Source organism: Xenopus laevis, chromosome 4S, assembly GCF_017654675.1.
Source record: "Xenopus laevis strain J_2021 chromosome 4S, Xenopus_laevis_v10.1, whole genome shotgun sequence".
Taxonomy (NCBI): domain Eukaryota; kingdom Metazoa; phylum Chordata; class Amphibia; order Anura; family Pipidae; genus Xenopus; species Xenopus laevis.
This window is the reverse complement of record NC_054378.1, coordinates 27,205,985-27,278,073: the sequence shown is the minus strand read 5'-3', so window position 1 is coordinate 27,278,073 and position 72,089 is coordinate 27,205,985. Positions and strand designations below refer to the sequence as shown.

The following is a 72,089-nucleotide window of genomic DNA, read 5'->3' as shown; positions in this document are numbered from 1 at the left end:
AAAAGACTGGTACTGAACTGAACATTGCTCCTTGTCCAATGCATCATTTACTGATGCCCCTTCCGGATATGACAAGTGCTGAATCATCCTATATTTCCCTGGTTCTTTTTTGGGTACTATACCTAATGGTGACACTACCAAATCATTTATAGGCACTTCCTCAAATGGTCCCGCAATCCTCCCTTTGTAAAGTTTAGTAGGAGGTGGAACCTCTAAGACTGGTATCCTGAAACCTTCCGAAAAATCTTTTGCTAAAAATCCCGCTATATCCCTATCCGGATGAACCTGCAATGCCTCAATGAGCTTGCCCACTTGTATTGGCGTTTCCGCTCTTCTGCTGAGCTGCTCGAAAGGGCTGCCTATTCCCTTCCTTCTTTTTGTTACATTCACGTGGGACAATCCGCAGGCTGAACATGCATGTTTGAATTTACAAGAGTACCCCCTGCTACATCTCTTTTCGTTGTAAGCAAAGCAAACATTACTTGGTTTATACCCCACCGACCCTTTACTCATATTGTTAAAACCCCCTTGCTCCTTTGAAACCCATCTCGTCCATAAATCTATGTCCTTTTGCCCAAATTACAACACTTTGCTATTAACAATCTTCTTTCTAAATGCCCTGTCATAATCAGAGCAAGAAGTAACTTTTTAAAAAAAGATAGGTGTCCACTATTGTATCTATGTATTTTGCCACATTCAAACATTGCTCTGGTTTTCTTTCTAAATAAACACTTGCTGTACTGCTTCCCTTGTCAACTCATAAACATCTACAAATTTGCCCGTTTCAATTGCTTTTCTCAGTTTTCTAGGCAAATGAGCCGCTGTTTCTGTCAAAACACATGCATAAGTATCTGCGGCTCCCACAGGTACCACCAACTGTCCCCCCTCTTTTACAGTTACTACTGCTTTATCCTTTTTCTCCTTACCCTCCTTAAAATATTTCTTAATTAAAGCCAAAATCTTACCCCCTTCTGTTTCACTATTCGATGTATCAGATTCTGACAATGAAGAGATCCTGTGGAAACAAAAAACATGTAAGTAATGAGCTCCTGAACAAATTGCAACCCCTTAAAACCCTGCCTTCCACCAAAAATCCTCCTCCCCCAGCAGGCCCCTCTTTCTCCCGCCACTGCTAGCCCCCTTCCATTGTTCTCACCTGGGGGGGCTAACTGGGCAGGGTGGGGGAGGCTAAAAAATGCCACACCTTAGGGGAAAGGTGTGGGAATAAGGCCCTATGCGGGCCTTATTCCCCCAAGTGTTTGGGGAGCGGGCTGCTTCCAGGAGAAAAGCACAAGTTAATTTTGTTTGCTGGACTTATATTACCCAAGTGGGAAACTGTGGGACCTTTGGGAAAAGGACATTTTCATTTATCAGTACAGCTGGACTATTTTTGTTTACTGCCTTCCCAAAGGGTATGAACTGTTATGTTGGTGTTTAAGCTGCTGTGTTAAATAAATGCACACGTAAGATCACCTGGAAACCTGTGTACTGTCTACTGTCTGTGTGAAAGGAGTTGCTGGTGCTCAGGGCCGGGCCAAGGTAGTTTGGCAGCCTAGGCAGTTTGGCAGCCTAGGCAAGGGCTTCAATTAGCGCCCCCCATCCTGTATTACCATTTCCCACCTTACCATTACAGTTTTTTAATAAACAAACCTTACACCACATTAATGAAACTTTTAATTCGTATAAATATTGCCCCAAAATCTGTACCTGTGCCAGCCATAAATATTGCCACCAAATCTGTACCCAGAAGAAGAAAGCAAACAATTCAAAAATAGAAAAAAATAGAAAAAATGAAGGCCAATTGAACAGTTGCTTAGAATTAGCCATTCTGTAACATATGAAAAGTTAACTTAATGCTGAAGCTTCAGTTTTTCAAGTATAGTTTTTTAATTATTTGCCTTCCTTTTCATCAACTTTACAACTTGCAGAATAAATTGGTGTTTGTTGTCGGTCACAAACCCCAGCACCCAAAATCCATTAGTTTCTAAGGCAACAATTTTACTGTTCTTGTTATTTTTTATTATTCATCTTTCTATTCAGGCCTATTCTATTTATCCATCTGTCTGTCCTTTGCCTAGTTGCTAGCCAGTCAATAATATCTTTATTCTGCCTGTTCTAAATTGATTAAAGCAAACAACTGCTGAATGGCTACTATGGGTTAAACCCATTTAAAAAATTAGCTACACAAAAGTGATCCAATAATATAGGAAGTGCTGCATAAAGATTAAAGGAGTTGTTCACCTTTAAATTAACTTTTAGTATGTAGTAGAGAGTGATATTCGGAGACAATTTTCAACCAGTTTTAATTGTTTATTACTTGCGGTTTTTGAGTCATTTAGCTTTTTAGTCAACAGCTCTCCAGTTTACAATTTCAGCAATCTGGTTGCTAAGGTCCAAATTACCCTAGCAACCATGCATTGCTTTGAATAAGAGACTGGAATATGAATAGGAAAAGCCTGAATAGAAAGATGAGTAATAAAAAGTAGCAATAACAATACATGTGTAGCCTTAGAGAGCATTTGTTTTTAGATTAGTTAATTTACCCCATTTGAAAACTGGAAAGAGTCAGAAGAAGACAAATAATTAAAAACTGGGAACCTTCAGCATCAGTGTTTAAAGGAGCAGCAATTGCCACTGCCAGACTTCTAGCAGGTCTTGCCTTTGCAAATTGGCTCACACTCTTTTGCATGTTTAGGGCTAGTTCACACAAGGAGATTCAGGAGATTTTGTCACCTGGCGACTAATCGCCTCGTCTTCTGAGCGACAATCTCCCTGAACTGCCTCAGCGTGTTTTCCCATAGGCTATAATGAAAAGTCACCTGGGCTAATGCACACGTGGCGATGTGTTTTCCATAGTCGCGGAAGTTGCCTGTGTAAGGCAACTTGGGGCGACAATGGAAAACGCATTGCCGCATGTGCATTAGTGCAGGTGACTTTTCATTATAGCATATGGGAAAACGCTGAGGAATAGTGTAGTAATACCAGCTTGCACACCCTGGCTCTCTGTGTCGTGAAAGCTCAGTGAAGAAGGCTTCTGTATCCTCCAATACAGGTAAGTATAATAGATACAACCGGCACACGGGTCCAAAATCAAGCAGGGACAAGCCCTTGCTGCGTTTATTTGCAAAGTGCAAAGTTTCGGGGTAAACCCCTTTGTCAAGCATACAGACAAGTGTAGGACAAGGCTATTTAACAATTTAACACCACCCCTTGTGTAGCTAATTAACATAATTAATTTTAACCAATCACAGTCCAATTGACCAAATTCATTGCGAATGGTCGATTTAGTGTTACATGGTAATTTAAAACCAACCGATAAATGCAACCAAACCCCCATAACCCAAAAAAAAATAATAAAAAAAAATATCAAAAAGAGTCATTATAGTGTCCAAATTCAGTGCAGACATCACGCTGAGGCAGTTCGGGGAGATTGTCACTCAGAAGACGAGGTCGATTAGTCACCAGGCGACAAAATATCCCCGAATCTCCTCGTATGAACTAACCCTTAAACTAAATGTAAACTTAAAAATACGTTTTCCTAAAGAAGGAATATGTAATTATATGCATGGGTCAGATATACATCCAGTTGTTTTAAAGTTATCTGTAAATGTCATTTAAGCCGAAAATTCTGCATCAGTGTTTCTGACCATTGTACCAATTTAGCAGAAGCTAAAGCCTTAGGCAAAATTTTATTTTTTGGGAGCAGAAGCCCTTTAAAACAAAAGGTGTATGCAGTGTCGGACTGGCCCGGCGGGACACCGGGAAAAAACCCGGTGGGCCCCGACCCTCGTGGGCCCCCGCCGGGCCAGACCCCTTTACCAATATAAAAATTTTGAAAAAAAAAAGTTTTCGGCGATGCGTATCGGCCCTCGCGCATGCGCACCGAGAAGCGCCGCTCGCACATGCGCATGGCGGCGTTCGAGCGGCGCATACGCATAGTTGTGCCGAGTTCTGCGCGTCGCTGTAGGGGGGCGGGGGGCCCTGGACCAGCAGTCCCGGTGGGCCCCGGGCCCCCCAGTCCGACCCTGGGTGTATGTATATTCTCTAGGAAGCTAAGGATAGGGCAGGGTCACGATTTGCAGTGGTTACAAGTGCTTCTTACCTTTGGCAACCAAAAAAGCTGTTTTATACCACATGCGATATGCCTTTACTCAGTCTCCAACAACAACTGCAGTCTACACAAAATCATCTGCAATCCTGCTCCGTGGCTCCAGCACAGCCTGCCAATAAGCAACATTTTCCTGTCTCACGCCCACATGGAAATGTTTGGAGATGATTGGTGGACAGTGCCAGGGACTGATTTTCTAAACACCTATTGGACAATGGGAGGTGCTAACTGGTTTGAAACCAAGGTATTAGAAGCATTGGAAGGCACCAAGTCTGCTCCAGGGTGGGTGAGCGCTGCCTTCAGACATTTATCAGGCTAAAACAAACCCCAAAGGGGGTTGGGGCATGCAAATTTTATAAATTATGATGTATTTTAATAAAGGTCAACAAGCCAAGTGAACTAAAAAGTAAAAAATAAAAAACAATTTTTTTTTTTAACCTTGAGAAGTGCGCCACCCCAGTAACTGCGCCCTAGGCAGTTGCCTACCCCTTGGCCCGGCCCTGCTGCTGCTACTACCTAAAGAGTGATCCCCCACAAAAGGAAATAAACCAGATACCCCTTTAGCTCGAACATTGCATTTGGTAATGATCCCAAATACTTCCTTACATAAAACCCGAACTAAAACTGGATTAACTACGGGCAACCCGGAAAAAATTCTACAGGAATTTGCTGAATATTGGGGTTGGTATATATTATACCAAAACCCTTCTAAATTTAATGAAACTGAGGCAAACAATCTATTTGCAAAGGTACTGTGGTTTATACAAATGGCCTTTAGGTGTCACTGTACACAATAGTTATACTGTGAATACACAGTACTTTCTATACAGCTTAAAGGATTAGAGTTGGTTACTGTTGATGTATAATGGCTGCATGAACCTGCTATTACCTGATGAGACACATGAAACTGCACTTACTGATTTAAAGAACTTTTTCGTGCCAAAAGTAAATATGGTTGCTGAAAGATATAAATTCCACCAACGTGGACAGCGTAATGGCAAATCCACAGAACAATTTGTAACAGCTTTGAGAGACCTGGTTGTTACCTGTGACTTTGGTAACCTAACAGTAAATTAGTAAACCCTACCCCACTAAAAAAAGGGGTACAGCCATTTTGGTTTCAGACACTCTGGTATTCTCCCCATCAGATGTGCAAGCAGACTCTCTGGGCAGATAAGTGTTATTAAAAGGCCATATCAACAATATTAAATACACTATAGCCTGAGTATATCTCCCTGCTACGGAACAAATATCAGCATTAAAAGATTTTATCTCAGTACTGAATGAGTTTGGGGAAGGTATATTGGTAAAAGGCGGAGACTTTAATATCACACTCGAACCTAAGCTTGATTCATCAGCAGGTCTATCGAGCCTCTCTCGTAAAACTCTGACTATTGCCAAGAATTTACTTAGAGATACAGCCCTGATTGATTCTTGGAGATTAATGAATCCATCCAAGAAAGATTATACATACTTCTCCCATCCCCATTATGTTTATAGTAGGTTAGACTACATATTCCTCACGCACAATGACATTGCTCTGATAGAAAAAGCCGTAATTGACATCATCTCATGGTCAGATCATGCACCAGTCATCTGTACTCTTGGGGACAGATTTATCAAAGGTCGAAGTGAATTTTAGAATAAAAAAACTTTGAATTTCAAAGTAATTTTTGGGTACTTTCGACCATCGAATAGGCTAAAAGTCTAATTGGATTTGAATTGAAAATACTTCACAAATTCGACCATTCGAAAATCGAAATATGTCTCTTTAAAAAACTTTGACTTCGACACTTCGCCACCTTAAACCTGCCGAATTGCTATGTTAGCCTATGGGGACCTCCTAGAAACTATAACCAGTATTTGGCTAAGTTTTGAGAAGTCGAAGGATTTTTTTGTAAAATCGTACGATTCGAAGTACGATCATACAATCTTAAAAATCCTTCGACTTCGAATGTCCGACTAACCTATTTGATGGTTGAATTTCGAAGTTTTTTGCACTTCGAAATTCGCCCCTTGATCTCCCCCCAAACTCATAAACGTGCTTCAACGTGGAGATAAAATGACTCCCTTATTAAAGATCCAAATTCAAAGCAAGAAGTGGTTAACATAATAAGTGACTATTTCAAAAATAATAAAACTGACAATATGGATTCTTGGATAATCTGGCAAGTGCATAAATGCGTAATTAGGGGCGAACTCATTAAATTAGGTTCTTAAAATAAAGTGGAAAAAACTCAAGCATTAAAACAACTGATTACCAAGATACACAAGCTAGAGGCCCAACACAAAAAGTCTAGAGCTCATACGATATTTGTTGAGCTTACAAATGCCAGAATACAGTTACGAAATACATACACAGCGTTTACCGAAAAAGCGATCGACATGAACAAAAAAATGTTCTTTGAACATGGAAATAGATTCGGGAAATTTCTATCTTACACTTTGAAATAAAACAGCAGATTCAATCGGTAAAAGATAAAACAGGTAGAGTAGCTCATTTGACATCCGATATAGCAGAAATTTTTAGGGATTACGATCACTATATCAATTACCTAACACTAAACTCTCTGGCCCACAAACTGCTCAATTCCAGAATAAAATTCATCATATTTAACAGAGGCTAGGATAGGCAAAATAACACAGGAACATTCACAACAACTAGACATCCCTCTATCCAAGGCAGAATTCTTGCTAGCGATTAAGGAGGCCAAAACGGGAAAAGCTTCGGGCCCTGATGGTTTCACCAATACCTACTATAACGAATTTAGTGATCTTTTGACCCCTCACCTCACAGATGCAGCCAATTCTACAAATTCAGAGAAACCTATCCCAAAAGAAGCCCTAGAAGCACATATTTCACGTATACATAAAAAAGGTAAAGACCCACAAGACCCGGGGGGATATAGACCTATTTCTATTTCACTAAATGCGGCGCTGTGGGAGAAGGGGCCCCTCGCTAAAGATTTGTCAAAGCACCAGATTATAGACATTGAATTCATCCAGTCACTTTAAAGCCGGTTCAGAGGCGATACACCTGGAATATGGTCTGTATGTTTATTTTTGATATTTCAGCACAGCAAGGGACATTGTTATTACAGGATCCCATAAACGGTGTTATCTATACTACAGACATAAATTGTGGTGGAGTATTGCGATTGCTATATCGCTAAGGATGTCGTTAGACTTTCCACATATGGATCCTTAAATTAACCGATTGCCTTTTAATACACAGACCCCACCGTTGACCGTTACTATATAAGCTTCATATTGTGTCCCCGACCAATATCTTGGGACTCTGGCTTTAAAAGTGACCCAATATCTGGACTATTGGGATAATTCCTAACACATATTACAGTTCGAACAGTGATTATAACCTTTGCTTTGCTGCCGACTACATCACAGATTGTTCTAACATACTATCCAACCAGCTGTGCAACAATTAAGGATGGACACAATAACTGCTGAGCTATAGATGTATATGAATGTCGACATGTGATATAGTTTATAGACAGATCTGTCTTGTACTTTACAGCTGTATAAGTATTACTTAACAATTTGTACATTTTACGTATTATAAACGTTCCTTTGACCTGATTTATTTAAATCAGGTGGTGTGGTTCGGCAGTTTAATTGGAGGGATCCCTCCCCATCATGCGCTGCACTTTTGTTTTAAATTTGCTTTTAAATGACAATTGGGGCATGGTTGTAAATAAATATCGCCTTTTTGAAAATTTTGTTGGTATTATTTATAATATTCTGTCTTCCAGAGATGTGAGCCCTGGAGATTAAGTCCCTTTTCAGTATTGACACGTTGTAATCATCTACTTGTGGACACTCCTTGGGCTCATACCCCTGAGCACAATTATCATCGGTGTTCCTGCCTGTTCTAACCATAAGGCCAAAATATAACCAAAATTAATATTTTACTAAGATTTTGGTATTTGTTCCAAACCATCCCATACCCCCCACCCAAACAGATTCTTCCAAATCTCAGACGACTGATAGTACAATGTATTTGGACCCTTAAAAATCCCAGAATAGCAACCTGGAAACTGACAGCAATGAAATCATTTGCAGGCATAGGACTCCCAGACTGGGATTCCTATCTTAAAGCAACACAAATTAATCGGTGCATAGACTGGGCATTTTATGGCTCCTATAAATTGTGGATCTGCATTGAACAGGAATCAGCACAGACACCTTTATGGGCGCTTCAATGTTTACCACCCAAAGACCGACTTCTCCTAGATAAAACAGACACAAAGCTGATGTATACCCTACATACATGGGATAATTTAGCTAAATCTGGAAAATGGGTGAGCACTCCATCCCAATTTTTGGCAAACCTTTATTTCCGCCTGGATTAGATCCGCGACCTTTCCGCAATTGGCCACTAAAGTGGTATCAGAGAGTTTACTCCTTTCTCTCAGGCTCTACTGTCTCCACATGGGACCTTTTATTTCCAGATTTACAACCCACACCTCTGGATAGTTTTCGATATAATCAAATTAAACACATTATCCTTACCCAACGCTTGCAATTCACCACTAAATCACCCCCACTGCAATTGAACTATTATGGGCTTCAAAAGACTCGCCACGTAGAACCATTTCTTACGTATATAAAAGTATATTGAACACTAAAACCTCCCTGAATCATACTTTCTAACTCAAATGGGAAGAAGAACTAAGTCACACAGTTACACTAACGCACTCAACTTCAATATGTTGTAAAATACAAGAACTAAATTACAAGATATTAAAGGGATCCTGTCATCGAAAACATGTTTTTTTTCAAAACGCATCAGTTAATAGTGCTACTCCAGCAGAATTCTGCACTGAAATCCATTTCTCAAAAGAGCAAACAGATTTTTTTATATTCAATTTTGAAATCTGACATGGGGCTAGACATTTTGTCAATTTCCCAGCTGCCCCATGTCATGAGACTTGTGCTCTGATAAACTTCAGTCACTCTTTACTGCTGTACTGCAAGTTAGAGTGATATCACCCCCTCCCTTTTTCCCCCCAGCAGCCAAAGAAAAGAACAATGGGAAGGTAACCAGATAGCAGCTCCCTAACACAAGATAACAGCGCTCTGGTAGATCTAAGAACAACACTCAATAGTAAAAACCCATGTCTCACTGAGACACATTCAGTTACATTGAGAAGGAAAAACAGCAGCCTGCCAGAAAGCATTTCTCTCCTGAAGTGCAGGCACAAGTCACATGACATGGGGCAGCTGGGAAATTGACAAAATGTCTAGCCCCATGTCAGATTTCAAAATTGAATATAAAAAAATCTGTTTGCTCTTTTGAGAAATGGATTTCAGTGCAGAATTCTGCTGGAGCAGCACTATTAACTGATTCATTTTGAAAAAAATGTTTTTTCCCATGACAGTATCCCTTTAATGTAACTGAATCAATCTCAGTGGGACTTGGCTTTTACTATTGAGTGCTGTTCTTATATCTACCAGGGAACTGTTATCTTGTGTTAGGGAGCTGTTATCTGGTTACCTTCCAATTGTTCTTTTGTTTGGCTGCTGGGGGGGAAAAGGGAGGGGGGTGATATCACTCCAACTTGCAGTACAGCAGTAAAGAGTGATTGAAGTTTATCAGAGCACAAGTTAACACTTAACGCAGCACTATTAACTGATTTATTTTGAAAAAAAAATTTTTTCCCCATGACAGTATCCCTTTAAGTAAATTATATAGGACACCGGTAAAACTAGCCAAAATTTATAACACTCTACCCTCCACCTGCTGGAGATGTAACACGGCACAGGGTTCTCTATGGCACATCTTTTGGGGATGCCCGATATTGTTTGACTTCTGGACTAAAGTCAGAGAAATTATTCAAGTGGTCACATATGTGGAGATCCCTAATACGCCACTACATTTACTCCTACACCATACTCTTAAGCCAATACAAATATATCGGAAGTCATTAGTGCCAATCATGTTAGACTCTGCAAAATTGTTAATACCTCAAAAATGGAAGCAAACCATACTGCCCCAATCACTGATTGGCTACATAAGATTTCTGAAACTGAACCGTTTGAAAGATATAAAACCACACAAGACACACAACGATACTCTCAAAAATGGATTTATTAGCTTAGTTTTAAAGAAACAGACCAATATAAAGATCTCATACAAATGTAACTTTGACAGCATTAGAGACCTAATTCCCCCTCATTCATACCATATATCACACCCTGAGTAACGTTTAAAAATAAGGGACCTTTCCATCTGAGGTGACACTTTATAAAATAAGATCTGACACTTAGTTGGCATCAATCGATGAGCTTAACGCAGTGGACATATGTGGCTGCTCTGTCTCTCGCTCCCTCCCTGGACTTAATCTGGCCATAGACACAACTATCCAATTTTCAGACCGTGTGTGGAGAGTCCCGACATTTTTCGTCCGGCGGAGATCAGTCGTTTGGTCGATCGGACAGGTTAGAAAATTTCTGTCTGTATTTTCAGAACTCCGAGGAGCAAAATTCTTTTCTACTCTGGATCTTCAGAATGCTTATCATCAAGTATTACTGCATGAGGAAAGCAGAGACCTCACTGCATTAATCACCCATGATGGTTTGTTTTGGTTCAATCATGTTCCTTATGGACTGGCTTAAGCACCAAGATGTTTTTGAAGACTGATGTCTTCTATACTCCATGACATACCTGGTGTACAATGCTACTTGGATGATATAATTGTCTACGTTCCAACTATGGATCTTCATGACAAGTACCTAAAAAATGTTCTGAAATGCATTGATTCTGCAGGACTGAAACTGAACCTTTCTAAATGCCACTTCAGACAAACTCAGTTGTCACTTCTGGGTCATATAATTTCACAAGATGGACTACTGCCTGACCCTGACCATGTCAACGCTGTTACACAAGCACCTACTTCATCTGATTTCAGACCTTACGGGCTTTCTTAGGTCTTACTTCATGGTATTTGAAGTTTATTCCCAACTACACTTCAGTTGTGGAGCCACTTAGAGCACTACTATGTGGAACTTTAAGCCTGGTTTGGTCAGAGACTGCTCAACATAGCTTTGAAATAGTGAAACAGTTAATTGTCCAGCGCTAGCTTTATTTGATCCTGCACTACCCACTATGTTACTACAGATGCTTCAGACTATGCATTGGTGCAATTCTCACACAGATCCATGCTGATCATGCAGAGAAAACTGTTGCATTTGCATCCAGAACACTTACAGAGACAGAACGTAAGTTTTCAACTGTTTTCAACTGTTGAAAAAAGAAGCTCTAGCATGTTTTTGGGCAACAGAAAAATGGAGAACCTGGGGTAGAGAATTTACCTTATGCACTCATCATAGCCCTTTAACTACACTGCTTACAACAAAGGGACTAGGAAGAGCTGGAATGCGTATAGCTAGATGGTCAGCAAGGCTACTGAATTTTAATTACAAAATGCAATACAAACCAGGTTTGAAAAATGTTACTGCTGATTGTTTGTCATGTTTACCTTTACCTGCACTGGATGAGGACATAGAAGTTGTAGCATTAACTGATACTCTATCATCTACAGTTGCAGCTGCTGGTTTTAATCAAGCTTGCCTCACATGTCCAATTCAAGTAAAACTACATCCTGGTGAGAAAAGCTCATACAACTTGCATATGAGAGTCATCAAGGAATTGTACGTACAAAACACTGGCGGCCAGCAATGGATGCCAATGTGGTAACTTCCATTCATTCTTGTGTTACTTATCAGAATCATGATACAATAGCTATCAAACATACACCACCACTTCAGCCAGTACCATTTCCTGATTCAGCATGGGAAAAACTTGCAATTGATATTGTGGGTCCTTTTGCAGATGCTCATATAGACTGCAGATTTGCTATAACCTTGATAGACTATTACAGTAAATGGCCAGAAATTTCATTTGTTTCTCATATAACATCAGTTACAGTAATAACATTTTTGTCTACAGTTTTCAGCAGAGAAGGTAATCCAAAGGAGTTAATGTCAGACAACGGACCACAGTTTGTCTCATCTGAGTGGGAATTGTGCATAGGAAATCTTCAGTGTATTACCAACAAGCAAATGGAGAAATTGAAAGGTTCAACAGAAGTCTGAAAGAAGCACTACAGGCAGAAAATCTTACTGGGAAATCTTGGAAAGTATTTACAACAGAGTTTCTACATAACTACATAGCAACGTGCCATGCAACAACCCAATCATCTCCAGCTGAATTATTACATGGCAGACAGATGCGCACTAAGTTACATGTTGCAGACATCAAACTTCCACAAAATACTGTGCCTACAAAATCATCTACTGCGGACATTGTCAAACGTCAACAAGCCAAATGCAAGGCTTATACTGACAGAAAGCGTTGTGAAGGGAAGTGCATTTTCAGCCTGGATCTTTAGTCAGAATTAAGAAACCAGGAATACTGAAACAAGGACTAAATTTACTACACAACTTAAAGTCAGACGCCAGCGAGGACCACACATTTATGAACTGTCTGATGGACCATATGGAATGCAGTTTGTCTTGCTCCGGCTAGATACGACTTTGATGGACATTTTCCAATTCCTGATGCCAACTGCAATAGGCCTGAAGAAAGTGAACCTATACGATGTACTGAGAGAATCAGAAAACTACCTGCATGGACCAAGGACTATGTCTTGTGAAGAATGTATAATATTGCTTTAAGATGCATACTGTTTAATTGTTGCTGTTTATTACATTTGTCCAAATGCTTTCCTACTATAGGGGGAATATGTGATGTTTATACAAATGGTCTGTAGGTGTCACTGTACACAATAGTTATACTGTGAATACACAGTACTTTCTATACAGCTTAAGCCTTAAAGGATTAGAGTTGGTTACTGTTGATGTATAATGGCTGCAGGAACCTGCTAATAAAGCACTGTTATACTCTACTCCACATCTTACAACAATGTTTAACAAATTATTTCAAGGAGATAAAATGCATCCAGAATCTATATTAGTGGATTCTGGATTTGGTGCATCCCTTATCCAAACTCAGCATTTTCTTAACAAAGTGATATAAGGATGTAATAAGGTTAAGGTTTAACCTTATCTGCTTGGGAGCAAATGTGTATTAAATTTCCAAATAGTAGAGGAATAATAACCATACTTGTGACAAGCTCTGATAATACTGGAAGCTGCAGGCCTGAAGGGGTGGGGCTGGGAGGTAACATGGGCAGGAAGCTGTTTGCTCAGAGAGGTCAGGAGGAAGTGGGAGTGCATGCTGGGAAGGGAGTTGCAGGGAAGACTTGCTGCATTGTGGGCTGGTGGCTGCACAACAGAGTGGGATAAGCAATGTATTGTGAAATGTGGGAATCACTCACAACAGCAGGTTACCTGCAATTAAGCTGTTTATTGTGTCACCACACGACATGTTTCGGGCCTATTGGCCCTTGAAAAAGGGCCAATAGGCCCGAAACATGTTGTGTGGTGACACAATAAACAGCTTAATTGCAGGTAACTTGCTGGTGTGAGTGATTCCCACATTTCACAGTACATTGGATATATACAAGGTGCCAGAGACGGAGCATCCAGGGAACCACAAGTGCAGCTGGAATACTCACACTGACTTTCCCTCTTGCTGGATTGTCTGAAAGAGACTGGAGGTGAATCTTACTTTCTATGAGAATCTTATGTGAGACTGTTGCCTGGGGCCAGGTGCTGCCTGAAGGGACTAGGCCACAAATATACACTGACTTGTGCTCCTGTTGAGCAGTTGTTCCCTACCAGATGCATAAAGGGATTGTCTGTTATTAAAGTTTCCTTGTACTGTTACCTGCCTGTGTGCTTCTTATGTGCCCATAAACCAGTCCTGTGCCCTGGGACGTCACAATACTCTATAAAGAAATTTTAAACTCATCAAATCCTTCCCTTCCGACCTACACTAAACAGTGGTAAAAAGAATTGAACAAAACAATAAGACGAAGCGTCATGGCAGCAAACTTGGGAAAATACAGCTAAGAGTTCAATAAATATTTTGGCGCAAGAAACACTATATAAGTTACTATCTGGTTGTTATATGGTTCCTACTAAACTACGCAAATATTCACTTTGTTTTAGAAATTGTGATATGGTAGGATCAATGTTACATATTTGGTGGCAATGTAGAGAGGTGTTCAGATTTTAGTCCAGAATATTTACATTAATTGATTCGATCATGGGAATCAAACTTCTAAAAGATCCCTTACAAGTATTACTTAATATAACTATTCCAACAAAAAAAAAATATAATCGTAAATTGATACAATTTATTTTAATAGCAGCAAAACAGACTATAGCTGCTTCCTGGAAAACGCGTTCAATTCCTATAGTTATGTTTTGTCTTAAAATTAACTGGATTTTGGTAAATGAGAGAATGTTGAGTATAACTGCAAGCAAATATAATGTCTACACCAAAATCTGGACACCTTTGATAACATAATAGGGAATTTATACTATATTTGTATAACTAAAAATGAAAAATAAAAAGAAATATTTGATAGGATTGAAACCTACATAATGGAATCTTCAAAAAAATCATTGATTTAGGAGATTATATTGAATAAAAACAATAGTAAATACAAAAATAGACGGTTACGTTTTAGTTAAATTTTTATTGTTATAACATTAACAGCATTTAAATGTTTTAAGATATAATGTGAACAAAGGGAAGGATAATGATGGAAACTTCTTTTTTCTTGCAATGTATCTGAATATGGTGACAGCACCCTCTATAATCTGAAAGTAAAATGTACAAAAATCAGTTATGATGAAAGTAAATACAGTACTGCTAACTAATAAAAAAGTTTTGAAAAGAAGGTGTAGTAGAGTGATAGAAACAAAAACCCAAACCCAACAGTCATGCTGCTGTTTCTGTGTAACTGAATCATTAATTGAGGCTTGTTCAAAATAATAGTGTGGAGTTCAATTAGTGAGATTATTCATTCTGTAAAAACACAGGTGTCAATTACCATCCTTATTTAAGGAAGGAAGGCAGCAAATTTTGTGCATGCTGGTTATAGGGCATTTGTGGTTATGGGTTGTTCCAGTCATTGTTCAGAAGTAAAGTATACATACATACATACTGATTAAAAGTTGATTGGATAGGTGAAAACATGTGCAGAAAATTATAGGCTGCTCAGCTAAAATGATCTCAAATGCCTTAAAATGGCAACAAAAACCTGAAAGACGTTGAAGAAAATGGAAAACTACCTTATGGATAGAAGAATAGTCAAAATGGCTCAGCCAAGAAGGTCTAAAGTTACCAGTGAGTAATGTTAGAAGACGACTATGTGAAGCCAAGCTATCACAAAGTGCCAAAAAATGTGCTGAAGAGGCTACAATTTGCCAAAGAACATATTGACGCTAAACATTTTGTCGACTGAGATTGTTCTTTTTTGGGTCTAGGGGCCTTAGGCAGTTTGTCAGACGACCTCAAACACTGAATTCAAGCCACAGTTCACTGTGAAGACAGTGAAGCACTGTGAAGCAAGCATCGTGGTATGGGGATGTTTCTTATACTATGGTGTTGGGCCTATTTATCACATACCAGGGATCATGGATCATTTTCAATCAGGGCTGCCATTAGAAATCACGGGGGCCACATCCAACAAAATCTTCGGGGGCCCCATTGGCCCCACCCAGCCCACAACACAGTTAAAAGACCACACAGACATCACTAAAAATGGTAAATCTCCCACACACACAAGTTATAAAAAGGGCCCCCCTATAAGTTAAAAATAATATTGGCGCCAGCCCCTTACAAGTTAAAAAAAACATTGGGTGCATCGGCCTATAGAGTATTAAAATAATACATTGGTGGCTAGGGGTTTGAAAAAATTGGTGTTCAGTAGAACTGAACGCATGGCTTCAGGACTTTAACTTCGGCTCCTTTAGTTACTCCGGGTATTTTCGCGGCTTCAGGACTTCGGAAGAGGCGGCATGGCTTCCGCCGCTGTCATGGGGCCCTCCTGAGGCCTGGGCCAGGAGTACCCCCTGTGCCCCCCTGCCCCTACCAGAACTGTTTCTCCTGAGGAACCTTTATAAGCAGAGGTGTTTCTTTTGGACACAAGTAGCTTAGAACCATTAAAGGGGTTGTTAACCTTTGAATTCAATTTTAGTATGATGCGGAGAGTGATATTCTGATATTCTGATACAATTTGCATGTTGTTTTCATTTTTTATTATTTGTGTTTTTTGAGTTATTTAACTTTTTTTTCAGCAGCTCTCCAGCTCTCAGAAATTTCAGCAAGCTGGTTGATTTGAACTAAGAGACTGGAATATGAATAGGAGAGGGCCTAAATATAGTAATAAAAAGTAGCAATAACAATACATTTGTAGCTTTACAGAGCATTTGCTTTTGAGATGGGGTCAGTGACCTCCATTTGAAAGATCAAAAGAGCCAGATGAAGGCAAATAATTAAAAAACAATAAAAATAAATAATGAAGGCAAATTGAAAAGTTGCTTAGATTGGGCCATTCTATAAAGTACTAAACGGGAACTTAAAGGTGGACCACTCCTTTAAGCTGTTATCTCAAGTTAATGCTATATATTAATGATGAATATCTTGTCTGAAACTTGTGTCTGTTGACCCCCCCCCCTTATTATTAATATATGCCCCGGGCCACCATTAGAAAAGTACTTGCATTAGTGTGTTTCAAGGTGGCTGTACTCACGCTGTGGCAGGGCCCCTGCTGATGTCAGAGAGCTGCAGAATCGGGTGGGGAGGAGGGACCTGTAGTGCCTGCACGTTTCTTTCCCCTCCCCTGCTTCTATACTGTTTGTTTTCTCAGCCTGACTATGGTTTTCTCCTGTTGCCTGTCAGAATGTGAGCTTGATGATGTCACAGAGGGGGCAGAGCTTCTGGTTCCGTTTCCATCGCAGCTACAGCCACAGGGCTCCCCCAAAACCCAAAAAGCACTGGGCCCAGGACAAGTGTCCCCCCAGTCCCCCCCCTGATGGCGGCCCTGGTTTCAGTACATCAAAATACTTGAAGAGGCCATGTTGCCTTATGCCGAAGAGGAAATGCCCTTGAAATTGGTGTTTCTATTGGACCTTAATCCAATAGAAAGCTTGGGGATGACATCAAAAGCGCTGTTTCTGAGGCAAAACCAAAAAATGCAGAAGAATTGTGGAATGTAACAGGTGCCAGGAGTTTGTCAACTCCATGCAACACAGATCTGCAGCAGTTCTCAAAAACAGTGGTTATACAAGTAAATATTAGTTCAGTCAAGGGTAAAGGCTCGACTCAGAGAGGCGCAAATCAAGTACAGTATGCAATATCCTGCGCGGATGCGCATTCAAGATGGCGACCGCACACACTTTTTCACCTCGCCCAAGGATGTGGAAGACTGGCTCAACCAGCACGGCGTTCGCCAATCTCCCAACCGGAATCCCAGACCTGACTAGGTAGCGACCTCCCAGAATCCCCAATTCTGATCCAGTCCACAAGGATCTCTACAAGTTGTTGTTTCCCATGCCCACTAGGGCACTCTATTGACTTTGGCAGTTTGAGTTAAATGCCCTAACCCCAACATTACTCTCCAGGGCTGTGAATATTTCAGTCGAACCAACTTAGATACCAGCAATATAGAGACGACTATCTGGTGACCAGCGCCTAATGTTGGGTAAACTTGCAAACAAACACCCCAGCTGTCCCTTGAACATAACTGTCCAGTTTCCCTTTGTTCTACCCATGGAACGCTTACCCCCTAACGTTTTTGCCTAAGGGATCGGCCCTACAACTCTCCACAAACTGTCACTTCAGAGGGTACATGACCCTTCTCCGCATGTCCTAAGGACACCAGTTACTACCTGCAAAGAAATGGAGATACAACTGACTTGAAGGAGTTTCTTATCAAGCATGTAATCCTGCAGTTTACAGTTCCCCCCCCTTCTTATTTTTATTTTTTCTTTATTTTTTTCCCTCCTTCCCGGCCACATCGATACCCCACTGTGGGCCGCACCTGGTCTTTTCTTACGGGGCAACTGCCCAATATTTCAGCTCGGTGCCTGACAACAGGCAGTTACTGACTTCAACACCCGCCCTAGACCCCCGAATAGGGACTGTTTCTTAGCAGAAGTCTAGGGGATAACCCCCATTATTGTTCTAGATTGTTATGGGTAATAGACTCACCCGAGTTTGGGGGGTGAGTAGGGAGAGTTGGGGATGTATATATGTTGGGTTTGTGTATCAATGTATTTCGCAGACTATTCACTCTAAATTGCTCGGCATAGTAACTAAGCATGATATACTTTATAAGTTTCTCTTACTGATGTACCTGAAGGGATGGACACTTCCTCTGACTTGGCATATACCTACAACTGTATGCTATGGCTAATATATCGATACTTTCTTGGAACGTGAGGGGCCTTAATTCCAAATTTAAAAGGAGCTTGTTGTTTAATTACCTCAAGAGATATCCTCCCTCTATCCTTCTCCTCCAGGAGACGCATCTCTCCGGACAAAAAGTTCTCGCACCATGGGTGGGATGGCATTTTCACTCTACTTTTTCAACTCATTCGAGGGGGGTCTCTGTATTAATTCGCAAGGGTCTGCCATTTGAACTTCTAAAGCTCCACTTAGATCACTACGGCAGATTCCTGGTAATTCATGGCCTTATCGCCAACAAACCCATTCTTTTGGTCAATCTGTATATGCCTCCGCCATTTGCAGTGTCCATCCTAGATATAATGATGACTAAACTGTCTGAATTCCCACCTAGCCCCCTCTGTATTATGGGAGATTTTAACTGTTGCTTAAATCCGTCCTTGGATAAACTTAGCCCTGACCCCCATACGTTTACTAAGCTCACCACGTGGGCAGAAGCCTTACAACTAACTGACCCCTGGAGGTGGAAATACCCACTCCAAAAAACCTTCTCCTGCCACTCTCCAACACACAAAACTTTCTCTAGGATAGACCTGGCCCTCGTATCTCATGACCTCCTATCTATGGTTGATCAAATCCGATACCTACCCCAATCCCTATCTGACCACTCCCCACTTCAAGTTACTTTTCGCTGGAATCCTGAGGCCTCAGACAAGCTATGGCGCTTAAGCCCTCTTTGGCTCAAAAACACTACAGTGGCCGAGGCGAATGCCCAGGCCTATGGCGACTATTGGGTCCATAACGTGGGGTCCGCCTCCCCTCTGACTCTTTGGGATGCCTCTAAGGCGGTCATGAGAGGAGCGCTTATGGGGGCAATCTCACAAGCAAGGAATGATACTTTAGACCAGGTTAAAGCAGCGGAGACTGAACTCCGTAATGCTTCAGGAGCACATACACTGAACCCTACCCCTGCCAACTATGCTGGTCTCCTAAGCGCTCAAAACTCTCTTTCCAGAGCCTCCATATCACTAACTAGAAAAGCCTTGCTTTACCAGAACCAGCGTATCTTTGATCAGAGCGACAAAAACAGTAAGCTTTTGGCATTTTTGGCTAGACAACAGACTACATCCTCCACTGTTCCCCGCCTTGTTTTAGATGATGGCTCAATAGTCGCTGAACCCAAGCTCATAGCAGGAGAATTTGCCACCTTCTACCAAAACCTATATTCTACCACAACTAGACACTCCAGAACCCAACTCCTTCACTTCTTGGACTCCATCCCTATCCCGTCTCTCTCACTTAGTGACAAAACATTTCTGGATGCACCTATAACGCCCCGAGAAATTGCTGATGCCATTGCCTCCCTACCCCCAAATAAGACACCAGGACCAGATGGCCTACCTCCAGACTGGTACAAAGCTCTCTCAGAACAATTAGCCCCGAAATATCTAGAGACGCTGCAAAGTGCTTTCGATAGTAATTCACTACCTCCATCATTTACAGAGGCCCTCATAGTTGTCATCCCTAAACCGGGTAAAGATACAACTCGCTGCTCTTCATACCGCCCTATATCTCTCCTAAATACAGATGCTAAAATCCTGGCTAAGGTCCTCACTTCCCGCCTCCAACAGGTAGTCCCTGACCTTATCCACCCTGATCAATCTGGCTTTATGCCAGGACGCTCCACTAACATCAACCTCCGCAGACTCTTTACCAACCTGCAGATCGCCCATACTGAAACAGGCACCAGAGTAGTAGCCTCCCTAGACTCTGCTAAGGCTTTTGATTCAGTGGAGTGGGATTACCTATGGGAGGTTTTAGCCCGTTTCGGACTTGGCCCTAGATGCATATCCTGGATCAAACTTCTCTACAAGAACCCCACGGCACGCGTGAGAGTTAATGGCCATATTTCACCCCCTTTCTTACTAACAAGGGGAACACGGCAGGGTTGCCCCCTTTCCCCAATTCTATTTGCCCTAGCAATAGAACCACTAGCAATACTGACCAGACAGTCTCCTTTAATCAAGGGTTTAACCTACGGCACTATTCAGGAAAAAATCTCCCTTTTTGCAGATGACCTCCTTATATATTTGGCAGATCCCAATGATTCTCTTACAGCCCTCCTGGACCTGGTCAATCGCTTTGGCTCATTCTCTGGACTACGAGTTAACTGGGAAAAATCAGTTTTATTCCCCATTGACCCTGACCAACCTCGATCTCTACCACAAGAGACCCCTCTCGAATGGGCCACCCAATTCAAGTACCTAGGAGTGGTAGTCCATGCAGATCTCACAAAATACACTACCTTAAACCTCGACCCAATTTTAGTTAATCTGACCAATACCTTAAATCGATGGACTAAACTTCCTCTGTCTCTCTGGGGTAGAGTAAATGTCATTAAAATGATTTACCTCCCCAAAATTCTCTACCTACTCCATAATGCGCCAATATATATCCCCAAAAGATACTTTAAAAGTATAAACCAAATCGTGATCCCCTTCCTCTGGAACAATAAAACACCCAGAATAGCTTGGTCAAAGCTGTGTGCACCATGCGACGTGGGAGGTCTGGCCCTCCCCAACTTCCATTGGTATTTTATAGCTTCACAAGTATATTACCTCCACTGGTGCTTTAACCCTGACCCATATAACCCAAACTCGCAGTTACAAGCTCTTTTACTATCCTCGTGGGAAGGTCTCCGCAATTTTCCCTATCGGAGTCCCAGGGATTCTGTCCCATTACCGACGACACTGACTACCCCACAGAAGGCCTGGCTGATAGCTCTCAAACTTTTGGGCCATTCACCACCCCTCCTATCCCCTCACCTCCCACTCTGGGGGAATTCCTATCTAAATCACTTTAGATCCTTGCAACACTCGGTTTTCTGGCCAAGGCAAGGCATTAAACGCTTGAAGGACCTCCTTGAGAATCATACCTTTGCCACCCTTTGCACACTCCAACAAAAGTGCCAACCAACACATATTCCATTATTTAAGTACCTACAATTACGACATGCCTTCCACTCCCAATTTAACAGTCTTACTCCCCAGCAATCCTGTCTAGTCATAGAAGAAATTCTTCATGATCCCAACCCAGCAAAGCTGGTGTCCCGGCTCTACCAGCAATTCCTTTTATCCGGCCCCAAACCTTTTCGATCAGCACAAGACTGGTGGAATACCAAAATTGTAGGCCTTGAGCAGGATAACTGGGACGAAGCAACAGATCACATATACACTGGCCTGATATCGTTGAAAGACAAACTAATACAATATAAAATTATGCATCATATTTACATTACTCCCACACGACTCAAACTGATGGGCCGGATCCCCTGCGACTCCTGTCCCAGGTGTCACCAACAAGCTGCGGATTTCTTCCATTTAATCTGGGAATGCCACTACATATTGAGCTTCTGGACACAAGTCGTAAACTATCTAGCGGACAATCTTGACTTTCCGAGAATAATTTCACCTACAGTTTGCCTTTTGGGGGTCCTAGAAGAGATAATCCCAGCTAAGTATACTCGAATCTCTTTTCGTATCCTACTCTTTTATGCGAAAAAAACTGTAGCCCTTCACTGGATGGGTCACCTCTCACCCTCTCTTAATGCTTGGATACAACTGGTTAACAAAGCAGTACTCCTATATAAGCTCACCTACGAAGTTAGGGGAACACCAACAAAATTTGATAAAATTTGGGGATTGTGGAATGACATTGACCCGACCCCTCTGTAGCATGTCTTAACCAAGTCCATCTCCTATTATGAAATCCTTTGTGGTTAGCTATCCTACATATCCTCGAAGGTCCCAACCTAGCCTTCAGATGTAAAGTTCACCTGAATTTGATAGTGTCCATCTCAACTGCTCGATCTCTGTATTGTGTTATGCTTGGTGATAGCCTGTGCCATGTTTTCATCCTGCCAAACTTGTACAGTTTAGTCTGCGAGTGTACTTATTTGTTGTATGTCTGATTGCTGTGTGTTTAAAAAAAGAAATAAATCTTACCTTTAAAAAAAAATATTAGTTCAGTGATTCAAAGGAAAGCAAAATCTTGAAACATTTTTCACTTTATACAGTGAATGTCTGAGTTTGTAAAGAAGAATGCAGACACGGTTATTTTTTGGAACAATCTAATATTCCCTTTTCTTCACTTTCTATAAAGGAATAACACAAATCTGATACATGCCTAGTTTGTTGGCACAATAAATCACATGTCACAGCAGCACAGGAGTGCTGCAGAGTGTATTTCTTGGAGACAAATCTGATACATTTTCCTTTGTATTTTGACATGGAATAGAATGTGCAGTTTCATTTCTGTATATGGAAATAAAAGTTATAATAAGGATTTTGAGCTTTATTCATTTTTTTAAACACACTGTTATTATTCTGAACACAACTGCATGTTCATAAAACCTCTTTGCAAGATGCAGGAAAGTTTTGGCCATTAATAATTTTGCAGACTCCTGAGGATTTAACATATATCTTGAGCATCAAAACATTTACAATTTTGTTGTATCACTGTTTGTTCACCTGTTGCAATTTCTATTTCCTGTGTGTTGTTTATAGTTTCTGGCAACCAGCATCGGTTGGTGCCTTTTGGATTCAATAAAATATAGACTTACAGTACATGTATATAAATAGATTATAAAATGAATAAGGTACCCACTATTGTAAAGGATTTTATAAATCACTGAGAAGTTACTTGACCATATAAAAGCACAATGCTGAAGTCAGGTCATGGATCACCAAAATGACTTCCAATATACTCATCTTTTACAACATTATTTATTATAATATACAAGGTTCAGTGAGTCATGTGACAGAAATATATCACTAATCGCCAAGCATAACTGAATAATAAAGCACTGCTTATATGGTGGATAATGTATCCCCTACTGTAATTTATAAAGATATAAGTCACTGAGGAGTCATATGACCATATAAAAGCACGAGGCTGCAGGCCGAGTGCTTTTATACAGGACATAACTCCGAGGTGACCTCCGATATCTTTATAAATTTAAGTAGGGGGTACATTATGCATTATAATCTACAGATTGTGTTTCACTTCCTGGCTTTCAAGTATGTTGTACAAAATGCTACACTTTGTTTTGAGTTTACTTGTGTCTGCTAGTGTTTATTCCCCCTGTGTGTGTTCCCCTTATTTAATTTTGTTTCTAGAGCTTCCCTGTAGTCCCTTGTTTGTACCTTTATTTTTATTGCTTCAGTTTTGTTTGCTTCATGTAATTATGCCTGCCATGGGATGACGTCATCAGCTGCAACGGAGGGTGTAGGGAGTGAGACAGTGACAGAGAGTAGACACGGAGGATGGGAGGGGGAGCTGAACAGGAGAGGGAGAGAGGAATGTTGAGTGAGACTTGTCATGGCGGAAGGTGGAGCGAGATGGGGGGTTGAAATGCTGCGAGGCTGGGAAGTGACTGGAGGGGTATCATGTGAGCAAAACCAGAGACGAGAAGGACAGTAGAGAGACTAAGGGGCCTGATAGCTGAGGAGAGAGACTGAAGCGAGCAGTGCGAAAAAAGAAAGCTCTGCCTGTAAATCAGATGGGAGACAAATGGAGGGAGCTGCAGTGCAAGCCCTGTCTCTGTCTTATAAACATCGCGTTCTGACGCAAGAACGCGCCATTTATAAGGATATAATTTACAGTCTGGTCCCATAGGGAAATGACTGCAGATATAATGTACAGAATATACACAGCTCGTGTACAGTAGAAGCACCTTTTTTACATTTCTCAGGGGACAGCATCAAAACAGTGTAAATTTTTTAAAATGTAAAATCAGGAAAAAAAAATCTGCATCACTTCTGGGAAAATGCCAAATCCGAGAGGGTGAAATTTAGGGATGCGGGATTCGGCCTTTTTCAGCAGGATTCAGATTCAACCAAATCCTTCGGTTCGGTATTCGGCCGAATCTTTCGCAAAGGATACGGGGGTTCGAGCTAATCCAAAATAGTGGATTCGGTGCATCCCTAGTAAAATTATGAGACACATCTTACCCTTGTAAGATTTTAAATGCCACCACATAATATAATTACTGTCTTTCCTATCTTACCTCCCTGTGCTGCAAAGAAAGGTATGTGACCGGTTATCCAGAATGATTAGGACCTGAGGTTTTCCAGATAAGGGATATTTCCATAATTTAGATCTCCATACCTTAAGTCTGCTGAAAAAATCATAACTGCCAATAGGAATGTGTTGTCACCAGTAATTATTAGTTATATCTTTGTTGGCCTTTCTGTACTTTTTTATTAAAGAGAAAAAATATTTGATTAAAATTGAACCTATAGAAGATGGCCTTTCTGTAATTCGTAGCGTTCTGGTTAATGCGTTTACAGACAATGGATTCGATAGCTGTACTTGGAATGCACCAAATCCAATTTCTGGATTCACAGAATCCTGAAAACCATCCTTCTGAAAACACAGAATCCTTAAAAAACAGGTTCAATAACAAACTGAATCTGCATCTTAAGTTGCATAATTGCATAATTAAAATTTTGGTTATGTTTAGAAAGTATTCCTGTTCAGCTGCCTGGTACTTTTACATGAATCCAAGCTAAGGATTTGGATGAATCTGACTCCTGTGAAAAGGGCTAGAATTCAGAGTCCTGGGTTCCATGCATCCCTATTAAAATATCCAAAATATTTACTACATTTTTCACCTACCTTTATTGATTTGATTTTTTTTTAAAGATTTGATTTGAAATATTTTTGCCCATAAAACTGTTGTAACAGTGGACTAGCATGTTTAATGGCCTGATGTTTAAATGGGTAGTTCACCTCTAAGTTAACATTTAGGGGCACATTTACTAAGGGTCGAATATTGAGGGTTAATTAACCCTCGAATTCGACCCTCAAAGTTAAATCCTTCGAATTCGAATATCGTATCTTGCGCAAATACTTTGATCAATCGATCAAACGATTAAATCCTTCGAATCGAACGATTTGAAGGATTTTAATCGATCGATCAAACGTTTTTTCTTCTATCAGAAAAAGCTTAGAAAACTTATGGGGAAGGTCCCCATAGGCTAACATTGTAGCTCGGTAGGTTTAAAGTGGCGAAGTATGTAGTCAAAGTTTTTTTTTAAAGAGACAGTACTACTTTTTTTTTACTTAGAATCCTTCACTCAGGCTTATTAAATGTGCCCCTTAGTATGCTATAAAATGCTCTAATCTTAGCAACTTTTCATTTATTTCTAATTTGAGTAGAACCTCATTTTTATATTCTCAGACTTGACAATTTCCCAGAATTGACACTGATTTCATAGCCCCACACAGGGAATTCTTTCCCGGATTTAATGGTACAATCTGGTAATTGGCAATCACGGATCCTGGCATCCAAAACTCTGTGAGACTACAATGTCATTGCTACTTCCTTTTACTTATCTTCATGAGACTTACCCTAAGGTGGGTTTACATGAAAACAGATTTAATGTGCAGTACGTAATGAATTACAGAAAAGCATTCAGGTACATTTCTCCATAATCTGGATACCTATTTAAATAACTATATACCTCTGTGAAAGAGGAACAATGTTAACATTTGAACACGTGTACATTCTTTTACACATGTAAGTGTAAAATAATGTATACAGTTATGCATATTAAACATAAGCAGTTATATATTGACGACATTGCTAAGGCCAACCTTTCTTTGTGTCCTTCTTCAGAGATGTCAGATGTGATGCTCAGTAAAACAAAGCTCTCAAGTGCATTTTCTACAGAAAGTCTAATGCTAGGTGCTCTTCTACGGAAAACTCCATGTTTCTGCTACCAATATTGAGAAGAAATCAGACAAGAAAAACACAGCAAGATCAGTCAATGATTCTAACTCTATACAAGTACATATAAATGGCTTGCAAATAATTAACTTTTCTATTTTAAATTGTATTATAAAACTATTTTTTTCTCAAGTTTTAATAAATGGTTCGTGGGCAGCCATCTCATTTATTATGTATGATCCTGTTTGCTGAAGCAGCCAACACAGCATCATACACGTTTAACATTTCCCCTGCCAAGAATGTAGGTAATATGTTCCTGCAGGAAAAGCCTTAACTGCCACGCACGTAGTACCTACGTCCTTGGCTGTAGAGGGCTCCTCTCTGCATTAGTGGCGATTGCTGCTTCTGCAGAGGGCTCCGTGCTCTCCCAACCCCCTAGGCAACGAGCAGGGAGAGAGGAGGTCACGTGGGTCCTGCGATGCAATCGTCGCAGGACCCGCCTACAAAATTTCTGTCTCCTCTCTGCCTGTTCCAGCCAGCCTGCAAATTCCTGCTGCGTGGACTCTGCTTTAGGACCCCCCTTGGCTGACCCTGCTGGTCAGAAATGTAAGTAGCATTTATTTTTATTTTACAGTTATACACACACAGTGTTGGACTGGGATGCCTGGGGCCCACCAGAAAACCTATGGCCACAGGCCCACTGTCCAAATAATTTTTCCTTCATTCTTTATTATCTTAATCACTCCTCCTCAAATATTATCATCAGTCTCCTCCTCCATTTCTTCTCTTTATTCTTATATAGAAATTGGACAATTGCTGTTGTATAGGCATATAAAGCAAATAGTTGGTTGAACAGAAGGGCCCACTGACACTTTGGCCCACTGGTATCCCTGTGGGACAGTCCGACACTGTGCACACATTTACACATACACATAAATAAATGTACAAATACACATTTTACTAAGTTAGCTTTATTCTTTTTAGGCTTTTTTTTTTTTTTTTTTGCAATTTTGTATTTGTCAGTATGTAAATATAAAAAATATATGGTTTTGGGGGGGTCTTTGTGCTGTTAGGGTGCCTTGTGGCACAATACACAGTCACTGGTCGAAAGACAGCAGAGAAAATTCAAATGCACTCATTTTTTTTGGGGTTCTCACATGCCAGATGCTTTGGTATATCTATGCATATTGGGCATCAAACTGTTCATAATATATGGTTTTGGGGGGTCTATGTGCTGTTAGGAGGGTCTTTTGGAAAATAATACGCAGTCACGGGTCATTCTTCACAGAAGGCAAAAAAACAGCTGAGAAAATTCAAGTGCACTTATTTTATTTGGGGTCTGCACATGCAAGCTGCTTTGGTATATCTATGCATATTGGCCATCAAACTGTTCAGCAGACCCTTGGCGTCAATATTTAGGGTGTTTTACAATTGTATGTACGAAATTAGGTGAGATAAATGCGGCCACTTGCAATGTTTGTAGACAAATTTCAGAAATGTGATTAAAACCGCTGCCTTACTTTTGCAGTATGGTAGTTTGGAGTAGAAAGACATAATTACCTATTTTGGATTCATCAGAATGTGTACTTTTCCAAAAATGTATGGTTCTGGGTTTTTTTTTTGTGCTGTTAGGAGGGTCCGCACATGCTAGCTGCTTTGGTATATCTATGCATATTGGGCATCAAACTGTTCAGTAGAAACTTGGCGTCAATGTTTAGGGTGTTTTACAATTGTATGTATGAAATTGGGTAAGATAAATGCGACCAATTGCAATATTTTTAGGCAATTTTCAGAAATGTCATAAGTAACGCTGCCTTAAGCGTAGCTTTGCAGTATGGTAGTTTGGAGTAGAAAGTTGATTTTCTGGGATGAACAAACATTTTTGTACTTTTGCCCCTTGAAAAATGCTGTAAAAGTGCTGATATTGCAGTATTTGGAATTACAGAACTGATAACTCATATGGGGTGTTCTGGGGCCCCTATATGCCACATACTTAGGTGTACCTATGCATATTGGGCATAAAGCTATTCAGCAGATCCCGGGCTTTCATGTTTAGGGGTTTTTATCTTGGTATGTATTGATATGTTGGAGATACGATGCTGTAGGCTGGACACTTTGAGGTCATTTTTCAAAAATGTAACACTTTTTTATAAAAACTGCTAAGGAAAGAATTGCAACTTTGTAGTTTGGAATACAAATATATATTTACCCATTTTAAACTTGTTAGAATCTGTTCTTTCCAATAATTTGTAGTTTTTTAGGATAAACCTACTATTAGTGGAATGTGTGGCCTTGAAATCAGATGTATGCAGTTTTGTGGAGCGGTGCTTTGGAAATTTGGTAGTTTGCTGCATCTAGTTTTTGATCTATAGAAGTGAGAATTCTCCATAAAACTATATACATTTGGTACTGGCGCCAGGTCCGGACTGAGAATTAAAATAGGCCCTGGCATTTCAGGTACATAGAGGCTCACTCAGCCCACACAGAGGCCCAAACAGCCCCCACCAGCCCACTAAATACTGACTTTCTATGGCCCTCTGGCATTTGCCAGAACCCACATATTGCCAGTCCGGGCCTGACTGACGCGTTCGGGAGACACAGAACTTTCCAAATCTCGTGCATAAAATAAATTATGTTTCTGATATATGCGTTTGTATCATGCAAAACTGTTTTTTTTTTATACATATCTTTTTACAAAATTCTAGCATATTTTGAAAGCTTAGGTTGTCCTGAAAAAAAAAATATCTTGTTTTCCTGGGTAAACTAAAAGACCCCCCCAGGAAAAGCCCCAAAAGTGAAAGAGCACAAAATGTTCAAAAATGGTCTGGCAATAAAAGTACCAACTTGGCCAAATTGGCTGGCAGTGAAAGGGTTAAGGCAGCTATTGTCCCAGCTTTGTATGTATGTATGTATATTTTTATTTGTAAAGCGCTCCTTGAGGGCAAAGCACTGTACAGCAAAACAATAAATTAGTAGTAACAAACAAGGGGTCATTGGAATAAATAGTAACAATAAGTGCATAATTAGAAATACAATTGGTGACCGGAAGTTGATCGGGACGGAAGCGTAAGGCAATAGCTCCGTGCCCGTGCTCAAGAATCCTGCCGTGACCCTGGAAGAACCGCTAGGTAAACAGCAGAGAAGCGGCACAACTATATTTCTTTGAGCCAGGACTCGGCTCTGCTGCCTGCATGGGGAGAAACCGTGGAGCGGGTTCGTGTACTGGTGCGGTGGTCAGGGCTGGGGACGCCCAAGATGGCGCCGGGTCTCACTCAGGATCCCCTAGCAGCGTGCAGCAGGGTGTCAGGTGCAGCACGGATCAAGTGGAGAAGGGGAAGAGCTTCCGTGCTTTGGCTGCATTGAAATTAGGCAAGTATGCCAGGGACCCTTCCCATAGTGATAACATCCAGGGAAGTCAGTGTCCTATATCCCCTGAGGCTCCCTCTTGTAGTTCTGGGATGTCTTCTCCTGTTAGTAACCCAGACATGCAGACAACAGAACATGCTCAACCAACACTTGCTGAGCTTATGTCACTTATGAACAGCAACCATGTTGTGACTATAGCCAAGATGGATGATCTTAAATCAGACTTTGCCTTGTTACAGAACGATGTGCAAAAGATAAGGGAACGCACAACAGAGGCAGAGAAGCGGATTAGCACATTGGAGGATATTATCACTCCTATTCCAAATAATCTTTCGGAGATGGCACAGAAAGTTCGGATCTTGGAAGCGAAAGCAGATGACCTTGAAAACAGGTTCCGCAGGAACAATATAAGACTAGTGGGCTTGCCTGAAAGGGTGGAGGGTAGTGCACCTGAAATATTTTTGGAAACTTGGCTTAAGGATAAATTTGGCAGTAATATTCTTTTGCCAACATTCACAGTGGAGCGTGCCCACAGAGTCCCAGCCCGACCTCCTCCTCCTGGTGGTACACCTCGGACATTTATAGCCAGAATATTGAATTATAGAGATCGTGATAGAATTCTCCTGGAAGCCCGTAAAAAACAGGAAATTATCCATGAGAACGCTAAAGTCTCTATATACCCGGACTTATCTATGGAAATACGCAAGCATAGGCTTAAATTTACAGATGTTAAAAAACGTCTACGACAGGTTAATTTGATATATGCAATGATGTTCCCAGCCAGACTGAGAGTCCAGGATGGTGACAGAGTGCACTTCTTTTCAACACCAGAAGAGGCTAACGCGTGGCTGGAGAGCAGGCCCCGGAGATCTCCACTTAGCTAGATCCTGAGGGAGTGGATAGAATAAGTGAATGGGTGGACTTATTGACTGGTTTGGAATTCAATAATTATGAGCACGGGTTACCTGGGAAGGTTGACTTTTATTAACAGAAGGCTTGGTTAACTCGATAGGTCATTGCTAGGAGCAAATAGAGCTCCACCCCGTAGGGAAAATTGTTTTTTGTGTTATGGGTTTAGGTCCACCCAGGGTTTGGGGATGGGCAGGGTGGGTAAGGGGTATATGTGGGAGGGAATCTCGTATGTATTTGTTATGCTGTGCCTCACATATGCTTATCTCAATTAAGGTATTTTTTAACAATTTATACCCTGATAATATAGTCCAATTTTTACCAGTATGCAGTCCTCCTTGAGTATGGTCTCCTGGAACGTCAGGGGACTTAACTGTAAATACAAACGAGCCCGACTCTTTGATTACATCAAAAGGCATAAACCGGTGGTTCTTCTTTTACAAGAGACACATTTAGTGGGGCAGAAACTTCTCTCGCTTAGGAAGCAGTGGGTGGCTCATGCCTACCATGCTCCCTTTTCTACCCATGCTAGAGGAGTTTCTATACTCATTAAGAAAGGTGTTGCTTTTGAATGTATGGGGGTCAGAGTTGATTTTTATGGTAGATATATAGTACTCCGTTGTAAGCTGGCTAATCAACTCTTCACGCTGGCTAATATTTATTGCCCGCCACCATTTTCCTTACCCCTACTAGAACGGGTGTATTCAGTAATTGCCTCCTTTCCGAATGCTCCAAATTGTCTGTTGGGAGACTTCAACGCTACACTTGATCCCCAGCTGGATAGGTTGGGCCAAACTAGCAGTTATAGTCGGGGGTTGAAGCAATGGATAGATAATATTGGTTTTATGGAACTTTGGCGTTGGAAGCACCCGAGTGTAGGCAGTATTCTTGTCATTCTACTAGTTATACTTCTTTATCCCGTATAGACTTAGCCCTGGCCTCTGCTGATTTTGCACAACAAGTTATTTCGGCTGAATATCTTCCTAGAGCATTTTCGGATCACTCACCTCTCGTTATCTTGCTTCGTGTGGGGGATCGGGGCCCTAGAGCCAACTGGAGATTGTGTCCAGTATGGCTCTCAAATACCCAGATTAGGGATCGTTCCCAAGAGGAATATATATCTTATTGGGGAATTAATCAGGGCACGGCCTCCCCAGATATCTTGTGGGAAGCATCTAAGGTGGTGGCACGGGGGGTATTGGTTAGTGGTATAGCGAATGCTAAGAAAATGGCTAAAGCAGAGGTTGTTGAGGCGGAAATGGCCTTCACAGAGGCAGATGTGTTTCATAGTCAGTCCCCTACAGAGACTACTTATCAGGTGTTGGTTCAGACACAAAGAGATTTAGAGTTGGCACAAACGAATTTGACTAGTAAACGTTTATTATATGCTAATCAAGGAATATTTGAACAAGGTGATAAAGCGGGTAAACTACTGGCAAGGCTGGCTTCAGTTAGAGATTCACAAACTTTAATAGCACAAATACAGGATCCTGGAGGGAGTATGGTTAGTGCCCCAGAGGATATACTTAATGTCTTTACTAATTTTTATGAGATCTTATATCGGACAAAAGCTGATTACTCACAAGACCAACTAACTTGTTATTTGGACTCAATTACCCTTCCCTAGTCTGACACAGGTAGAGAGGGAGTACTTGGATGCTCCTATCTTGGAAAATGAGGTGGCGGAAGCTATATCGGCTCTTCCTTCTAATAAGACTCCGGGCCCAGATGGTTTCCCGGCTGCTTGGTATACATTGCAGGGGAAACCCTTGGTTAGACATCTCCACGAAACCTTTATATATGTCTTTGAAAGAGGGACTCTCCCGCCTTCATTTTATGAGGCAGTTATTGTGTTGATAGCAAAGGAGGGTAAAGACCCTGGGTTGTGTGATTCATACAGGCCAATATCACTTATAAATATGGATGCTAAGGTGCTTGCTAAAATTTTGGCCACTTGACTAGCTAAAATAGTCCCCTCTATTATACATAGGGATCAATCTGGCTTTATGCCTACTAAATCTACTGCTATTAACTTGAGGAGGGTGTTTACACATCTTCAGACTAAACATACAAACGCTGGGTCTAGGATTATTATGTCTTTAGATGCTAATAAGGCATTTGATTCAGTGGAATGGCAGTACCTGTGGGCAGTTATGAAGAAATTTGGATTCGGCCCGGGTTTTTTAAGATGGGTTCAAATGCTGTATCTTAAGCCTACAGCATGTATTAAAATCAATGGCATGGTGTCCTCCTTTTTTCCCTTGGCTAGGGGAACTAGGCAAGGATGCCCACTGTCCCCACTCTTATTTGCAATAGCAATTGAACCTTTGGCTACCTGTCTCCGCCAGGCTCCAAAGGTTGTGGGACTTAAATATGGTCCATTAGAGGATAAAGTTGCCCTATATGCAGACGACTTGCTTCTATTCTTGGAAGACCCGGGACCTTCCTTGCAAGAGGCCATTAGTATTATTGAGAGGTTCGGTATCTATTCTGGGCTAACTATAAATAAATCTAAGTCTGTTATTTTTCCTATGGATCAGATATCTACTCAATCTATTAACTCCCTGGGCCTCAGATGTGTTAATAGCTTTAAATATTTGGGCATTACCATTTCTGTTGACCCTAGTTTGTATATTTTAAACAACATTAATCCAATAATAGAGCAATTTAGGAATGCAGTTAGAGTCTGGTCTCGTTTACCTATTTCTCTTTGGGGTAGAATCAACTTGTATAAAATGATTTACTTGCCTAAGTTACTATATAAATTGCATAACTCCCCTATATGGATTCCTGAGCGGTACTTTCGTAAAATCAACTCTATCTTACTCCCTTTTATATGGGCTAATAAGTCTCCACGTATTGCGTGGACCTCATTAACAGCTACACTCAAAAACGGAGGTTTGGCTTTACCTCATTTACGTTTTTACTTTTTGGCCAGTCAACTCTACCATATTCATAGTTGGTTCCATAGTGATGAGGAGGATCCTGGTTTGTTATTGCTGGCCTCCACAGTTGGCTCTTTGGAGGCACTTAAAAATATACTATATCGACGGTTAAGTGATTATGATAACTATCCATCCACAATATCTGTTCCATTTAAAGCATGGCGGACTGTTTGCTCATATACTGGCCATAAGCCTCCTTTGATTTCTCCTTTTTTGGGAGATATTGGGAGATATTTTGACAAATCAGATATTCCCTAATTTTCAGATATTGGGAGATATTTTGACAAATCAGATATTCCCTAATTTTCAACAATTGCAGATACAACTTAAAGAACCAAAATTACAGTTTTTTAGATATCTTCAACTACGCCATGCCTTTAAAGCTCAGTTTGATACTCTGGAGGTGAAGTTCAATATTCCTCCAGTAGAGGTAATACTTCGAGATCCAAAGAGGGATAAATTGATTTCTAGGCTTTATCAGATACTCATAGGTACTATTCCTCCACCATTTAGTAGGGCCCAGAGGCGTTGGGAAAAGGTATTTCCTGCTCTTAGTGGGGAACAGTGGGAGGAGGCTACTGACTCACTCTATTGCGATTTAATTTCTTTGCGTGACAGGCTGGTCCAATACAAATTTATTCATCAATTATATATAACCCCTAAAAAGCTTCAGTTAATGGGTAGAGAATTGGAAGCCAGATGCCCAAGGTGCCAGGAGTTGGATGCATCTTTTCTGCACCTGGTGTGGCATTGTCCTCCAGTGCAGCAGTTTTGGAAGGATGTGTCACAGTATTTGGCTGATAATTTAGCGTTTCCCCAGGTGCACTCCCCGGAAATTTGTTTATTGGGATTGGTGGACGATCTTGTACCCTTAAGTAAAACTAGAACACTTATGAGGGTTATACTGTTCTATGCTAAAAAGTTGGTGATAATGAACTGGATGGGTATAAATAGTCCCACTGTCATTCAATGGGTTAACTTAATTAATAAAATACTTCCGTCTATTAAACTTACTTATCTGGCTAGAGGATGTATGGGGAAATTTGAGAGAATATGGGAATCGTGGCTGGATATTAATCCGATGGGGGAATTTTTAGGAAGTGGAAATAATATGTCAGTTTGAGGAGGCACCTATATAAGAGATAGTATATGGGCAGAAGGTAGGGGGTGGCATAATATAGTGTATTTATGGTGGCAACAGTTTGCTTCTTATGTGAGGGCGAAAGAAGGCACTATTGTTCTACTCCTAATAATATGCGAATTGGGCCTGCATTGGTGGGAGAATTTTATTTGTTTATAATTACGACAAGAAGATATGCGATAGAATACTAAACATGAAATTGAGATAAGTGAATTCCCTCCCTCCCCCTTTTTGGGGGATTTTTGTGGGGGTTTTTTTTTGTAAATGTCTCTGTGTTGTCGTTGGGTTTGTCTTTTTATTTTTGTATGTAGTGAGGGTGTGTTTAACTGGGTATGGCTGAGCTCTGGAAGGAACAAATAGGGTTGGGGGGGGGGGTTTATTTTTTTGGTTGGGAACCAACATCAATTCCCTAAAGAACACTTGCACTTGTTAATTATGAGTAAATTCACGAGCACTAAATAACAAGGCGCTAATATCGGTTAAGTAACAAGGGCAATGCGCCGCAATATTACAAGTAATCGGTGGGTATTTTAGCACCGGCAATGGCACTATTGTTCACTGGTATTAATTAATTATTTTTCCTTTTTATTTAGTACTATTAGCATTGCCACTTGGCTAATAAATGGAAGGATATAAGTTTATTAATAATATATGTTAAATTCACAACAGTAATTTAAAACAACACTGGTATTTTAAATTGATAATGCACAGGTATCATGTATAGGTATGGTGAATTGTAATAATACTGGTTGTATACAGAGACACTTATTAATAATATCACATTAAGGGAATTTTAATTGATTGGGGTTCAATTGTATGATGGGATGCTCCTTTTAAGATTCTATTTTTTCATACTGCTGTACAGGAATGTATGTAATTTAATTGTTGAAAATAAAAATGCAATAATAAAAAGAAATACAATTCACATAAATATAAAAAATATAATTACAATACAGATTAAGTGTTCAGTGTCAAGGAAACAAAAGGCTAGAGGACCCTACCCCGTAGGGTTTACAGTCTAAATGGGAGGGTAAAATACAGACACAATTCAGAGGGGTATAAAGGGATACTGTCATGGGAATTTTTTTTTTTATATTCAATTTTGAAATCTGACATGGGGCTAGACATATTGTCAATTTCCCAGCTGCCCCAAGTCATGTGACTTGTGCTCTGATAAACTTCAATCACTCTTTACTGCTGTACTGCAAGTTAGAGTGATATCGCCCCCTCCCTTTTTTCCCCCAGCAGCCAAAGAAAAGAACAATGGGAAGGTAACCAGATAACAGCTCCCTAACACAAGATAACAGCTGCCTGGTAGATCTAAGAACAGCATTCAATAGTAAAAACCCATGTCCCACTGAGACACATTCAGTTACATTGAGAAGGAAAAACAGCAGCCTGTCAGAAAGCATTTCTCTCCTAAAGTGAAGGCACAAGTCATATTACTGGGGGCAGCTGGAAAATTGACAAAATGTCTAGCCCCATGTCAGATTTCAAAATTGAATATAAAAAAATCTGTTTGCTCTTTTGAGAAATGGATCTCAGTGCAGAATTCTGCTGCAGTAGCACTATTAACTGATGCGTTTTGGAAAAAAACATGTTTTCCGATGACAGGATCCCTTTAAGAAAGATAGTAGAATGCCCTGTCCACCAGGGGCGGATTAATGCCTAGGCTATCCTAGGCTATAGCCTAGGGGCCCATTACTGGTAGGGGCCCATGGGCTTTTACTGCAATTTTTTTAAAAAAAATTTAATTTAAAAAATATTCGCCAGGTCCTGGGTGCGGGCCCTCCCCAGGCTTACTGCCTGAGACGGGGAGACAATTTAGGCAGCAAGGCACTGAATGAGGGCACAGCGTCGTTTCTCTGCATGTGTGTTAGTGCAACCAAGCTCTCGCCAGCCTGACTACCTTTGTTGGAAGGCGCGCACCAGTGATGTCACTGGTGTGCGCTAAAGCAGACCCACAGCTTAGGTTAGGAGAGGCGTGCTCTCTCAGAGGCAGGCATAGGCATCGGGGCAGGGGGCCAGGGAGGTTTTCTAAAATGCAGGCAGGAGGACAAGCTGTAATCGTTCCATTTCCTCCCCCACACAGAAAATTAAAAAGCAGGAGACTGACTGGTGCGTTCGGTGCCAGAACAACATCATCAATCACAGTGTGCGCTGTTAAAAAAAAAACTTTGTGCTATACAAAATGTTAATTCAAGTCAGACACTGCCGCACAAAGTTTTTTTTTACGAGCAGCACACACAGTGATTGATGATGCTGGTCTGGTACCGAAAGCACTAGTCAGAGTCTCCTGCTTTTTAATTTCTTGTGTCTAGTCTGCATCAGGTAGAGCAAGGGGAGGGACAGGAATAAGAGCAGCAGAAGAGTGAATAGGTGCATTGATTAAATGACAGACTTGCTGCCCCCTGACAGATTTGAATTTCCCGCCCACACTGGCTCTGTAAGCTGGCCTGGGCTATGGACTTGCTAAAAGCCTAATTGGTGGCTCAGTCACCCCCCCCCCACCCATCAGTCTCAGCACAGGAAGATTACTGGTAAGGACTTGTACTGTTTTTTATTTATTTTTTTATTAGCTGGCACTTCCCTGATCAAGACTCATGTTGCAGAGATCTGGTTTGTTCCCCTCTGTTCTCTCACGGTGACACTGTTAACTATTTCCTTGTTGTCATTAGCCCTTTTAATTTTTAATATACTTAATAATATAATATTTTAATTTAATGTATGCTGAAGTTATTGTTATTATTTATCTATTGTTTTAGATAATTAAATAATTGTTATAGATAATTAGTTATTATCTATGAATCTGCCACTGTGCCATCTTACTATGAATTCTGAGGTATTTTATACATGGAATGCCCTCTGTGCCATTCAGCTATTACTCTGGGGTATTTATACATGGAATTATTACTGAGCCATTGAGGCAGTGCATGGGGAGGTGCTAGAACTTATAATAGGCTTGGAGTGCCTGTGCTCACTGATTCTTACTATATAATGCAATCTTGTACTTATACCCACTTTGTTTTATTGTATATTGTGCTTGTTCTGTCAGTATTCTCTATCTTACTGCTCATGGTGCCATTGTCCATCACTCTCTATGTATGTATTTGGTGTGCCAGTGCCCTCTGCCTCTAACTAAATAATGTTCTTTATAGTGTTTGTGGTGCCTTCTCTTTATTATGTTCTTCGAAGATCAGTACTGCTCCTTTTTATGTCTTTTGAGTATCTCAGTCTCTGCATGTAATGTACTTTAGGTGCCAGAATCTTTTTTCCCTTTTCCCCATAATGTGCTTATAGTGCAACATTCACAGCTCTCAGTTAAAATTGTACATGTGATGTTAATATCCCCTTCCTACAGTGCCAGCAGGAAGCAAATGTTGCCCCCACTGCTATGGTTTGATTGTCCTGAAAATTCAGTGAAAACACATGGGAAACTGGGTGGGTGAGGGGGTCGGCCAGCAGCAGGGTGCAGCCGCTAGTGTCATGTGTCATTGCCTAAGCTTTAAAGCGCTATCGTATTTACATGCTGGTCGGCTTTTTTTAATAAACCATGGCACGTACCGCGCCGAAATAAACCCTACCCTAGAAGGGGGCCCCGTGGAACTTGTAGTCTAGGGGCCTCACATGTTCTTAATCTGCCAATGCTGTCCACATACCCATACTAAAATCAGCCTGGGTGGGACTTATTGCACTGATAGTTTGGGCCTACTAGAAAAGGATTTTACGGTAAGTCTAAAATCTTCCTTTTTCTAGTTGGCCTTCTCGTACTATGGAATCATTAAACACCAAAACCAAGTGTTACGCTCAAACTTGTATTAATAAAATAATGAAATCATTTACAGAATTATCATTCACCTTGCATGAATAAAACCATGTGTCATCATTAACTCTATGTCAATAAAACAATGAAAAACATTCACTGTGTCATCATTAACTGCAAGTTCAGAGAGTCTGTCTATAAGTATCATGTCTTTACTGTGCCACCGCTGCTTGTAAAACTTTGCGGCCGAATTTGAAGCAAAAACATGCAATTTCTAAAATGTAATGAAAGTATTTGGAGATGCCCAAGTGGCTGCCCTGCAAATCTGCTAAGATGTAGCGAAATTCTGAAGAGCCCAAGAAGTACTCTGTGACCTAGTAGAGTGTGCCTTAACCTGGAACGGTTTTGGTTCCTGCTTGAGTTCATAGGCCTTGTTGATGATTTCTACTAGCCATCTGGCAATGGTTAGTTTGGACACTCAGAAACCTTTGCGTGTTGTAGAATAGGAAACTAACAGGGAGTCGGATTTCCGAAAACCCGCTGTTCTGTGTAAGTAAATTTTAATTGCCCTCACAACATCTAACTTATGCAGCTCTTACTCCTTGTCATTAGCTGGGTTAGGGCAAAACAATGGTAAAATCAGTTCTTGATTAATATGGAATGCTGAAACTACCTTTGGTAGAAAACCTGGTACTGTTCTGAGGACCACTTTGTCCTGATGAATAATCAACCATGGCTCTTTGCAAGATAATGCTGCCATCTCTGACACCCTTTTTTCTGATGTTATCACAATAAGAAATGCCACTTTCAGGGACAACCACTTAGGGCTAGTCCACACGAGGAGTTGCCTCTTCGGGCGACTATATGCATCGCCGCGTGTGCATTAGCGCAGGGGACTTTTCATTGTAGCCTATTGGGAAAAACGCTGAGGCAGTTCGGGGAGATAGTCGATCAAAAGACGAGGCGATTAGTCGCCAGGTGACAAAATCTCCCCAAATCTCCTAGTGTGTCCTTACCCTTAAGCGCACATGAAATGATGGGCTCTTTGTAGTACCGAAAGTACGAGGGGAAGGTCCCAAGAGGGAGTAGGGTCTTTGAATGGAGGCCTGGCATTTAGAACTCCTTGAAGAGATCTCTGAATGGTAGCATCCTCTGCCCACCTAACGTTACATAGTGACGAGTACCACAGTCTTTTTGGTCAATCTGGTGCAATGAGTGGTTGTGGTCTGTTCCTGTTTTATCTTGGCAATTATCCTGGGAAGAATTGCTAGTGGAGGGAAGGCATACACTTTGCTGAAGTTCCATGGAATCACTAGTGCATCTGTAAACACCGCTCCCGGGTCCCTGGTCCTGAAGCAATAACATGGAAGTTTGAAATTTTGTCTGGATGCTAAAAATGTCTGTCTGCTACTCCCCACCTTTCTATCAACTGTGCAAATACTTCGTTGTGCAAGGCCCATTCTCCCTGGTCTACCATCTGTCTGCTGATAAAATCCGCTTCCCAGTTCAAAACCCCAGGGATGAATATTGCTGAAATGACTGGAACTGTCTTTTCCGCCCATGTCAACACCGTTGCTATTTCCTGCATTGCTAGATTGCTCCGTGTTCCTCCCTGCTTGTTGATATACACCACCGCCTTAGCATTGTCTGATTGCACCCGGACTAGTCGTGATTTGAGCTGGTCTGACCAGCCGTGCAGTGCTAGGACAATTGCCCTCAATTCTAGAATGTTGATTGGGAGTTTTGATTCCTGTTGAGTCCACCGGCCCTGAAAGGTAAGTGTGCGGTATACTGCACCCCACCCAAACTTGCTGGCGTCGGTTGTGACCACTTGCCAGTCTGGCTGAGCCCAACTTCTGCTGAAGCCAGATGAGTAGGGACTGTCCACCAGAGTGGGCTTGTTCTGGTGACTCCAGATATGGGAATTGTCAGATCCTGATGGTTCTTGTTCCAGTATTGGAGAAAATTGCAAGGCCCTCATGTGCAATCTGGCATATGGCCCGATGGCCTCTAATGCTGCCACCATGTAACCTAGTAGTTGAAGACAGTCCCATGCGGACACTGGCTTTTTGCTTAGGAACAACTGAGTGCCGGCGATTAATGTCTGTCTTTTCGTCTGTCAGCTGTACTGTTTGATTTCAGGAATCGAATAGCAGCCCTAGGAACTGGTATGAGACAGCTCTTGCATTGGTTTATAACCCAGCCGTGCTGTTGCAACACTTGTATGCACACCTTTGTGTCTGTTGCAATTTGTGTCGAAGGAGGAGCAGATCGTCTAGGTAAGTCAGAATGTGGATTCCTCCAGTCTCAGATATGCCATGACCAGTGCTAAGATCTTTATAAATACCCTTAGTGCTGTGCAGAGTCCGAAGGGTAGAGCTGTGAATTGAAAATGTGGTTCCTTGAATGCAAACCACAGGAATGGCTGTGACCTTGGATGGACCGGCACATGTAAGTAAGCATCTTTGAGGTCGATTGAGATTATATAACTGTTTGGTTCCATGAAGCCTATGGTGGAGCGTACTGACTCCATTTTGAATTTGTGATTGTAAACAAATTTGTTTAATTTTTTTAGATTGAGGACTGGTCTGAAGGAGCCCTCCTTCTTTGGTACTAGGAAGAGGTTGGAGTAGAAGCCTCTGAATTTTTGAGAGCCTGGGACTGGTGTAATGACCCCTGCCCGTAGCAGGGATGATATTGCTTGGACCAGTGCCTTCCGTTTTCTCAGAGGGGCCACTGATGGAACAAATCGCTGTGGCGGAAGGGATGAAAAAGGAATTCTGTAGCCATTTTGGATGATTTGGAGGACCCATTGATCTGTAACATGTCTCCCAGTAGGAGTGGAAAAGGCTTAGTCTGCCTCCTACTCAAGACTCTGGATCCTGTGGAGTCATTATGATAAGGGCTTCTGTGGGGCTGGCTTCCTAGCTTGCCTTGCTGGGTGTTGCCATTGTGGTCTGGTCTTCTGCATACCCTGATCTGAGTTGGTGTTTCTGAATGACAAAGATTGAAAGGAACGAAAATTCTTACTCTTTTGTTGGAAAACCTGTGTGCCTGCTAAAGCAGGCACACAGTAGGTAGGTAGGAAGGTATCAAACAAAGAATCTCCTGCGTATTTGAGATTGAGTTTTTGGATGCTACGTTACCCGACCAGTGACGTAACCATAGAGCCCTTCTGGCGACCACAGTACTAGCTGTTGATTTCGCTGCTAGTCACACAATCTCTAAAGCTGAATCTGCCAGGAATGTTACTGTAGTGTAGTCTATCTACCTCTGTAGACAGCTGTTGTGCTGATGCAGGTGGTTGATCTCTCAGCTCCTGAGCCCAATGTTTTGCTGTGCGTGCCAATCCTGCTGCTGCTGTTGCCAGGCGCTGAATTGCTGCGGATTGTGTATATGCTCTCTTAAGAGCAGACTAATTTTCTTGACCACTGGATCCTTAAAAGCTGCCTCCTCTGTAGGAAGGGTAGTTTGCTTGGAGAGGAGTGCAGCTGCGGAATCCACTTTTGGGGGTTTATCCCATATTTTGCGCTGTTCATCTGGAACAGGATTAGTGTTATAAAAGCGCTTGTTTAAGGTGGAACAGCGATTTGGTTGTGCCCATTCAGCCTCAATGGTCTGAGAAATAGCTTTGAATACTGGGAAGGATTGTGTCTTCCTCTGGTGAACTCCTAGCACCTTGTCAGCCTTTGAAATTGTTACTGATTCATCTTTAATTTCTAGAGTCTCCGTCATTGCCTCTAGTAGTTTCCCTGAAATCTCTGGTTTGGCGAATGCATTTGCCTGCTCTGTGTCGGAACCACTGTTCGAGTCTGAATTTTGGTGGTCTGAAGCATGCGGTTCACATACACTTGTTGGACCAGTCTCCTCCTCTGGAATAGAATCAAATTCTGAGGAATCTGACAGTATGTCCTGCGTTTTCTCTAGGAGTAGTTTGAAAAGCTGATTGTATCCATTGCAAAAAATCTCCAAATTGTGGGGGAATTTGGGATGTTGATGGCTGCTCTTGCGTTCCCAGAGCTGGCCGCTCCTTTACCACCACAGGGGAATGAGCATTGCTATGGTGTCATTCCTCCTCATTGTGTGTACCTTCCCTGAGCATGACATTGCTTTCAGAGATATTTTGTGCCTGAGGTGATAAGACCGGTGGCTCTGCTGGTTTACAGTCAGAACAAATAGTGTGTTCAGTCTTTCTCAATGTGTGCCTGCACTTCTTGCACTTAATTATCTTCTCTACCTTTTTTGTGTTTTTTTTTAACAGGCTGGGCCACCTAGACGTCGTCTTCCCTTAGCTCTTTAAAGGAATTGTTCAGTGTAAAAATAAAAACTGGCTAAATAGATAGCCTGTGCAAAATAAAAAAAAAATTCTAAATATAGTTAGCCAAAAATGTAATGGCTTATTTTGTACAGCCTATCTATTTACCCAGTTTGTTTTGTCACACTGAACTGTTCCTTTAAGGGAGTCTGATCTCTCCATTATGATAGGCCCCAGGGCCAAATTTGTGCTGTAATCAAGCTAACGGCTTACTTTAACTGCATCAGTCCGTGTCTGTGCTGCACTGTTTGTTTTCTGTGCCACTGTTTCTCTTTGTCTCACTAATTGTGCATGTCGCACAGCGAGATGTGTTCCCTTGCGTACTGTAATACGTTTTCGGGACTCCGCGGGTTTGTTAACAAACTTTACTGCCCCTCGCGGCTTATGGTGATGTCAGTTACGCAACGCACGCGTAATGATGTCACCGCACCAACCTGGTTCCCTAGCATGAGTGAGTCTCGCTGTAGGATGTGCGCGATGTGTAATTTGGCACCAATGTCCGCCATGGAAGGTGGGGGAGGGTTCCCAGGAGCGCTCCCCTTTTTCCTTCTGCGCCTTCCTAGTAGCCATGGTTTTAACGTTTACCATGCGGGCGCTTTTAAGGTAGTACCGCATACCTATCCCCCTCCTGGTGCAGGGTGATCAAGGTGCTGCCGTGACACTGTGTCTATACCCCTGCCTTAGTTTAACTGTGCACCGTTTAGTGATAGTTCTGCAGCCCTTTTATGTCACCTATGTGTGAATTCCACTTGCTACTACATGCCAGCAAGGAGGGAATAAATCCACGTAGGGGGGCAGTTCTGTCTGTCCCCAAATCCCATGTTGCTTGCTTCATGGTGTCTCCATTTGCTGCAAAGTGGGAAAAACACCACGCGTTGGGAGACAGCTCTGCATGCCTCCAATCCTGTGTTCCTATGCAGGAAAAATAAATTCAGTTAAGGGAAAATAAATTCAACTAAAAAAAGAAACCATTTTTCTGTCCTACACCTCCAAGGCAGGACAAAGAACTGGGGATGGGAGGTGATTCTAGACTGGATATACTTGGGAGGGGTCAAGAGTTTTATTATTCTGTCCTGCCTCCAGAGGTGAAGATAGACATAACCCACACGTTTCCAGTGACAGGAGTGCGACACGAAAGAAACCATTTTCATAAAAAATATACTTTTCTAGCAGTATGTGCCATTGCATAATAATTAGAACTGTTGCATCTGTTCTCTTTTTTGATGTATTGCAATTTAACAAATCATTTACACTTCCATTGTACTTTACTTAGCATGTTTTAACAAGACGACTATATATGTTTATGTTGATAAACATGTGTGAATAGTAAAACATGCCTCTCCCATATATTCAGGTGTTAAGATTCAATTAACAAACCCTTTTTACCTTCATGGAAAGACATTCTGCAATACGTGGGAGGAAAACCACTTCTTCGCCATCCCACAACTGCTTCCCGTTTGCGTGGATGCAGCCCCGTGACTTCCATGTTTGTCTTTCGTGATTAATTAATATCTGAGAGACAAATAACATATCTGTACTAGCTACTATAATGTTAAGATCACATACACAATTCAAGGATTTATATATCATAGCACTGGGAATTGGCTAATAAGGAGTGATAAAGGGATGGCTTACTTTTATTTATTGATTCATATTTTCACTCCACTGTATAGAGGAAAGTAGGGAAAATAAACAGAAAAAGATTCTATATATTGCATATCTTTACTTTTTAGGGCCCATCTGGGGAATTTAAGCAGGTGGGGGCACAGGTTTACTTTGTCCTGGCCCCTCATGCAAATATAAATAAGTAGTGTCGACAGGAGGAAAAGATTTAAACGTTTGTTTATATTTTGCCCCTTTATAATTTTAGTCCTTTGGTTGGCAAGAAAGGGAAAGATGATACTGCTATTTCACTGCAAAAAGTGATATAGTGAATAATTAACACTATACTAATTAACACTATACTAAATGATTACAACAGTGTTTGGCCATAATGGTTCATATTGTGAAACTTGATTTTATATCGGAGGTGGGTGCTTGGTCAAATATGGCATATAATCTTATATCTCTGATTGGTTGCTATAAGTGACTAGACCAATGCAAAGTGACTAGACCACAGCAGAAGCTGTGCACTATTTATTACATCCCCACAGAAGTGTGGCAACACCAACACAAAAAAATCCATATAATTAAATTAACCAATAAATATAGCAATATTTATATTAGACCTCCTAAATAACAAGAACGTTAATACGTGTTCAAGGCAAAATAGAGACCCTAATATACATGTGTGAAATAAACAAAATAAACTAAAAAGAAAAACAAACCGTGTGATAATTCAATAAAACGTGACTCCAGTCTGTAAAAATATACCACAATGGGCAAACCTATTGAAGTTGCTTCAGTTTCCACAACGGTTTTTAAATCCAAAATATATACTTTTATTTAAAGAGAACTAAGAATTATCTTATTGATGGATATTGTAATCATTTTCAAGAAAGGATTCCATATAATTGTGATGGAGATCTAAACATGTTACTATATTTATTGTAGTTTTTAAGAAGCAAAATACAGTTCGGACCTTTTATTCAAATACATCCTAGTTCTTTCACTAAAAGAATATATATATAAGTCCTTAATGAATTTCATTCTGCTCTAAACTAAACGTGCTCTTTCTGTACTAGAAAATCAATGAATCTATGGTTTTCTGCATTTGGGTTTACACGACTTACTTCATATTTATCTCCCGCACATAATCTCGCATATCCAGCCAGTCCTGAAATAAAAGCAAAACATCACAAGTAAGTAATGTTTATAATGTAAGCCTTCCCAAACCTGGCTGATAATAAAGTATCAAGAGGAGGAAATACAATATAAAAACAAATGAAAAAGCTTTGCTTCCTGTTTTCCCCCTCAAGATATAAGTCCCAATACAGCCAGTGGCGTAACTACTGTACAGCAGTACAGAGTATGGCAGGGAGTCTTTCCATGACCTGCTGGCAAATCCACTTTATATACAGTTGCTGTTAGTCCCACTCTGAAATAGGCTGCACTGGGCAGCGCCACTGAAGGGAAGTTTTATTCTTGGACTAAAGGAGGGACCGTGTCTGCATCATACAGAGTGTGCTGCAGTGTTCTCCACTGCAGGTGGCATTTCCCAAGAACATGATTATCTTCATTTATAGTACTCAGTTCTACTAGTAAACAATAAATGGCATATAACCAACTTTTGCTTCTTTATTTATACTAAAGGTATGGGATTCATTAACAGGAAACCCGTTATCCACAAAGCTCCAAATTATAGAAAAGTCATCTCTCATAGACTCCATTTTATCCAAATAATCCAAATTTTTTTAAATTATTTCCTTTTTCTCTGTAATAATAAAACAGTACCTTGTACGAACTCAATCCAAACTATGATATAATCAATAATTATTGGAAGCAAAACCAGCCTATTGGGTTTATTTAATGTTTGCATGATTTTCTAGTTAGATTTGAAGTATGAAGATCCAAATTACTTAAAGATTCGTTATCCAGAAAACCCCAGGCCCTGTGTATTAGGAGGATAGAAAAACATGCTTATCATTTTTGATGTAAGCCAGGTTTCACAGGAATTGCCAAACTGAATGTGTACCTATCTATGCTGAGTAGTCATCTGTGTGTACAATACACTGATCAGGATGTGATATATGAATAATATATATTAACCTTTTAAATGCCACAGATTGTAGAATCTACGTTCTGTGGCAAAGGTACTTGAAATGCCACAGAACGTAGATTCTACGTTCTGCAGCACTTCCAGGTTCTGGAGCGGAGGAGCGGCTGTTAGAGCCGCTCGCTCCGTTCCTCCTCGATCCCCTGCCCCTAGGCAACGAGCAGAGCAGGGGATCGAGTGGCCCCTGGGCGCGATCACCCTGGGGCCCCAAAACAGTAGCAGGTACGTGTCACTTACGTGTCCTGCTGCTGCAGCCTACACTGCCACAATCAGCTCCGCCCCCACAGCACAGGGACAGGAATCACGTCGCATGTCTTCCTGGGGCCCTTCCAGATCGTCTGCAACAGTCTCCAGCAACTTTTTCAGGTTAGTGCAACAATTACACTCACAAACACACCAACACACACTTATTACAGTAATACACACTTAGATTCACACTTACACATACATTTTTGGGGATTGGGGGGTCACTTACACTCACTGCACTCACACACACGCGCACATAACGTAATTTACCAATTGTACACACGCACACGCATGGCATTGTGGCTTTTTTTTTTTCTTATCGCATCGTCTTTTTTTGGCTGAAAAAAATGTTTTATTGCCATTACGAATAGCGTATTCGCTAACCGTACTGTGCAATACCTTTTGTATGTTATTTCGGTGATTATATTGCAATTTTGGGTATTTTGGTGTATTTTTAGCCATTTTATTGAATTTTTAGCCATTTTATTGCATTTTCAGCTCTGCATATGTTGTGTTCACTTCTTTCTATCAGTATAACCTGTTTGGCCCAGCTAAAATATTCAAACTGTGATTCTGACGGCCGATAACTAGTCTGGAAAAAAAACATTGATTTTTGTGGTTTTATTGGATTTTTTTGCATTTCACTCTTTACTGCCTTATTTTGTTTGGGTCTCTGTGCCCCACATAGTTTGGTATATCTATGCATATTGGGCATCAAAGTGTTCAGTAGACACCTGGCGTTCATATTTAGGATGTTTTATGCTGATAAGTTACGAAATGTGGGGCATATAATGGGGTAAAATTCAAGCTTTCTGACGATTTTCAGAAATTTGATAAAAACCGTTATGTTCAGCATTGCTTTGTAGTTTGGCAGTTTGCAGTAGAAACACTTATTTACCCATATTGGATTCGTCAGAATGTGTACTTTCTGAAAATATATGGTTTTCTGGGGTCTCTGGGGGGGGTCTAATGTCGCATAATACACACACCAGGTGCTTATATTGCAGCAGCCAGCGCGTCAGCTGTGAAAATGTATATACACTATTGTCATTTGGGGGTCTCTGTGCGCCACATAGTTTGGTATATCTATGCACATTGGGCATCAAACTGTTTAGTAGACCCCTATGTTTATATTTAGGATGCTTTATGCTGGTAATGATACATGGGCGATATGATGCTGGAAAGTTGAAGCATTGAGGCAATTTTCAGGTATTTCACAAAAACCGCCAATTTTGGGAAAGCCTTGCGACTCAGTAGTTTGGAGCAATAAGGCATGGGTACCCATTTTAGATTCTGTAGAATGTGTACTTTCCAAAAATGTATGGGTTTGGGGGGTAAACATATATTTCTGTGTTTTTACCCCACAAAAATGCAGTCAATGTGTTGATCTTTCATTAGCTGGTTACCCACAGGACTATTTGTATGCGCTAACTTCATTTTGGGGCCTCTAAATGCCAGATACTTTGTTAAACCTATGAACAATGGCCACCAAACTGTTCGGAGGAACCCTGGCAATCATATTTAGGGTGCTTTTTCTTGGTGCATAACGATACATGGGTGATATGGTGCTGAGAAGTTGAAGCTTTGAGGCAATTTTCAGATATTTTACCAAAACCGACAATTGTGGGAAAGCCTTGCGACTCAGTAGTTTGGAGCAGAAAGGCATGGGTACCCATTTTAGATTCGGTAGAATGTGTACTTTCCAAAAATATATGGGTTTTGGGGGGTAAACATATATTTCTGTGTTTTTACCCCACACAAAATGCAGTCAATGTGTTGATTTTTCATTAGCTGGTTACCCACGGGACTGTTTGTATGCGCTAACTTCATTTTGGGGCCTCTAAATGCCAGATACTTTGGTAAACCTATGCACAGTGGGCACCAAACTGTTTGGAAGACCCCTGGCAATCACAATTTGGGTGCTTTTTTGTGATACGTAATGATACATGGGTGATATGGTGCTGGGAAGGTGAAGGTTTGAGGCAATTTTCAGATATTTCACCAAAAGCGACAATTTTGGGAAAGCCTTGCGACTCAGTAGTTTGGAGCAGAAAGGCATGGGTACCCATTTTAGATTCAGTAGAATGTGTACTTTCCAAAAATATATGGGTTTGGGGGGTAAACATATATTTCTGTGTTTTTACCCCACAAAAATGCAGTCAATGTGTTGATTTCTCATTAGATGAAGTTACCCACAGGACTATTTGTATGCGCTAACTTCATTTTGAGGCCTCTAAATGCCAGATACTTTGGTAAACCTATGAACAATGGCCACCAAACTGTTTGGAGGAACCCTGGCAATCATATTTAGGGTGCTTTTTCTTGGTGCGTAACGATACATGGGTGATATGGTGCTGAGAAGTTGAAGCTTTAAAGCAATTTTCAGATATTTCACCAAAACCGACAATTTTGGGAAAGCCTTGCGACTCAGTAGTTTGGAGCAGAAAGGGATGGGTACCCATTTTAGATTCTGTAGAATGTGTACTTTCCAAAAATATATGGGTTTGGAGGGTAAACATATATTTCTGTGTTTTTACCCCACAAAAAATGCAGTCAATGTGTTGATTTCTCAGTAGCTGGATGTGCTAACTTCATATTGGTGTCTCGAAATGCCAGATACTTTGGTAAACCTATGCATAATGGGTATCAAACTGTTCAGTGGACCCCTGGCAATCATATTTCAGGTGCTTTTTCTTGGTACCTAATATAGTTTGGGATATGCGGAGCAGCAAAATAAAACCTTTGAAATGATTTTTCAGAATTTTGAATTTTTTTTTGAAAAACCGCTATGTTCAGACAAGCTTTTATGTTTGGTAGTTGGGAGTAGAGAGTCATAGTTACCCATTTTGTAATCGGCAGAATGTGTACTTTTCAAAAATGTATGGTTTTCTGGGGTAAACCTACGGTTTCAGGATTTTTTGCCTTGGAATCTAAAGCATGCCATTTTCTGCCTTAGTGCTTTCCAAATTCGGTAATATACTGCCGGGAGTTTTTGCTGTACAGAAGTCCTAAATCTCCCTAAAACTATACATATCTGGTATTGGCACGTTCGAGAGACATAAGGATTTCCAAATCAGTTGGATTGTCATCCGTAAAATGAAATATTTTTCTGGTATAAATTGATATACGATGAAAAATGGTAATTTTTATTTGGTATTTAGCACTATAATTTTTTTTGCACAGGTGGAAATACATGAAAACTCAGGCAGATTAAGAAAGCTCAGTTTCTACCGAAAAAAACAATGTATAGTTTTCCTAGGTAAACTATAGGTTTCCCCTCAGAAAATGCCTCTAAAGTGAGAGAGCACAAAATGCTTAAAAACGGCTGGCATTACGCGTAACCAAAATGTGAAATTCTGCTGGCACTCTGTCATCTGGCTATGCAGGAACATATTCCTTTCCTCATTAAGCAGAGAAGGTGACAAAGGAAACCCCTGATTTCACCCTTGGAACCCTAAACAGATGTCTGGTGGCAGATTTATCTGACAGCTGCAGATCTGAGATACAAACCATATCTATTTTGCGCTCTATAAATAAATGGTCACATGTTCACAAGCAGTTGCTAATTCCTGCATCTGCCAAATTCCCTTCAGTGGGTGGGTACCATTGGCAAGCCTGATACCCGTGCATGAACTAAATATAACATGATATTCAATTGACAAACATTCTCTAAGACATCCGTGGTCTGCAAAGGAATGCACAATCTGGGGCAAATTCACTGACCGGTGAAAATTAGCGAGCGATGGCTTTGCGCACCTCGCGTCACTTCGCCAGGCGTAAATTCGCCTGGACAACACTAATTCACGAAGATCCGAAGTTGCAACAGGGTACTAAACGCTGGCAAAATTACGCTAGTGAAATTACGCTCAGCAGTTTGTAGTTACGCTAGCGATGGCTAATTAGCATACGGCGTGCAGTTAAAGTACAATGGCCATATATGCTGCAGCAAATACATTACACTACACAAGGCCAGGGAACCTTAATAAACTTATATAAAGTTGTTATAATGCCCTACACATGTGCCCACAGTATAGTTTAGGTGCCATATGTTAGCAAATGTAGGGGGGAAGGAGGGTACCCCAAAAAAAAATTATGATCTTTTTCAGTCTATCACCCTTTAAATATGAAAAAACAGCAGTGTTCCTTTTTTTGAGGAACTACCTACTCTATTGCACTTCGACTGGTCTAAAGGGGCGAAGGCAAGTCGGGCGCTATCGGTAACGATCAGTAAAATCAAAAACTTAGTGAATTTGCATAGTAACACTCTTTCACCAGACCGAAAATTAGATTGCCAAGTTGCGCCAGAGTCTATCTCCTTGGCGAAATTACGCCAGCAAAATTACGCCAGCTACCGTTAGTAAATCGGCAAAGTGCCGAAAATGACATCACGCGGGCGTTAGCCACTTCACCCTTTAGTAAATTTTCCCCTCTGTGTTACCCTAGCTGCTAAAATTAATTCAATTATTCCACATACTGTTACTCAACTGGGAGAACAATATTACAATAGACAACTTACTTGTCATGAACTACAACTCCCAGAATCTTTCGCTTAGGATACTGAGAGTTGTAATCTTACATCAGCTGTGAGTGAGAGAAGGGTAGAATCAATTTGTAAAGCAATAAATGTAGCACTTATTTAGCTTATTTATCTGCTGTTGCGGTGTTAGTTGCAGCTCTCGGGGGAGATCCATTTGTGTTAAAGTTCCTGGAAAGTTCCTGTAATCCAACAGGTTCGATCCGGATCTGCAGGGAGATGCTGCTTGTACGGCTGCACCTATTGTGGAGCACGTGTGGGTCTGCCCCTGACACTGGGCCAGTACGGTATTTGCTAATAAAAATGCTAATAAAAATCAGATAAACTATTCCTCTCATCCTCCCATCAACCATTATTAGTGTCAGGGCCAGTAATAATGCCACTTTTTTAAACATCTTTTACCGGCTGCTGGGGGGCGGGTACACAAAGGGGCGGGCCGTGACATCAAAAGGGGCGGGGCCACGACACGGACACCACGGAGGCTAGAAGGAGTAAGAGTAAAGGTAAGTTCCAGGGGATGTTCCAGGGGATGTTCCAGGGGATTGGGGGCAGGCCGAGGGCTCCTTTTAAACGTATTACAAATTTACCGGTAGCTACATTGGCGGTAAATTTGTAATACCGGCCCCGGCCTTGGCCGGTAAAATACCGGCCGGGTGGCAACCCTAGCCAGCACCCAGGTACCTTTTTTCTTTACTCTCGGGGTTTGTTTTTATGCCCTTCTGCCCCTTCAGTGTAGAAACAGTACAAAAATTAGAGCATGCATATCAGGTTAGAGAAACATAAAGATTGGGGTGGGGGACAATAGGGTTGCCACATTTTTTTGTTTGGGGAAAACTGGCAGGGGGCAGGCCGGTGACACGGGGGGGGCAAGACGGGTGACTTTGGGGCATGGTGGGTGAATTCGGGGGCATATCGGTGATGTAAGGGGCAGGACTGATGACCTGGCGATCAGGGATTGGCTGATCACCATGCCATTTCCTAATTTGGAAATCTGGACAGGCACTTGGGCAGCCCTTCCAAAAACCGGGCTGTCCGGGTTAAATCCAGACAGGTAGCAATCCTGGGGGGGACCAAAATGCAAGGTTGCTACTAAAAATGAAAATGGACCTGTAAGGTGCAAATAAAAAAGAACACTGTAGTGGCACCTGTAGATGAGTAACTAGTAAGAGAGCAAAAGGGTAAAAATAGGAGGGTACATGGGACATCAGAATAGGGGGGGGGGGCATCCTGAAAAAAGTCTCAAGTGTCAAATCCACCTCCCCTATTAATTAAACATTGTCTCTTATTGTGTATAATGTGACTGAGTGTCAGTACCCACGGCCTTTCACTGTTTATTATGTGCTTGTGGTGCCTCAAACCACTGGTTCTCACAATATGATGTGCTTGGGTTGTCAGTTCCCACCCTGTGCTTGGGGTGCTTTTATGCAGTTCTTTTCGAACAGTGTGTTAGAGAAACTAACTGATCTCACATTATTCAGTGGTAGGGATGATGTGCTTTTACCCATTACCCATTACTTTCATTACTGTACAGTACCCTATTTTCCCAACATATATTTGGTACAGCAGATATGTGGTTTCTGTGGAGGGGTTCAATGAATAGGCTATTATAGTTTTCTGAGTGTAATGCACTATCCATAACTTACCTTACTTTATAAGCCTGTGGATAAAATAACATGTTAATCTATAAAAATTTTCATCCCACTAATACCAAAAGGGGTCTCACCAAAAGTCAACTTATGTGGTACATGCACATTACCTCAAATTATGAGGAGTTGAGTGAAGGGGTGCTCAATAGCTTTAGAAACAAAGGGTACCCTGAGAGACTTGTGGGAAAGGCCAAACAGTGAATGGGCAGATTTCATGTGAAACCTTACTGAAGAATTATAACATTTAAAAATAAAAATTACAAAAAAATACCATTGGATGCCAAGCATGATACCCAAACTAAATAGTTATGTAAGGTTTATTGATAAATATTGGTTTATACTGCTAAACAATCCCTCAAAGCATCTACAGAATATTAATTTTTTACATAACAGAGAGGCAAAAAATGGGACGTCCAACCCAGGTAGAAATGAAGACAGAAATTTCTGCGTTATCAAAAATGTTGTGGTATGAACTCCATTGCAGGGGACCTAGTTTTAACTCAAAAGATACAATTCCTGTACTTCCAGTAATGCATTTGTTTTTTTTAGTTTTTTTTTTAAATGTTCATGCAAGATGGACTAAGTAGGGAAAACCATTATCATGAAAAGCAAGACTTAATGAACATCATAGTGCCATTATTAATCCAAGGACAAAGTCTACCTATGTCAGCAAGTAACCAGTCTCTCAACTAGGATGGTTAATATTGAAAGAAGTGAAAGAAGAACCAAATAACCTTGAGGTAAAATTATTATAGAGGGAAACCTAATGTATATGCTACTCCATAAAGATGATTGATTAACTTATTAATGATTGATTAAGATATTCAGGGGTGCTTCGCCAATGAGGCGAGTTGAGGCTGTCGCCTCAGGCGGCAGTGCCCCACTAGGTACCAGGGGCAGCAAAAATGCTGCTCCTGGTACTTTAACAGCGAATTTCTGGGGGAGGGGGGCAGCAGCAACTGCTGCTGCCTCAAGCGGCGGAGGGGCCAGGATCGCCCCTGATGATATTGACTACATCAGTGGGTCCTGAATATGGATGTAATCTAATTTTGTGAGAAATATGCTTTTCCATGATCCAGTCAATGAGTACCGGGTGCTGTGATTGAAAATTTAGTCTGTTTAACCTCAAAAGTAGACACCTAGAAGATGTATTAGGTAGATAAGTTCCCCATATTTTAAGTTATGCCATATTTACACCAATCTAGGGCTGGCATAAGCTACTGATGTCAAAAGGAAAAGAATTTGGGCAGCAAAAAAAAAAGTGGAATTCCTTTTTGTGTATACATTTATCTGCGGAAATAAGAGCATGTGTTAGCATGTTTGTGAAAAATTACTTTATATTTTATACTTTATACCTTATAAGCATAGTTAAATTCTCACCTTTGAATTTAATGTGAAACTCGCCTAGTTGGTTTTCAAAGTCATTCTCAAGTACACACATGTTCTGAGAAGACAAAAAAAGAAATATCCACATTTAGTGATTATGATTTTGTTTGGGGTTTTTGAGGAAAGTAGACTTGTATTGAAAAAAGTTTTGGTATAAAATGACGATTAACAATTCAGAATATATAAATATGCACCCAAACGTTAGTAAATGCCTATGCATTTATTTGCTAACTAATGTTGGCATCAACCAACTATAACAGGAGACACCATCAGTGCAGCCATGGGGAAAAGATTTAGGTGGAGTAAAAAGTAATAATAGCACAATCCTACCGCCCCATCTCAGTGCTTAACCAAGATCTTAAAATTCTATCTTATATTATGGCAGATAGACTACAAATAGTACTACCCATGATTTTATCCCCTTGCCAACTGGGTTTCACAAAGGGCCACCACTCAGTTAGAACTGCAAGACAAAACCTAGCTTCCATATATCTTCACAACATAAAAAATGCAAATACGGCATCCTAGTCAATTTTGATGCAGATAAGGCATTAGATAACTCAGACCGCTTTCCCATTCAAAAAGGCACCAGACAAGGCTGTCCTCTCCTCTCTTCTTCAACATGGCACTTGATCCACTACTCTGACCTCTATCACAAAACCCATCATTCCAAGGGCAAGCTATAGGACACCTACATCACAAAATCGTTGCATTTGCAGACAACATATTATTATTCATCGGCAAACTCTGATTGGAACTACAGCTTCCCCTTTAAAAAGGCCTCACACCATATCACATGCCTAGGCATCAAATTTACAAACCATCACATAGACACATACAAACTAAACATTAGCCAAACCATTCTAGATATACAACAAGACTTAGCCAAATTGAAGACAGCCAACCTAACCTTCCTGGGCAGAGCATACCTTATTAAAATTATATACTTCCCCCAAACTACTATATAAAATACAGATGCTGCCATACTACTTTAAACACAAAGATCATAAATTAACAAATATAATATTCCGGGAATGCATATGAGCAGAAAAAAGACCTTGGATTGCAATGTATAAACTTCAACAACAAAAGACCAGCGGAGGCATTCATTTTCCCAATATACAATACTACAATGAAGCTGATCTCCTACGCCACATCGGAGATTGGAGCTATAATAAAGCCACATATAACAATATAGAAATTGAATACAACCTTATGGGAATGCCACATATCAACTCCTTACTTCATTTACAGCCTAATGAATTAAGAAACACTCATAAGACAAAACCATTATTCATTCACACCTATAGAGCCTGGCGCAATGTCAGACATAGACACAAGACCACGCCAAATCTATGCTTATAGCTGCCATGGACAGGTAATAAAGAAATTATAAATTATATATTATAATAATAAAATTTCCCAGTGGCCTCATGACAAGTATCTTCTCAAAATGGAAACAGGGTGGATTACATTGTATCAGAGACATACTAACTAAAAACCTTACCCCCATGACGCTAGCAGAAGCAACCACCAAATTCCCTTTTCTCCATACCCAACAATTTTATCTCACACAAGCCATTCACTGTGCGAGAAAGGTTCTATGCAATATGACAGAGCAAGATCTCTCTAATCCCCTAAATCATATATGGAAAGGAGACAGTAATTTCTACTCAACCGCACTTATTTCTTAGTTATCAGAAATAACCTAGATCCCTCCATTGGTGACAAATCTCTTAGGAACTGGGCTAACTCCATTCCAAATGATAACGCTCTTGATATCTATAAATTCCACTCATATGCTATGAGGATCACCCCTTCCAGCCAATACCAAATGATGGCCCTACAAATCTTACATCAATCCTACTTAACTCCACTACGAAGATTTAAAATGGGTCAGCTGGCCAACCCTGCATGTTTAAGATGCCAAGACAAAGAGGCCTCTTTTCTCCATTGTATCTAGGTATGCCCAGTCATTCAAACCTTATGGCAAAAAGTACATGATTACTAGTACCTTCTGACAAAACAAAAATTTAAGTCCAACATTGAATGGGCTCTCTTCAGCAAAATTAAAGGAGGACGACAGATAACCAAAGACAATAAGGCTTTAGCAGAAAGATTGGCTGCAGCATCTAGGAAAGCCATACTACTGGAATGGTTAGCCACTACTGCGCCATCGATACAACTAGTTAAAAGTAAACTACACTTCCTATTCCATATGGACTGGTTGGAAGCATTCGCCAACAAAACAACCCAAATACACAAATTCTTCGATATCTGGTCCACCTATATCCTACATCTGCCCCCAGATATCAGACAAATGACAGTCAACAAATTTCGACATACACTTGGTATGATTTAGAACACTTCATGGGCAATAACCCCCTATTACTCGCTATAGCATCTCTAAATGGAACATAATAATATCTGCCTCCCAGGATCCACCGTACCACAGCTACCAGGAACCTATTTAGCCACCCATGTAAGCATGAATGGTCTGCGCTGATTTTATTTATGTTAATTTTTTTCATGTTTTCCTTTTTACCTGATTTTGTTTATGTTATAAAACTAAGACTTTCATACAGTAGCACAAGTATGTATACCAACTACCTTGCTGCACATTCCTATTGTTATTCCAACAGCTCTTGGACTACTAATACCGACATCGTAAAAGTTATGCAACTTAACTGTAAATTCAACGCGAACCAGAAAATTTTATTGAAACTATATCCGTAATGTTGTTATGCTGAATATTTGTATTATCTTGATACCTGGAATCCTACTATTTGAAAAACATTGAAAAAATAAAAAAACAGTATAAAAAAAAAAAAAGTAATAATAGACATTTGTACTCTGGCTGCTATGAGTTACTGCACCTGGGCAAATATAATGCCTTTCATTAGATAAACTTATAGGAGGCTTACATATTACATCTAAAAACTAGAGTTCTCTACCAGCAGCTTGGCTTAGCAAAAGTCTAGGTAATGCCTTGAATATAAGGCAGCAACAGGAAAAGTTTTGTTTGTGCTCACTTCAGAGTATTTTTTTATAATTGTCCAGCTTGTGCAAGGCTCTTTTTGGCATCTTTGCTGCATGCTGTTGTATAAGCTGTAATCATATTTTTTGCACCGTGCCTAAGCCTACACTGAATGCAGTAGGTTTCATAAAGTTCATCTATGTGTAAACAGAAAAAAACATGTTATATAGGGACACTATAAGCCTGTCTTGTGCATAAGGAACCTGGATAATATGACTGTTTACTAAACAAAATGTTTAGTAAAAGTTTTCTACAAGGTACTTCAACATAATCTGAAGTGCATTCATGAAAGATGTACAGTCACCTGTTCCTCAACTCTGTAAATGCTTTCCTATAATATTTTACACAAAGCATTAAAAGCAGACCAAGAGAAAAAAATCTAAAGCCAGGTAGAAAAAAAACATCAACCCTGAATACTAATATTCTTTTATCAATACAGACATACTAACCTTGCTTGTATGAAACTGGAGCCTGTGGATGTATCGCTCAATGGACTTTACATGCTGTAAAACAAATATAAAAAGTATTTTATTTAAAACAGGGAATGGAACAAGTCAAAATACAAGATAGAAGTAATTAGTTTCATTAGGGTGTGCTAAACATTATTGGCATGTTCCCAGTGTATTAACCTTTCTTTGACCTTAGCGTAGGGGTGCACAGAGGCCACTGGTTCCTTCCTAAAGGACCAATAATATCAAAAAAATTTTACAACGGAAAACAAACACCGAGAAAAATATACTTTAAAATCACAAGTCTTTATTAAGAAATAACTTACCAAAACTCCACTTGCTCTTCAAAAAAGGCGATCATCCATCCTGCAGCGCTCTATTTCTCCACCCTGGCTATTAACTGACAGCATGCGGCTGGGAAGCCCCCGGGATATTTCTCACACAGGCCAAGGCATGAGCTTCTTCCCTGGGAGAGATGGCTAGCGGCAGCTCCGGCTCAGCCCAGTCCTCTCAACCTTCTAAAGCAGCATCACAGCCGCACTGGGACAGGTTCTGGGAGAGTGAAGCGGGCACGTTGTATACAGGCAGGCATGTCTTCATCCACCTCCAGCCCCTTAGCTGCAGCCACGGGATCTAGGATGCACCCAGCCAGTGAAGGTAAGGCTTAGTAAGGAGCCTTGCTACTACCCTATGTATATGTACTTACCCAGTGCGCATTCCCCGGCTATGGAACACTCATGTGGATGTGGTTAAAGATGGTACACGGGCGCAGACATTGATCCCTGTTGGATATTGGCACGAATATGTGGCATTTATTGGGCTGCATGTGGATGGAGACCTGGCGAGACGGAGAATTGCCGGGATGCTTGGAGTTTGTGTGTGCGCTGGGATCCGCTTGTGAATAGTTTATGGTGCTGCTGTGCACAGGAAAAGGGATGCAGGGGTTCCAAGTAGAGTATAGTGACTGATACCTGGCCACCAGTGGAGCGCACATACAGCTGCGCTCCATCCAATCCCGGTGGGAAAAGTTTTCTTCTGCTGCTGCTTACATCACTATACTCTACTTGGAACCCCTGTATCCCTTCTCCTGCGCACAGCAGCTCCATAAACTATTCACAAGCGGATCCCAGTGCGCACACAATAAACTCAAAGCATCCCGACAAGTCTCCATCTCGCCAATAGGGATCTCTGTCTGCACCCTGACCATCTTTAACCACATCCACATGAGTGTTCCATAGCTGGGGAAGCGCACTGGGTAAGTACTTATACATAGGGTAGCACAGCTCCTTACTAAGCCTTACCTTCACTGGCTGGGTACATCCTAGATCCCGTGGCTGCAGCTAAAGGGCTTGAGGTGGATGAAGACATGCCTGTACACAACTTGCCCGCTTCACTCTCCCAGAAACTGTCCCAATGCGGCTGTGATGCTGCTTCAGAAGGTTGAGAGGACCGGGCTGAGCTGGAGCCACCACTAGCCATCTCTCCCAGGGAAGAAGCTCATGCCTTGGCCTGTGTGAGCGCTATCCCGGGGGCTTCCCAGCCGCATGCTGTCAGTGAATAGCCAGGGTGGAGAAATCGAGCGCTGCAGGATGGATGGTCACTGTATCGCCTTTTTTGAAGAGGAAGTGGAGTTTTGGTAAGTTATTTCTTAATAAAGACTTGTGATTTTAAAGTATATTTTTTCTTGATATTTATTTTTCATTGTAAACGAATTTTTAAAAAAATGTTTTTGATGTTACTGGTCCTTTAAAATGTTCTGTATCTATGGCTGGGGAACAAGTGGGGAGCAAAGAGAAAAAAAAGAAAATTTGATGCATCCCTAATCAACAGGAAAATAACTTGTACAGATAAAATCTGGTTAGCAATTCAAATGATAGATGCATCAAATTTACTATTTATTTCAGAGGGTAACAACAAACTATCTTTCCTGATTAAGCAAACAGATCTAGAACATAAGCTAGAACAAATTTCCTGCACAATATTACCCTTTCCTTATGCCTATCTCAGTTATCTAGTTATTAGATTTAAATACCCCAACAATGAAATGGCTACTACTGAGTTTTTTTGTTTTTTTTTTAATATAAAATCATAGTATGCTTTACTGTGAGACTTTAAAGGAATAGTTCACTGTGAAAATAAAAACTGTGTAAATAGATAGGCTGTGCAAAATAAAAAATGTTTCTAATATAGTTAGTTATCCAAAAATGTTATGTATAAAGGCTGGAGTGACTGGATGTCTAATAAAACAGCCAGAATCCAACTTCCTGCTTTTCAGCTCTATAACTCTGAGTTAGTCAGCGACTTCAAGGGTGGCCACATGGTACATTTCTGTTCAGTGAGTTTGCAATTGATCCTCAGCATTCAGCTCAGATTCAAAATCAACAGAAATGACCCATGTGGCCCCCCCCTCAAGTCTCTGATTGGTTATTGCCTGGTAACCAGGGCAACCAGTCTGTGTAAACCAAGAGAGCTGAAAAGTAGTGCTCTGACTGACTTGTTATACATCAAATCACTCCAGCCTTTATACATTACATTTTTGGCTAACTAACTATATTAGAAACATTTTTTATTTTGCACAGCCTATCTATTTACACAGTTTTTATTTTTACACTGAACAATTCCAACAACAAATATGTACATACCTTGTCTAGATTGTATAGAAAGCCCTGAAAGTAAAGTGTTACATTTTTACTATGACATAAATAACATCATTTAAAATTATATTAAGAAACACTCAATCTGCTCCTCATATCTAAAACACTATTCGTCTTGTTTAAAAAATATTCAAGCAAGGATTACAAATACTTTAAAGGGGTTGTTCACCTCTATATTCAATTTTAGGACAGTGAGATACTGAGAATAAGCAATTGCTGTGTGTGTGTATAAACATAAAGACAAGCAATTGTAAAAAATAAAAATTTTATTAGTAGAGGTATAGGATCCCTTATCCGGAAACCCGATATCCAGAAAGCTCTGAATTACGGAATGGCTGTCTCCCATAGACTCCATTTTATCGAAATAATCCAATTTTTTAAAAATGATTTCCTTTTTCTCTGTAATAATAAAACAGTAGCTTATACTTGATCCCAACTAAGACATAATAAATCCTTATTGGAAACAAAACCAGCCTACTGGGTTTATTTAATGTTTAAATTAATTTCTAGTAGACATAAGCCATGAAGACACAAATTACTGAAAGATCCGTTATCCAGAAAACCCCAGGTCCCGAGCTTTCTGTATAACAGGTCCCATAATTGTAATAAATAAATTGTAGCTTCACAAGGCAATAGCAATACATCAATACTTCAAACCAAATAAATCACTAAAATAGGAACTGAATCTATAACGTACTAAAAGTTAACCAACGGTAAACTACCGCTTTAAACCCCATTTGGGAAACAGTAGTATGATACAGACACCCAAAGAATTAAATTTAAACTAGACAAATTCCATTTTTATAGATATGGCACATATTGTTCTATAGCATTATACTTGTGCATTGTTTTTATAGCTTTAAATATTACTGTATGTATTTAAATGCTGCATTGCACTATTGTTTATGCATTGCTAAGCTATAAATATTTCTCATTTATTAATAAGGTAGGCGAAGGTTTAAATCTTTTAATAAGTTCCAGAAAAGATCTGCTAATGAATTTATGTCTATTTTCCTTGATCCATGTCTTATCTTTATTATAATTGTGCTATTTTATATCCATTATCACAATTTTTTTTTTGAGAAGGATAGACTGATAAACTGCCCTATACATGCTGAAAACCGCAGTGTTAATCAAGGGTATGGTGATGGGAATAGATTAGGGGCACAGAATGTCTAAAAGTCTAGTTCCAAACCAGAACTTTTTATGTAACATGCCAATTAGAAATAAAAGTTACCTACCGGCCTGGTGTTCCTTTTGGCCTCTTTGGTCTGTTTTAGCTTATTTAAATCCATTTTATGAATTTCTAAGTAGGCCCTGTGAACATTCAGTTTATTAATAATATTGTCATTGAATTTATAAAAAGTTCCAAATATAAAAAGTACAAATGAAAACATGCGCTGAATGACATACTAAAAAAATATGATTACCTTGAAAACCTCAGAAATTTTAGTTTTTCAAACAATTTCTAGTGAAAAAAATCTGAAAAAACATCAAAGTTCCAATTGATTTAAAGCGGGCCAATAGGATCAGCGCAGCTCCCATTGGCTTCTATAGCACCTTTAACACTTACACTTAATAAACCTAGAATTTTTAGAGCTTTTTAGAAATATAGGAAACTTTTTTGAGATTCGTGGAAAAAATTGCATTTCTAATGTTAGTAAATGAACCTCTTAGAAATGACACAATAGGTGGGAAGGTGAGTTAGCGGAATCAAGTGAATTACATTACTGTAGAACCCTCCTTTTAAGTTTTTCAGGGGATCAGAACAAAATGCTTTAAAATCCAGGAAAATATAAAATCAGGGAAATGCATTATGCATTTTATATTTGCAGGACCCAAACAAAAAAAGACATATAATGAGGAAAAACAAAAACAGGTCTTGTAAAATTGAGGTTTCATGTCAAATCTTTCTCAATGAGAGAAGATCCATATGATCATCCATATGTTTTGTCCTGTACTTGATATCTTATAATTTCCTTTATTTGATCTAGTTGACTTTTCTTATGATATCCTGTTGTAGTGGGAAGTTTTTTTTCTCATGGTGCAGCTAAAGATATTTGTGGATTTCTGATCATTCTGGATTTTCTTCCCAAAAGGAAAAAATCTTTGGAGACAGATAAATTAGTTTGACAACATCCAGAGCCACTGCCATCATATCCCTATAGTCTGTAGATTCTAAACTTTACCAGATCTTTTGCAAAAGGGTACCTACCCCTCCACAGTTTTAGTGCATAATATGGACACATAAGTATGATATACTTCAGTGAAATGTGTAGCTGATGACCACCACTTTAGGCCCTTTCTTTTTAAGAGGCACAAACAGAAACTTCCCTGCCTCTTCACACACCTGTTGCCAAGTCTCATTAAATCTCCTATTTAAGTGGCAACAGGGTTCCCTTGACAACAGGGTTCAAGGTCACTTCTTTGTAGAGGTTTTGTTATGAAATACATTGTGGCTATTATGTTAAGATATCTGTTCACTCCAGTCTTTAGAGATTACATGTTTGGCTAATCATATTCAAAACATTTTTGTTTCTCACACTCAAATTTTTTAACCCAGCGGGGGGGCGGAGTTACCCGTTGCACAAGATGGACGCTTGAAACAGTAGCTCCGTATACTCGAGCCGCCTAAACGCTTAATCACAGCAAAGACTCCGCACTATTCTGCATTGCTATTCCACAGCTCTTAGCCTGGATCATGGCGCCCAAGCAGAACCCCAAGAAAGCTCCGCAACAAGTCACTGCGTACTTTTCCTCGCAATCACAGGCTGCGCAGGCACAGCATGACGCCATTCCTGATAACCTGCTCGAGGAAGGTGACGGCGTGTTGACTCGATCTGAAGATGGCACTTCAGCGGACGAAATTAAGTCTATGCTGATCGACCTTCAGAAAACACTGCAAGCAGATATTAAACAGCTTTCACGGGACATTCGGAAAGAAATACAAGACTTGGGGGAACGCACTGCGCACATGGAAAACAAAATGGCGGAGTACACCGAGGCCCACAATGACCTGGCTGACACGCAAGTGAGTTTGGGGAAAGAGGTGGATCGCCTCTCTACCAAAATAGCAGATCTAGAGGACAGATCACGGAGGACTTGGAAACTTATCTTATAAGCGATTTTGCCAAATACACCTGCCATAGAGCTTACCATCGACAGGATCCATAGGGTCCCTAAACCCAGGTCAGCTCCGGAGGCGGCCCCCAGAGATGTGCTCACTAAGCTTCACTTTTTCAAGGTCAAAGAAAAACTCTTACAAGCGGCACGTAAAAAGGATAATTGGCCGGCCAAGTATTCGGATATCCAAGTTTATGCGGACTTATCGCAAGCCACTTTGATGAAAAGAAAGGCGTTTGCTGAAGCGACTACCATACTCAGGGAAAATAAAGTCCCCTATCGCTGGGGTTTTCCGGTAAAGATAATTGTCCTCAAGAATGGATCGCCGATCACTCTATCCACACCGGATGAGGCCATTAAAGCTACGCAGCGTTGGAACCTAGGCCCGACTAGACCGCCATCTCCCAAGAACATGTCCTCGCAAGCATCCTCCACTAAGAAGCTGTCTACAGAATGGCACACAACCTGATTGCAGAACTGTAACGGAAGATATGCCTCTACCCTCATTTAAGGCGGATGTCCTTCCTTTTTCCAAGCAATGGCTCGAGAAACGGAGTGTTCACTTTATTCCCCATTTTTTTTTTCTCTCTCTTCCCCTTTTTCTTATCTTCTCCCCCCCCCCACTAGTCTACAAGCTGATCGCCTGCAGACGTGATTTCGGCACAGCCAAGATTTCACCTTTTTCTGTGCCACAGGATGGTAACTATGTCACCCTTTTTCCTGTCCGACATTGGTAACCATCTTGCATATCTACAATGTTGTTTCTATTATTACCTTTCCTCCTACCTTGTTTCGCTACAGTTCAGCAATGTTTGCTTTTCTTTTCTATTTCAGATAAATGGTCACCAGGTCACTGTCCACATGCTCATTCTCAATGTCAAATGTATGCATATGTATGGTTATGGGGCTCCGCAAATAGCTGATCACTTCGATGGTTAAGTTTTACTCACTTAATGCCAGGGGCTTGAATACCCCGCAGAAACGAAATTTGGCCCTGAATGAGGCTTACAAAGCTAAAGCAGATGTGATATTTTATCAAGAAACTCACTTTAAACGGTCCAATCATCCTAATTTTTACAATAAGAAATACCCACACAATTTTCATGCATACTCCACTTCAAAAACGAAAGGAGTCTCTATTCTATTGAGTTCCAGACTGGCCTTCCAAAAACTTCAGCTATTTGCGGACCCCCTGGGTAGATATATTATGCTTATTTGCTCTTTAAACAATCAGATTTACACTCTTATTAACCTGTATGCTCTCAATGACAACCAGTTACAGTTTCTTTCGAAAACGCTCACAAGCCTGTTAGAACACAAGACAGGGAGATGTATTGTGGCGGGGGACATTAACATAGTATTAGACCCCATCCATGATACCTTTAAACCGTTTACACGAGTTACACCATCCCAGCTCAGGATAGCTGCTAAAATACGGGGATTGTTTCACAGCTTGGCACTTGTTGATGTGTGGAGGGCTCAGCACCCATTAGATAAGGAGTACACATACTATTCCCCCAGACACGCCATGTCATCAAGAATTGATGTAATATTTACGGATCGACAGACTTCGACCCTGATCTCCAAAGCTTGGATAGGCATCCAGCCCTGGTCTGATCACGCACCAATTGGCATACATCTTGAAGCTTATAGGCAAAAATCCCACTTAGCGCCCTGGAGACTTAATGATGCTTTATTACAAAATCCAGATACACAACAACAAGTGGAATCGAAGATTAAGGAGTATTTCCAATTCAATCAGTCAGCGGAAATAAATCCTCAATCATTATGGTTAGCGCACAAAGCCACCCTCAGGGGAGATCTAATTGCGATATCAGCTAGGATACGTAAACAAAGGGATATTAAGAGAATTGATTTAGAACAGAAAATACAGTCAGCGACTATTGCGTATCACTCCAACCCTACCAATGCACTCTACTCCAAAATCCAAACCCATAAAAGAGAACTCAGTAGTCTACTAATGTATAAAACTGAATATAGATTGAAATTACTTAAGCAATTTTATTATACCAACAGTAACAAAGCGACCAGACTCCTGGCTACCCAACTTAAAGTCAAACAAGCCCAGTCTAGAATAGGCCATATAATGGACCATAATGTTAAAATCACTGACCCCAAAGGTATAGCTGACCACTTCGCACAGTATTATACCTCCCTCTATAACTTATCCACAAAATTCAGCAGAAGTACAACCATCACAGGATTACATAGAAAGTTACTTAAACTCTTGTAATTTGCCGCAGCCCACGTTAGAACAGAAGGAGGAGCTTAATGCCCCAATTTCCATCTCAGAAGTTTTCCAAGCAATTAAGATCCTAAAAATGGGAAAGGCGCCAGGGCCGGATGGCTTCACGAACGCTTATTATAGGTCATACAAAGATTTACTTGCCCCTCACTTACTGACGCTTTTTCGGAATATAATTGATACGGGACAAATTAACCCTGAATTCTTACAGGCACACATTTCAACGATACCTAAACCTGGCAAGTCGCTGGATTTCTGCCAAAATTATAGGCCTATATCGCTGCTCAACTCCGACTTAAAACTTTATTCTAAGATACTAGCGTTGCGACTTAACAACATATTACCTTCCCTCATTAACACAGATCAGGTGGGTTTCATACAAGGACGCCAAGCAGCAGATAATACCAGGAAACTTCACAATCTGTTATACATTATCAAGCAAAATACCATACCATCAGTCCTGTTGTCTTTGGATGCGGAGAAGGCGTTTGACAGGATTCATTGGTGTTATATGGACGCCACCTTGTGTAAGTTCAACTTAGGCCCTACATTTCTTAAAGCAATTTCAATGTTGTACACCTCCCCTACTGCTAGAGTTTGCGCATCTGGAATCCTGTCTGACGCCTTCCCCATCAGCAATGGCACTAGGCAGGGGTGCCCCATCTCCCCACTGATTTTTGCACTTCTTGTGGAACCCTTGGCATGTAAAATTTGGTTGAATCAGGACATATCCGGCATTCCCACTAATATAGGCCCTCAAGTGATAAGCCTTTTCGCTGATGACATAATTTTGTAGCTGTCAAACTCACACATAGCTATCCCTAATTTACTGAAGGAATTAGATGCCTTTTACAAAGCATCTTGGTACAAAATTAACTCGAGCAAAACGCAGGCGCTAGCACTTAACATCCCTGACCGGCAATTGGCATGCCTACATGGTAACTTTCTCTTTGAATGGAAGCCTAACTCTCTTACGTATTTGGGTATAAAACTCCCCAAGGATCCTGACCACTTTTTCAAGTGTCCCTTAACAGCAGACTTTACTGGCTCATTATCAGAGATGGAAAACCCTTTATACATCTTGGGTGGGTAGGATTAAAATGAATGTTTTACTCAGAATACTGTACTATTTTAGAACCATTCAAATTCAACTTCCTCGTAAGTACCTAACGTCATTACAGGCGCAATTGACTTCGTTTGTGTGGGGGGGCAGGAGACCCCGTGTCTCAGCCAAAGTCTTGCAACAACCCTCGAGTAATGGCGGTGTGGGTTTACCCAATCTGCTGCAATACTATAGGGCTTCCCTCTTAGAGACTGCAGTGAGAATGCATAGTTCCCCTGGTTGTAAACGATGGCTGGACATTGAGAATGGTACCCTTTCTAATTTAACCGTTTCCCAATTGTTATGGTTGCCAGTTAAGCACAGACCTAGGACCTTAAGTTTATTGCCCTCCACCAAGTTCATTATTCTTCAGTGGGATTCCCTACACAAAAACAGGGACCTGGGGAAATTCCCTTCACCGAATATGCCTTTGCTGAATGTAAAATTTTTGGTGCAGGATCTAGATTTGCAAGCTTGGGTACAAAAAGGCATACAGACAGTTTCTGATTTATACTTGATAAATGTCTACCGACAATTTACAGAACTTCAGAACAAATACCAACTGTGTCAGAAGGACTATTACAAATATCTGACTCACGCATTTTCTGAGCAGAGCCTCACCATCATATAGAACCTTACGTCAGAGGTCCAGGGTTGAATATCTGTGTAAAATTGGGGGTCAGGCTAAGGGAGTTCTTTCGGACTGCTACAAGTTTCTACTTACTCTGCCACCAGACTATAAGCATCCCCATATCATTAAATGGAAACAAGAACTCAATGTAGAATTTACACCTGATCGATGGCAGGAAATTCAGCTAACCCTCGTTGGTGCTACTAGGTGTACTAACCATATTGAAGCTTATAAAAAACTGCTTTATAGATGGCACCTCACGCCAGTAAAATTAAACAAAATGTCGGAGATGTATTCCCCTTTGTGTTGGAGGGGCTGTGGGCATCATGGGACATTAGTGCACTTGTGGTGGTCCTGTCCTTTGGTAGTTGACCTATGGAACGACGTTTTCGCCCTGATAAATGTTGATCTACAATTTGGGGTCCCACACACACCGGATGCTGCCTTATTGTTGAACCTGCCAGATGCGATCACTAAATTCCAGAAGAAGTTTTTGTTCCATATTTTTAATGCAACGACACTTTTGATTGCTAAGAACTGGAAAACTGCTGATCTGCTAGATTCTCAACAAGTTTTGGTGGCAGTTGATTACAGGGCTAGTATAGAGTTGATGGCAGCCAAGAACGAACACAATTACTTGAAGTTCGATAAAATATGGTCTGTCTGGCAGTCTTTCCGACACCCGGCCCCACGGGCTACCTCATGACTCTGGAGGGTTGAGTAACTCTGAGTTGATTTGACCACAATATGTAATAAGCGGACATACCTGGTGACCTGGTTGCTCTGAATGACCTAGTTGACCTAGTTAATAGTTGTACTGTATTCTTAGGTATTGATTGTACATGTGATACTGCTGTATCTTATGACATTTTGTGATGTGACAATACGATTGTAATGTACGATATATGCCTTTATTTTGTATGGAGATATACCGTGAAAAATAAAGAGAAGTTTAAAAACATTTTTTAACCCAGCTTTTCTTTTGTACTGAACTGTTCCTTTAAGGAGTGAGCATCCAGGATTACCTATTGCAAAAGGTATATTCTAATTATAATCTACTTGCTGGTTGTATCCAAAATGCCAGTTGCACCTGCTTTGCTGAATAAGGAGCAAAGTACAAGGCACAGGGGCAAGGAAGAACTGGAATTAACATGTGCCTTGAGGAGGTGTTACGTCTAACTGGCCAAGATCTTACATTATATACACACAAATAACTTGCAAGGAATTGCTCCTTGACAGTGCAAGCATTGCCATGTCTGAAATATGAAAATCATAAACACACTGATAGCAGCAAAAGACAAATGCAATCTGCATACATACTTACAAATCAGGAGTGAGTTTGCACATGCCTGCAGTTATGCTGGGTTATGGGTAAAAATGACTAATTATAGGCCTAAAACAGTGTTGATGCGATTATCGACAGTACTAAAGTTGGACTCAGACTTGCCTGTCCACTATGGTATTGATTTACAGGCTAAACATATGTTTTTCATACAAACATCCATAAATACATGACCATATTACACTAATTCATATGTTCAGGAACACAGTGGAATGGAAGATAACATTTCCCCACCTTGCATAAGCCAACAGTATGGCTGAACTTGGCCAATGAACTGAGTTGCTTGGTAATTAACTGGGCCAGTGATGGAACTTGTGGTGTCTAATAAATATAATGTAAGGATTTCTGATGCCACAAACTTTGCCTCAGGTGGAAGCTTACACTTCTAATTACAAAATGCTACAAAAAGGAATCACTGGAGGCTCAGCATACAGTATTGAAAGAATACCTCACATTCAGGTTACTTTTTCAGTTTGGCATTTTCTGTAGACTTACCCCAAACCCCTTTTCAGGGCATTATATATCTCATCCACCCGTTCAGGCCGTGGCACCTTTGGAAGAGGGGATTTATGAGAAATTGAACATGTTCTCCGGACTCTAGATTTTCGAGCTGGTATATGCCTAAGAATAGTAAATGGGCAATTCAGATTATTTTTGTTAAAACATAAGGCTGCCACAAGAAAAATATTAGTCAAAATGCATTTTCCTTAACCCCTTCTATAAGATATTTATTTTAAAAATGTCTGATCTTGAAACATATTTAGAATTCACAGAAAAAAACCCCTTCCTTGAAACATCATGGGTTACATATCATTGCTAAACTCTATAATAATGCATCCCGCCACACCTCAAATTGCAGCTGCTCCCAGCATCTCTAAGCTTTAGCCATTAGGTCAAGACTTAAAAATGAGCAATAATAATTGGCCATAAATGCTCTGATGTGACCTAACTATGGAGGCAAAGAACCTCATAAAATTTACCTAGGCATATGAATTCAAAAAGTGAATTTAATCAGCCAAACTGTTAATAAATAAACAGTTCAACCGGGTTAAGACCACAAGGCAATTTGGTCACTCCAAGGTGCAAATATCTGATATAGCTAGAGGCAGTTAAGGGCAATTTAAATCAGCATACTGTATGTCCATTTTTTTCTAGGGCCAGCAGGGATTGCGAGACTCTATGACATTATGGATGATAAGGCAAGGTGCAAATGTCAACAGTATACATTCATGCAGCTATTGTGGAAAGTTAAAAGGCAGCTTTAGAGATTTCCACATGGCCCTCAAATGCAACAGTGTCTCTTCTGTCCAACTCCATGATCAAATAGTATTATTAGTTATTTAGACAGCTGCAAGTCTATGTCACAGATCAAGACTAATTTACAAATTACACTTGGGTTTGATACCTCAATAAGTTGGTGATTGCACATCGAGTGTGGGAGCTGCTAAGCGAATGTTGCATGTAATTTAAGTGTTTAGCAGTCTTAAAAACCTTAAGGTGTCACATGTATCTGGTGTTGTAACAGCAGTCCATGCAGTATTTACATGTGAGAGATGTTGGTGGGTTTTCATCTTGGAATCTGAACTGCAGACTCTGAGGGGTTACTTGCAGCACTAAGGGCAGTGGAAAACGTGGGGCAGGAAAGGAGGCTTCAATTAGTGATCTGTTTCTGGTGCATGTTCAATGGTGGCCGCCCCACACCGTGGAAGATTCAATGTAGACAAGAACAGGAGGAAAGGAGGCTCACAGAGCAACCACTGGCAGGGGCCAGTGTAGTGAGGGGTGTAGAAGGGGCAGGGGAGGCTAATGAGGGAGTTAGGTTTGTGACCGTCAAGAGGGGAAGTAGAGGATGGAAGGCTAGGGGGGCTGGTTCACAGCTTGTCCAAAGCAACAGATTTGCCATTTTGGCTGAAGATGCTGGGGAGGACAGCTCTGAACTGGCATGTATGGAGCAGGCTGACTCTTAGAGCACACATATCCTTCATGGGACTGAACTAGGCAAATCCATAATGGGAAAGGACCTTGGAGTCCTTGCAGATAATAATAAACTTGGCTGTAGCAAGCAATGCCAGTTAGCAGTATCAAGGGAAAATAAGGTCTTGAGCTGTATAAAAGGGGCATAGATTCATGGGAGGAGGGGGTATTCTTCCACTGTACAAAGCGCTGGTAAGGCCGCATCCAGCATATGTACAGTTTTGGTCTCCAGCGCTCAAACAGGACATTAATGAATTCGAGAGGGTACAGAGAAGGGCAACTAAGCTAGTAAAAGGTAAGAAAAATCTTAGCTGTGAGGAAAGACTAGCCAAGTTGGAGTGGTTCATGCTGAAGAAGAGGCGCTTAAGGGATTATATGATAACTATGTATAAATATATAAGGGGAAATATAGTAATCTCTTGAATGCTTTATGTACCAGTAGGTCTTTCCAACTGACACAAGGTCACTTATTCCAATTAGAAGAAAAAAGATTCCGGCTAAATATTTGGAAGGGTACTTTTTTTTTTTTTTTTTTTTTTTTTTTTTTTTTAACAGCGAGAGCTGTAAAGATGTGGAATTCTCTCCCTGAAGCAGTCTTACAGACTGATACACTAGATAGCTTGGATGGCTTTTTAGCAAATGAAGGAATACAGAATTATGCAAGGTAGAACATAGTACAAGTTCATCCAGGGACTAGCCTGATTGCCCATCTTGGAGTCAGGAAGGATTTTTTCCCCCCCTCTGAGGCATATTGGAGTGGCTTCAAATAGGGGTTTTCTTGCCTTCCTCTGGATCAACTAGCAGTTAGGAAGGTTATATATAGACTAAAAAGGTTGAACTTGATGGAGGTGTGCCCTTTTTTAACCTAACTTACTATGTTACTATAATACGCTCAGCTGCACAGAAGAATATGGCTACAAGACTATGTGAAGCAACAGCCTATCAGTGACATTCCCTAAATGGATTACACATGGTCACAGATACTAGAAAGATACATTAATAGACCACATTAAAAAAAGAAGTAATAAATGTTCCTCCAATTTGATTGACATATACAGTACTTCTGAGATACTGTAATGGTACAGTTAATTATAATAACTGTACCGTTAAATAAATAACACTATTTTTTTGAGTGTCAGGTATTGCTGGGATTCAAGGCTCGATGCTTTAACCATTTGGCCAGGTGAGCAGCCTGTAGGGTTGCTCTCTATGTGTTGCCTGGCCTCTGCAGTCCCAGCCCAGCTGCAGCCTGATTGGCTTCTCCAGCCCCAGCTCAGCTGCAGCCTGTTTAGCCTCTACAGCCCCAACCCAGCTGCTGCCTAGTTGCAATCAGCCAATCAGGGCTGACTCTTCCCTAATTA

The 72,089-nt window shown here is 40.7% G+C and overlaps 1 protein-coding gene and 1 long non-coding RNA gene across 3 annotated transcripts in view; both read right to left on the bottom strand.

The window, feature by feature from the left end:
- Positions 1-4,201, bottom strand: part of LOC108715350 — a 10,678-nt gene extending 6,477 nt beyond the window's left edge. The window contains exons 1-2 of the long non-coding RNA XR_001935496.2: positions 4,103-4,201; positions 966-1,015 (exon numbers count right to left, since the gene is read on the bottom strand). This is a non-coding gene — a long non-coding RNA (uncharacterized LOC108715350). The remainder of the gene's footprint in view (positions 1-965; positions 1,016-4,102) is intronic.
- Positions 4,202-14,721: 10,520 nt separating this feature from the next.
- On the bottom strand, positions 14,722-61,657 carry LOC108715349 (rho family-interacting cell polarization regulator 1-like). Of its 2 annotated transcripts, XM_041561095.1 has the most exons (7): positions 61,532-61,657; positions 57,637-57,690; positions 54,145-54,208; positions 45,356-45,399; positions 44,010-44,135; positions 26,112-26,233; positions 14,722-14,860 (listed from the first exon to the last, which is right to left on the bottom strand). In XM_041561095.1, the coding sequence occupies exons 1-7, from the start codon at positions 61,583-61,585 to the stop codon at positions 14,854-14,856; spliced, it is 471 nt and encodes a 156-aa protein (XP_041417029.1). In that variant the 5' UTR covers positions 61,586-61,657; the 3' UTR covers positions 14,722-14,853. The 2 variants fall into 2 exon arrangements, with proteins under 2 accessions (XP_041417029.1, XP_041417028.1); XM_041561094.1 differs by lacking the exon at positions 14,722-14,860 and having other exon boundaries at positions 25,742-26,233.
- Positions 61,658-72,089: the final 10,432 nt, after the last annotated feature.

Coding starts and splice junctions, on each gene's coding strand:
- LOC108715349 (XM_041561094.1), bottom strand. CDS start 61,585: ATGGATTTAAATAAGCTAAAACAGACCAAAGAGGCCAAAAGGAACACC. Junction 57,691..61,531: donor CCAAAAGGAACACCAGGCCG/GTAGGTAACTTT, acceptor TTTGTTTTACAG/CATGTAAAGTCCATTGAGCG. Junction 54,209..57,636: donor TCCAGTTTCATACAAGCAAG/GTTAGTATGTCT, acceptor TTGTCTTCTCAG/AACATGTGTGTACTTGAGAA.